This window comes from Papaver somniferum, chromosome 9 (genome assembly GCF_003573695.1).
Source record: "Papaver somniferum cultivar HN1 chromosome 9, ASM357369v1, whole genome shotgun sequence".
Taxonomy (NCBI): domain Eukaryota; kingdom Viridiplantae; phylum Streptophyta; class Magnoliopsida; order Ranunculales; family Papaveraceae; genus Papaver; species Papaver somniferum.
The window spans coordinates 129,387,236-129,459,324 of record NC_039366.1 but is presented as its reverse complement, the minus strand read 5'-3'; the positions used below and the strand labels follow the sequence as shown (position 1 = coordinate 129,459,324).

Here is a 72,089-nt window from a genome sequence, read left to right as displayed (position 1 = left end):
AAATTCCAACCATTTATTTTGTTTTTCTTCTTTAGAAAGGAATGCTCCCAAAGTAGGAGTGATTTGCTCAAATCTCTTATAACTAGTGATGAAGCTTCCGACCACCGATGAAGATTTTGTCGCCGGATAAGTTGATGATGAAGATTTCGACGAAGAGTTCGTCGCCGGAGACAACAAAGATGGAAATTTCGTCGTTGGAGAGCATCACTATTGATCTTAAAACCCAACCCAATGACCTAGAATCGCCATTAAAGCAAAGATAAACCTCAAAAGAGTAGATAAAAACACTAAAATAGTGTAGATAAGTAGAAAACATAATAAAAACTAAACTAATCTACTAACTAACCTAGAAAGCAAGGAATAATGAAGAAATCTACTCAAATCTAGTCAGTTGGTGGTTTTGTTGGAGGAGTGAGAGAGATGAGTCGTGCTAGTGATCTACTACTTTTGGTGGTTTTGACATTGTCCATTGTAGTAATATTACTATGATTAATGTTCTTGTTCAACCTAATTTTCATGAAAAAGAATAGCTTCTCACAGCTTTTTATGGAAACCATTATAAACCTCATAAACTAAATTCCTGGAAGTATTTAGAAGACATTTCTAGACAAGTAGCACAAAATGGGATGGCCTGGATTGTTCTTGGGCCTTGGCGACTTCAACCAAGTCCTCGATCAATCTGAAAAAACAGGGAGGTAGGCCTTTTTGAAGAATAAGAACAATCATCTAGGTGAGGACCTAGCCGATTGTAAAGTGTTCGTAATTTTTGACAAACCAATTATAAGTCACTCAAAAAAGATCAATGTCCAATATTTTCAATATAAAAACAACAATCAAGCAAGAGTCGTCAGCTAAGTCCAACCGAGTATTGCACATGTTCTTTATTTTGAAGAACATGATTTATAATCGGCTTAGCTAGGTCTAACCAAGAACACTTCATCAGTCTGATTTCAGATGTTGGTTTTAGATTCGATGCAAAGAGGATTCTGACTAATCCACAACATATGATTTCTAACAAAGAAAATGCACAAGCTGTAAAAGATTTAAAGTCAACAATTCTCAAGTACTATTCTACATCTATTTTGACTTACTTGGTAGTATGTAAGATCACTCCTTCCAATAACAGCAAATAGCTTTTTTTATCAACTAAATCAGTTATACACTTATCATCTCAAGTGTGCTACTAAAAATTCACTTAACCACTAGGGCTGATTCAAATTTATATGAAAACAGAGAATTTTTGCTGTCTACACAGCGGATCACTGAATTGAGAAAACAAAAAATTTAACCTTCAAAATGATACCGTTAGCTTTCCGCTTACATAGGAGGTCGATTAGAACCAAGGAGCTGGCCAACTAAATTTGTCACCTGCAAACCAAAAATGTTGATTAGTTTCACACACACACACACAAAAAAAAAAAAAACACTTATTTTCCTAATGCAGTATCACCCCATTGCAGAAGGCAAAGCCTCTACGATTTCGCCAAAATATATTAAAAAAAGGATAGCCACAAACAACATATGGGCTCAGCTTAGTTTGCAGAAAGTTCACAGCATGTGAGATTTCGCAGCTGCGAAAATTTGATGTTGCAGAAAATCGTATACTTAACTATGTGCTTGGTAGGATTTAGAAGAGTCCAGCAAAAATAAAAATAAAAAAATTCCTCAGTCAACATATTTTTGAAGACACTCGAAGCTCAAAATATAAGATTGTTCTTTCTTAATCAGTAAATTTTCTAGTGGCTATTGGTTTATTAAGGTTCCTATAGGCGGATGTACCATGATTCCTAGTATATATCAATATCAGTCTCAACTTTAACAACATCTTCAAAGTTCAAACTCACAAGTTGATTTCAATAAAATCCCTAACCATAAAAGCATGAGTATTGATTCTTCATCACCGATTTCAACAACTGTTACTACTAGAGCAACTAAAAGAAGGAGGGCAGATTAAAATTTAGGAAGATCACTGATTTTGGAAATTTTTACTGTGATTTAAGAACAGCGAAAAAAGTCACAGGATATTCAAAATAGTTTTGTGAGCCCCACTGCACAAGACTGGATAAATATGCAGGCCCTAACTCCTACATGCCAGCTGTAAATTTAATTTTGGCTGCAACTAGTTACAATGGCGAATTTCACAGCATAAAAAGCAGGGCCACAGATGCAAACGAAAATTGGTGCATTTTCAACTTCATAATTCAGTGCTTAAGTCACATTGAATATTAACATCCAGTTAACAAGCAAGAGAATATGGAAATAAGAAACATAAACCGACTTCTCAGCATTCTTTCAGACACTATCAAAGTTTGAGGCATTGGACAATAAAAGAACAAAAAGGAATCAACCAAATTACCTGCCAATACTTTGAAACACAACGGTCGATGCAACTGTTCTCACCCATATTTAGCTCAGCCTCCTTGTATCTGATAAAGAACAGGAAATTTTATGAATACCAGACTTAGTTGTCTCAAGCAAAATAAAAGAATGAAAACCCAAAACAAGCTATTCATGGCAACACTTAAGAAGACATCAGAAGATAGAATTATTCCTACCTCTTCTCAATGCATTTGTTAAAGCAAGTCTGAGTAAGCCTGGTTGAAACATTTGTAAAGAAAATAAAAAGTCAGAATGTTTCACAAAACCATGAACCTTACATAGCATAGGTAACATTCCTCCGCATGTTTGCATAAACTAATAGCGACGAACAATGAAACAAATAACTGGTGCAAAATACTCAACCACATCGAAGAATTTAAGATTACACACAACCCAAAATGCAAAAGTTTCGGTAGCATTTAGAGTTGAGACCCATACCTGTTAAACAAATCAACTCTATATTCCATTTCATTTGCAGCCATTCCAAACATCTACACAATTAACACGGCCATGTAAGGAACTCACCCTAAGACAAGCAGTATCACATAAACTAAAACAACCATACCAATTACTAAAATTGAACTTAACAGGTTTATCAAAATTCAAAACGGCATAACCCTAATCGCTTAGGCAGACAATTCTTCGGCCAGATTCAAATGTAAACTAAATTCAAGTCTGTTATTATACCTGGTCTTTCTCGAAAGCAGCTTGAGCCGCAGCTTGAGCACTGTTGGCAGCCATTGAAACTGAAATCACAAACAGAAAATAAATAAATTCTACAGAAGCCAGAAACTTAAAAAGATCTTGAAATTAGATTGATTTCACCTAAAACCTTGGGAATACAAATCGTCGTTTCAGAAATTACTCAAAGATGATTAAGATGACAAAATTACCAAGATGAAATAGTAGTATTCTTGGGATCGAAGTAAACAAATGTGCTCAAGAGGTTTCTTTTTTGGTGTTTCCGCAAAGAAAATCAGCAAAAACCCTAATAAAGGCTTGGCCCGCTATGTTTTGGTGTAACGACTGAAGCTTGGAATGCTGTACCAATGCGGGGCCCACTTCCTTACCGGAGGAAATCAAACGTCCCAGATTTAACGCTGAACCCAGCTTTGTGCGAATATCCAACGGTTTAAGATAAAAGGCAAGTTCCTATACTTGACACAGGCACACTTATTTTAGGGTTTACAAGGAATACACAGACAAACTCAAACCTCCAGTCCAGACAGATTAAGAAGAAGAAAAAAGCTGTAAATTTTATCTCTCAGGTGTGTTTTTTTTCTTTTTTGAGAATTCTTCACTTGCCTTGTTTGTTGATTTTTAGGGTTGACTTTTGGTTCAGGGTTTAAGAATTAGGGTTTTATGTTTTGATTTGTGGGTGTTATATTGGTTTAGTGATTCTAAATTATCATCTGGTTTTTGATTTTGTTGCAGTAATATCCGAAATGGAACACGGAACGAGGGATATTAAATCGTCTACTTTCTGTTTAACTGATGAGGATCATACTCTCGCTAATGCTCTTAGATTCACACTGAATCAAGAGTAAGTACTCCATAATAATCCTTATAAAATTATGTTCTGGTCATATATCTGCTCTAATTGTGTCTTTCATAAGCACCCAAAATCCAGTATGTCTTGGAATATAATTGCTTTTCGTATTTTAAATATGTGTATATATGGATATTGAGAAGCTGTAGGCCTATCAATAAGATAAGATAGCACACTTGTGAAGTTGTAATAGTCAAACACACAGCAATTGTTCGATTTTGGAATTTGCAGACAGTTTTTATTCTTTTCAACTTTTTTTGTATCTATTAGCAATGTGAATATAGATGTGTCTCTAAGAGCATTGTAATATCGTTTTGGCAGTCCAAGAGTAGTATTCTGTGGGTACAGCATTCCCCATCCTTCAGATGCACAAGTTAACATAAGAGTTCAGACAACAGGTATACCATGAATTCTCTTCTTGCAATGTCATTGGTTTACTCGATAAGTTTACCTGGGAATCTAGCACTTTACCAGCTTTTGTTAGTTCAAGGTTCTAGTAATAAGAATTCCTTTATTCGTGATATTCTGTATTTTGGTGCCACAAAGGGCATGAAACCTCTACACTTGGTTAAGAGAATCCACTTGGTTCTGTCTTGTATTTACTGTTTTGTGGGGTATTCTAGGTGCTCATGCAGGTGTTGTGCTGAAAGATGCACTTCAAAATCTGAGGGCTATGTGCCAACACATTAGGAGCACTACGGACGGAGTTGTTAAAGAGTATAAATTGGAGAATCCCTCTGTTGAAGCCATGGAAACTGAAGAATGATTCCCAAAAAGATGTTGACCTGTTATTATGTATGATTCGTTTTTTTGAATACAAGCTAAAACTTTAAATCCTTCTGGCATGTGAAATGTGAAACCCCATTTTTCTGGTTTTACGCATAGCTGAGGCTGCGGCTTTGTTGCATGTTTGTGATCTTTTACATGTGTATTTTTAGCATGTACTGAGAAATTTGAATGTCATACCCATGATTTTGATTTTCTGGTTGTGACAACCTTCATGTATTTTGGCTCAATCTAGGAATAGGCTGTCGTGGCTGGCCTTATGATTGTTGGAACTCAGTGATTAAGTTGTGTTGTTGGTTTTTTTAGAATTAAATCATTCATTAGGGATACTATCAACTTCCAGAGCAGGTTATATTCTGCCAGAAGCCAGATCAATGTTGGTTAAAAGAGGCCAAAACCAGGCTGGATGTAACGCCTCAGGTGTTTTTGCATTTCAGGGAGAATCGAAGAAGCAATAGAATTGCTTCATGAACTTAAGAGTAAGAAGATAACACTTGATCCTACAAATCATGAAATTTTAGTGAAAGGGCTATGTAATACTGGTAGAGTTGCAGATGCCTTTTAGAAATTATAGAAATTATGAAGCAAAATCAGTTTGTTGACGGAAAAGTATATGGAATTGTTATAACTGGGCATTTAAAAAGAGGCGACTTTGAGGATGCCTTTCAAGCTTTTACTGTAATGAAAGAATCTGGACATAGCCACACTGCAGAGACCTATAACATGGCCATAAAATTATCTGGATCTGGGAAAGATTCTATACACATGAGAAACCTCTATTTGGAAATGAGAAGAAAAAGGCTCTTTGGTAACTTCAGAAACATGGACTATCATGATGATGCATATGCTCGAGCAGGTTCGACTGAGATTGCTATAAAGAAATTTAAAGAAATGATAAGTGATGGGTGTAAAACAAATGGAAACACGTTCAAGTATTTGCTAATGTTTCTTTGTGTGAAGAATGGCCGAAAGGTAGATGAAGCCGTCAAACTGTTCCATGACATGATCAGGGCTAAATATGTGCCTGACAAAGAACTGGTTGAAATCTATCTTAATTGTCTGTGTGAAGTAGGAAAAGTATCAGATGCTCAAAAATGCAGGGAATATTTATGCAAGAGTGGGTTTAGCAAGCCTCTTAGCTATTCGTTGGTCATTAGGGCTCTTCGCCGTGGGAGGCTAGATGAAGCTCTGGTTATGGTAGATGAAGTAGTAGGGGAAGAAAGATCTAAACTTGATCAATATATTTACGGAAGTCTTGTTCATGGTTTACTAAGAGCAGGTAGGGTGGTTGAAGCCTTAGCGAAGGTGGATCATATGAAACAGGAAGGTATCAATCCAACAGTCCATGAATAATTGTCCACTTCTTTGAGAAGAAACAAATTGAGAAAGCTTTGGAATTTTTCAAGAAAATGGTAGAAGATGGTTGCGAGCCAACCATTGTTACGTTCTCTGCACTGATCCGTGGTTATATGAACATGGAGATGGTTAGTGATGCTTGGAATATCTTTCGACGTATGAAGCTAAAAGGGCCTGTACCTGATTTTAAAACATATTCAATGTTCATGTCATGCCTCTGTGAGATAGGCAGGTCTGAAGAAGCCCTGCAACTATTATATGAGATGCCAAGTAGTGGGATCATTCCTAGTTCCATTAACATGCATAACATACAAAACCATGTATCAGCAATTGAAATAAACTCGAGCCTACAATCATCTTTTACTGCAACATTAAGTTGTATTGCTGGTTTTTTTAGAATTAAATCATTCATTAGGATTATCAAAGACTACCAACTTCCAGAGCAGGTTATATTCTGCCAGAAGCCAAATCAATGTTGGTTAAAAGAGGCCAAAACCAGGCTGGATGTAACGCCTCCAGTTTTTCTCCCAATGGAGTGTGGAAGTTGATAATTGAGCTTTTTCATCAGATTAGTCCCCAATCTTCCAAGGCCACAGTCAAAGTCTTGCCTTGCAGGCTTGCGACGGAACAGAAACAGTAACAGAATACTGTATGTTCCTAAATGTTCACATAAGATTGTTTTCAGGCCTGCAAGCTTCCAGCAAAACAAAAAGACAGTAACAGAATACTGTATGCTCCGAAATGTTAACAGAAGATTCTTTTAGTCATACTATCAAGGATTCATTGTGGAAGGACTTCTTATGAAAACACATTTTAATGCTTTACACAGATGAATTGGAGCGATGATAACATTAACATTAACTGTAACGTAATACATGTTCCGATAACACAGAGACAACATTTTACAATATAATATATAGAATAACGACCGACTGCTCCTAACTTCTGATAAGCTGAAAAACATACAAGTATAAACTATGACCAACTCTAGCTAGCAACGGATCCAGAAATGGGGTGAGATACCCATATGAATATAAGGTACACACAAGCAGACTTAAGAAGGAATTCCCGTGTTGTTTGTAATCCTTCATCACATATATGATCCATGTGACCTTTTTCATAACTTCGTGTAAAAATCTATGATGGTACATTGAAGTGGAAGAGCCAAGATATGACAAAGGCAAATACCATACAAGCAAGTAGGAAATTCAAGAAGCGGTGACCATGCCAAAAGCTTCTGGTCTCTGTAGCTGGTGCAGGAGTTGCAGCAGTGGTGTTACTTGTCTCGTTCCACTGATCCATGAACTCAGTCTCATTAACACCAATTACATTCCGTGCAACTGACCCACAAATTTCACAGGTCCTGTAACAATCAGAGTAGCATAATGAAATTCATTAGAACACAGGATCGCAATTCTTTAGCGTGATCATAAAATGCATGGTAAGTAAGCTTTCCATTCTAAACTACTTCTAATGAACTTAAGTATGATACCGGAAGAAGCTTGTCCAAAGGAATCAAATAAACAGAAGTTTTATAAGAAGAACATTATGTCATGAACGTCAACTGGCTAAACAACCACACAGATACCATTCCAAAACTCTTTCTATATGGTTATGCAACTTTAGAGCAATTCAGTGTTTATGTACTGCAAAGAATAAAGGGTTATTGGTTCTTCCTGTGTTCCTTGGAACAGTTTCCTCAGCTTTCGTTATCAGATAACTTAGGTACTACAATAGACAAGTATCTTCATCGATAACTGCCTGAATAGATTACTGAATGTCATCACGATTTGCGACCTCTTGTTCAGGATAAAAATGGAAACTAACAACAAAAAACTAGCTCATGAAGAGTAACATACAAATTTTACAGGTCATCTAACGATTCCCAATGTGGAGTCCAAGGGTTGTTCATAACTATACAAACACATTTGGACTTCACTATCCTATTCTAAATGTGGAAAGGAATTAAAAATGGCCGAGCAATCTGCATCGAGAAAAACTTGACCGTAAGCGTACCCCAAAGCTTAACAGTGGCAATTTTACTCAATCTTAAAACACCCATTACAGGTTGAACACCATTTTGTGCTGAGCATACTAAAACGAAGACAATAAATAAGCCACCTAAGAATATTAACAGGTCATGTAGAAAAATATTCTACAATTCAGCTTTTAAAACCTAAAATTCAAGATACTTCCACTATTCCATGAGACATTATTTTCATTTTATTCCTACTTTACAACGCACATGTAAAACAAACGATTCCATATTCACTGATAATGATACAGCATTGACAATCCAATGCCTAATTTGAGAATCTTGAATTGGTATCAAACCAAACAAAAAACAACGAATCGAAAGTGCAAACAAACAGAAAACCCGTAATTTAGATGAAACTACTAATCAAAACCATCTACTAGCAACAAATACTTTTCCTGGACAAGACATAAAATTACCAAGGGTCAAACTCCACAGAATAAAGTATGAAAGGTTCTCTGCGCAGAGATACTCGTGTCACTAAAATAGAACTCAGGAACAAAGACACAAGAGGTAAAACATGGATTTTCTCCTTAATACTGCTTTTGATTTGATGCCCCTTTATTTTGCTTTAACTTTTACTTTTCTCTGTTAAAGCAAGCGATTCCCTTTCTCTTTATACTACTGCACTGTTATTGAAACCCCCCAAGTACCCGGATTTAAACAAAAACATAAAACTCATGGATAAATGAGAGAAAAGGGTTGGATTCTTACTTGTTGCCTTTGATTTTGAACCAAGCTTCAGCACAGTGTTTATGAGCAGCAGCTAAGTCTTCTTTACAAGAACAACCAAGTTCAATAGGAATGCCAGACTCTTGATTAGTACTATCTAAGCTAAGATGACATATTCTACAATCTTTACTACTGTTATCAACTACTACTACTACTTTTGGTAAATGCTGCTGCACCGCCTTATTGATTTCTGGAGCATCATTACCCCCACCAGATTCTAAATCTACTACTGAACCACGATCTGATGATACGGATGAGTTTCTGTTTGGTTGTTCAGAAATTACTCTACCAATTTCAAGATCAGACACATTAGATAATCTATCACAATCAACATAAGAATTACCACCATCGCCACCACTACCACCTCCATTATATGGAGAATGCCATGATCTATGATCTTCTGCATCTGAAAAACTTAAACTTCCATCACTCGCACCTCCATCACTTTCTTCATAAGCAGCAGCAGCAGAAGAAGAACGACCTCTATTTGACAGTTGCTGCTGCTGTTGTTGTGGTATATCAACATGGGTTTGTTCTTGTTTCTCCATTACCGTTGTCATTTCCCCCAAAATCATGAAGAGAAAAAAAACCTCCCTTAAAAGGTTGAAGCTTTGAACTGAAGAAACCTATAAAAAATACAAAGTGGGGGTTGAGAGTTCAAAGAGAAGTGGTTGAGTTTATAGCTGAACAAAGAAAAAAAACAGACTCATGTGTTGTCAGTCAGTACTCTGCTGCAACAACATGTACAGAGAGAAAGAGAAATTGTTGATTGTTGCAGGATTTAAGGAAGGAAGAACAAGAAATTTACAGATTCATCTCTAATTTGATTCTTGATAAGAAGAAGAAGAAACCCATGGAAAAATAATAAATCCAATAAGAACAAGTGAAAGGAGTGTCTTGAATGAATCCCTCCCAATTATATACCTATTTGGAAATATTAGACTTTGGTTTCATTTTCTAGAGAGAGAGAGAGTCGGACAGTCTGGATTACCAAGAGATAAACAAACAAAAGTGGAGTAGTAAAATATACTACTGTAGAATGTAAAGGAAAGGGAAATACTCCTTCTAACTACTATTTTAATTACAGTATTAATTATCAAGGATTAAGTTGATTAAACGGCTGATTTGGCCTCAGCTAATCGCAGGTGAAAAAGTCAATTACTGACTCTTGCTAATCAGACCTTTTTCGTTGATAATCAAAGATTTACTGTCAAAGGAAATATAATGGCAAATAGGAAACTGATAATTATAGATTTTTTCGGAGAAAAAAACAAAACGGAGACGTGTGAGAACGTGGCACCCCTCTTTGTACGTGGAGTGTGGGTGATATTTTACCTAGTTTAATTGGGGACATAACTTTTAATTGGGGGCCATGAAATTTTGTTTGCCTCCCAAATTTTTTAGGGGTGTAAAAATCGGAAGATGAATATATTATTTTATCCTTGATTAATATTTTCTTTTCCAAGTAACGACCCTTCGCCGACATTAACGACAGTTTAGGGGCGTCATATACATCATGATCAAAACAATAACGACTCTAAATTGTCATACACTAACGACTCTTTTTAGAGATTAACGACAGTCGATAACGACATTTCTAAAACATTAACGACTGTTTAAGTCGTCAAATGCGTAATCAAAACAGTAACGACCCTTCCAAAGGGTAGTCAGGGAATTGATCATTTTTATGACGACCCAAAACTGTCGTACATTTCCGCCATTAATGAATCTTCGACAGTTTAGAGTCGTCACTTGAACAGTCTAAATATTAACGACTGTTGAGGGTCGTCAATGAAATTTTTTAATACCCTGACGATTTTTCATAACCTGAAAAAGTTGCAGGTTTGAGTCGTCATTTTTGGTGTCAATACATTGACGACTTTCTAGAGTCGTTGGGGTATACATCCCTCGACATTGACGACTCTTTCTCTGTGTTGTGACATACATCCAATTCATGGGAGAATTTAAGATAATCTTACCATCAACACAATCATCTTTGTTGCTTGAACCTTCCCCAACATCATTTCCCCTACTTGAATTACTCACTTCTAAAAACCCTAAATTTTCCTCTAAAATCTCCTCTTTTTCATCTCAACTCAAACAACAACAACAAAAAAAAGAAAAAAAAATTGATTCTAAAATCTGAGTTTAATCTAACATAATCTAACCACACTAATTAACTTAACTTAATTAAAATTTAATACTAATCATTCAGGACCAGTTTAGCCATTTAAAAATATTTTGGTTAAGGAGTGACTCAGTTTGAGTTTTAATGACATTTTTGTCCTCTAATGGGAGGCACCTAATTGTTTTTTGGGGCCCCAATTAAACTAGGATATTTTAGTTCTTTTAGAATAGGTTCTTCCTCATTTGGAAATTCTATTTTTACGAAATGTATAAAAAATATTTCGCGTTAGTATGTTTCCTCGATTCAGATTTGATAAGGGCGCACTGTGGCAATTACTACAAAAAAAAATTGTCAAGACATGTCGATGGTCAAAGTGGATTTTTCGTCCTGATAAAAGGATATTGGCGGACCAACATGAGACGCACCGTTCTAAAAAATCCGCGCCGGTGTTATATATGCCGATGATGGTTTTGCTTCAACCGTTGGCGGCTTCAGGCTACTTTTATAAGGAACGACTACTTTGCTCTCAATATATACTACTTGATTTCCTCCAAAAATCACAACAATCTTTCATCCAATCAATTTTTTTCTTAATTCTTTTTCAGTTTTCAAGCATGAATCCTAATTTTGGTTTTTCTAACGAAGTTATGGAAATGGATGAAATCTTGTGTGAAGGAGAGAAAGAAATGTATATAGAGATTTTGCTTCAAATGGATGAAGACGCAATTCAAGATAGAAGGAGGAGAAATTTTATGTTGCAGTTACATTCAAGGATGATACCAAAACCTCTAGAGCCACAAGAAGTTATGATTAGAAGATGGACGTGGAGAGATCGACATTTTTACCACGACAAGATGATGCATGATTATTTTAATCATGGATGTGTGCATTTTAATGTCGATTTTCAGCGTCGATTCCGTGTGGACCATAACTTGACACAAAAAATTATTGCTGAACTTTGTCAGGTACACCCTTTATTTAATTATCAGTATGATGCACGACATGTACGAAGACTCTAGTCCTGAACAAAAGGTCACTGCAACTCTCTGAATACTATGATATAGGGTACCAGCAGAATCCACATATGCGTACACCTGTATGGGTAAAACAACCGCATTTAAGTATCTCAATTTTTTTTTGTAAAACAATAGTCGAGTATTTAGGTCCAACTTTTTATGAAAACCTACTCTGATGTATATCGAAAGAATCATTGTTGAAAACACAAAGAGAGGTTTTGCAGGAATGCTAGGTCGTTTTAATTGCATGCACTGGACATGGCATCCGTGTCTGGTTGAATGAGAAGGTCAATATAAGGGTCACTATCCAAAACCAACTGCAATATTGGAAGCTTCCACTGCTTATGATTGTCGGTTTCGACATACTTTTTTTGGACTCCCAGGTTCACATAATGATATCAGTGTTTTGTAAAAGTCACAATTATTTGAATATCTTAAGCATGGGATCGCGCCACACTGTAATTTCACCATCAACAATCATGAATACACTCAGGGGTCTTATCTTGCAGACGTGATCTATCCAGAATGATCCACTTTGGTTCAAGCTTATTGCCCGGCAGGGTTTGGACCAACGATTGTGAAGGATATGAAGTATTCTAACGACCAACAAATGGGTACGAGAAAGTATGTTGAACGCGCTTTTGGAATTTTGAAAAAGAAGCTTGCTACCATAGCTGGGCCGGCACGTTTTTGATCTTCAAGAAATGAACAAAATTATGCTAACTTGCATTATTCTCCTTAACATGGTTATAGAAGAAACCAGAAATGACCCAACCCGGACTAGTTTTCCAGACGAAAATTTGACGCCGAGGCTTGTAGTTCAGCATGGTCTCCCAACAAGAGAATATAGACTTGCCACATACAGAGTTCATAATCGGGGCCTCCATGGACAGCTACTGGAAGATCTAACTAAGAACCTTTGAGCCACAAGATGAGCAGGAGCACCCTCTCGCGATCGTTAAACCGAGCCAAAATAGTAGTCTTTTTCAATTAGATGTTGTTTATTTTAATTATGTTTTAAGTAATTTATGTACTTTGAAATAAGATGTAATGCAGTGAGACTGTTAAAATTTATTGATAAGTTAAAAGCATTACATTAAGTTAATTTAAACCATTACATTTAAATAAAACTTAACTACTAAATTATAATTTAAAATATATAATATATTTAATCAAGGGTATTCATCTTGATCTTCTTCTGAGACATCGGCATTGTCTTCCTCTTTCTCGTACTGGACAGGTTGTTGGTTTCGTTGTTCATTCAATAGTTGTTTCATCCTATCTACTTCCTTCTCCCATAACCTAATTAAGTTATCGTGAATTCATATTGAAGTGTTCATGGAGAGTATCTTGACCCTGTTAAAATCCTTGTAATGTTGTTCTCGCTAAAGACGGCTTTTTCTAAGTTTCCTTATTACCAAGCTTTGGTTCCTGCTTTTATCTTGTTATACCTGGCGGTTATTTTCCATGTACGTACTCGGGGTAGTTGAACTTGGTTGAACCTCCTTTTGATGGTCTTTGAGCTGCGTCTCTTGCTGCTTTTCTGGCCTTTTGATCCCCTCTTCGTATTCTTTTGACATTGGTGTTAACATCTAGATAGGTGTTGTATTGTTCCTGACTACTTGGAGACCCATCATGTGGGGATGCATGTCTTTCAGGTGAGAAAACAGATGCATTATTCTAAAAATATTGCGAAATTAGACCATGTACTGGTGATCTTGTTGTCCCTTGATTACCTTCCAACACGTATGGGTTAAATTTGTTAAGTATCCTCATAATGTTGAAACAACTTTCGTGTTGGGAACCATTTTTGTGGATTTTTCGCCACTCTTGTCGACATCTCCGCTCTATATCAAGTTCACCTTCACCACTTTTTTTTTGCATCGGAACATTTGCTTGATCTTTGCTAATTGCATGAAAACGATGAGACAACCCTTCGGCATCACGATTATAGATGTTACCAGTTTCTTCACGGAATTTTTCAATAATCTTTCCATAAAACATTATCCCCAGTTGTTGGAAACCATTGATTTAATCTACTATAGAGAATGCATAATTCCTACAAATTGATTTATCTTCATCCATCGTAAACTTAACACCACGGACTCTACCGGATCTTGGTTGCACTTGTTGTTGTGATTGTTGCGAGGGTTTGCCATGGTTATTTTAGAAAGGGATTTTTTGGAATTTTTTCTGACATATTAAGATGGTATGAATGACGTGCTTGAAATGAAGGAAAAAAGAATATTGAGATGGTATAAAATTGAGAAATTTAGAGGTTGAAAAAGCGGGGGTATAACAACCACACCCAATATTTCGATTAGCAATCTGTATGGACTAATTCGAATATACTTTTAAGAGAATTAACTAGACAGTCAGACTCAATCTTAATAAAAAGTATATCAAGGAGTTAATATCTCTATCTCTCGATTTGATCTATACTCAAGTAAATAGAAATCTGCGAGTCTTTATCAAATACAAGAGAGATATAAACTTGGATGGTACCAAAGACCAATATCCAAGGATCAATCAATTTCCAATCAACAACCAAAGGTTGGATTTCACAATTGATCGATACAACACATAACCTGTGATATTTCAATTATATAACAAAATATAATGTGGAATAGAAATAACACAGACACCAGAAATTTTGTTAACGAGGAAACCGCAAATGCAGAAAAACCCCGGGACGTAGTCCAGATTGAACACCACACTATATTAAGCCTCTACAGACACTAGCCTACTACAAACTAACTTCGGTCTGGACTTTAGTTGAACCCTAATCAATATCACACTGATTCAAGGTACAGTTGCGCTCCTTACGTCTCTGATCCCAGCAGGATACTACGCACTTGATTCCCTTAGTTGAACTCACCCACAACCAAGAGTTGTTACGACCCAAAGTCGAAGACTTTAACAAACGAATCTGTATCACACAGAAAAGTCTAAGATAATATATAAATCTGTCTCCCACAGATAAACCTACAAGTTTGTTCCGTCTTTTGATAAAAATCAAGGTGAACAGGAACCAATTGATAAATCGTACTTATATTCCTGAAGAACAACCTAGTATTATCAATCACCTCACAATAATCTAAATCGTATGGTAGCGAAACTAGATATTGCCAAATCACAAACGATGGGACGAAGATGTTTGTGATTTCTTTTTATCTTGCCCTATCGGAGATATAATCCCAAGTCAATTATTCAACTGAACTCGTACTATAGAAAATGGCAAGATCAGATCGCTCAACTACAATAGAAGTAGTTTCGTCTGGCTTCACAATCCCAATGAAGTCTTTAAGTCGTTAACCGACAGGGTCTCGAGAAGAAACCCACGGTTAAAGGAGAATTGGCTCTAGCAAAACCAACTAGTATCACACAGGAGGTGTGGGGATTAGTTTTTCCAGTTGCTAGACGTCTCCGCTATATAGTTTTCAAATCAGGGTTTGCAATCTAAGTTACCTTGGTAAAAAGCATTCAATATTCACCTTTAGATGAAAATCCTGACTTATCCAAGCTAATATATTTCAACCGTTGGATCGAAACTTATCTTGTCTCACACATACATGAAATGTATTCATTTAGGTTTGAGTAACCGTACCTAAACGTGTACATTGGGTCGATTCACAAATAGTTAACCAATGGTTATCCATATGAGCACTTTCATATTAACCGTATTCATCTTTCTCATAACTAGTTCAAATGACTCATAAGAACTAGTTCAAGAGTTATTTAATTGCTTAGATCTTTATACATAGAAACAATTGAAACAAAATCGGTTTGATTCACTTGAATGAATTCATGAACAATATAGACACGTTTGCAAAGATTACATTCCTTATTGATTTATTGTTTAAGTCCATGAAACTACCGATTTGAGAAATATAACCAGCTTAGGTACGCGTACGGGTACGTGTACCATAGCTACTGGACTTGAGTTTGAAAACTCAGCAGAAATTTTCGGTATGAAAACTTTTGGGTACGCGTACGGGTGCACATACCTAGGTGATTTGTTTTCAGTTTGCAAACTTCACAAACTACAGCAGAAATTTTTGATATGGAAACTTTCGCCAGTACGTGTACGGGTACGCGTACCTAACCTGTCTCCTTCACCAATACCGCATGTACACATATGCACGCACTTGGTTTCCGGCACATGGATTTATATACTAATGTGCGAACACACTATATATGCTTATATCCATAGTTGGTTACGTAATCCCAACTTCACATTTTAATCATTGAAACATTCTTATATAATGTTATAATAGTCGTTAGACAAAAAGAATCGACTGTCGTCATCAAACCTATTTTCAATATTGAAACGTCATCATGACTTTCGTCACGGGTAAAGATGAAAATGGTTAAAGCAAAAGCTTACCAACACATATTTCGAGAAAAATATAGGCGAATAAACTCGGTTCGAAATAACAAATGTGTATTATGAAAACTATCATACTTATACGACTTTTGTCTCAAGAGTAGGAGATAGAGTAGATAGACTTTTAAGTGACAGATGAGTTCAAGTCGCCACATACCTTTTGGTCGGATGAAGTTCCACTAGTTCCTTGAGTAATTCTTCGTGTTTGTAAGATAATCGCCATGGAGTCTGGAGCTCAACTATACCTAACTATCCTAGACCGAGACTTAGTTATAAGTAAACTAGAAATCAAGACATATAATTTTGATCACTAACATTGACAAACATGCTTGAGATAGCAACGCATGCGAGTTCGACCGAGCAATGCTCTAAGAATCTCTCCCTTTGTCAATTTTAGTGACAAAACTATCAATACATATGGATTACAAAATAGATAAAACTTTGTAGCTTCTCGTCCACATGCTTGATCTCCTTGGTGCTTCAACATTACTCGAAAAGTTCGTCTTTTCCAAGTACTCCCATGATTTCGTAGATGTTCAATTCAACATCATAGTTGTTGAATTTCCGTAGCCATAACAATGAGAAAACAAAAGCTCTCGATCATTGTTATACAGTGTCATAGTATTATCACACAGCATCAAAGTTCTTATATCACAACTTCGACAACAATACTATGGTGATATGTATCACTCCCCCTAGTCAATACTTTCATCTCAACATGAAAACCACTCCCCCTTACATAATGACCCGTAAAAAACGTAAATCATATGTATTTGTAGTGTAAATTACATATTAATTCTCCCCCTTTTTGTCAATAAAATTGGCAAAGGTACGAAAACGGGATCCTAATGAAATTTCCACGAAGACGCTTCAAGACCAAAGAAAAGTACATATCAACTTACTTAGATGCAATCATAAAGCCGAAGCTAAATGCATTCATCAAGGAGTTTATAAAGATACAAGATAACCCCTAAATAATTCCACAGCCGCACTCCCCACAAAGATATGGAAATTAAGCGCAAGTTCAAAAGAACTCTCCCCCATTTGATGTCATTCCCGAGAGAACAACAAGAGCGACCTTACTTTTACAAGAAAAGAAGGATATTATTGGACACCAAAAACCATAATGGAATGATTTTCTATATCCAAAATTCTCAATTAAACTAACCACAAGTAAACCCATGATTAATTTAATCGGAATACACAATCAAATTAAACACAAAAGTGATCAATTTAATTCTACATCCTCGACATAAGAGAACTTACGGAGCTACGACTATGTTAACCATAAAAGAATGATTAACTCAATTTTTTTATGCTCAACACTAGAAAACCTTATGGAGCATTGCAGTATACACATAAAATATGGATCAGGGAAAGATCAATACTGCGGCATATACAAAGATTCATTCTATTTTCATCACTATTTGCATAACGACTTATAATAGACATAATCTTTGTTAACAAAAGATTTTAACCTATCTTCCATCAAAAATTGACGTAATAGGCTTAACTTTTGTTTGTCAAAAGTTCATCGATCTTGTATCAAATACATGCATATCGACATATAAACGAGATAACTTTTTGACAAGGTTTATCTGTACTTCTCATGTAACTATCATATGTAGCAATTTAATTGAAAGATAAAATCATTCAAGGCTAAACACAAGAGTTATTACAAACATAGAAACAACAATAGTTCGACATAAGAAGTTTAACAGATAACAACAAATCAAAGATACTAGATATCAATCACTCCACCCATAATGATCTCTAGCAATTTCATAGAATTTTTCAATCAGATATGGATTTTTCTCTTCAGCATATTCCAACTGTTCTTTCATGCAGTCAACTTCATCTTCAAGGCGAGCAATTTCAGCGTTGGTGGTAGCAGAGGTACTTGCTGGAGTGCTGGTTGAAGATTGTAACATCTTCTTGATGATGGCCTTACTCAAAACTTTTGTACCACCACTCTCAGTTCCAAAAGGAGTAATGTTGAAGTGACTGCATATCCTTGATATAAGACAAGGAAACCCTGGAGTTTTCTTCGGAGTCTGCTTCACACTTATCATATGATTAACAATAAGTCCACAGAAGTCAATATCTTTTTCTTCAACAATATAACAGATAAATTCAGTAAGAGACCTGGACCAAAGATTGTTATCCATAGTGCTTGGCATCATGTTAGCTACGATAAGTTTTGCAGCAACCTGGAGAAACAAACCGGCCCCTCCAACAAACATCTTACCATCTCTCCGAGAGACATCTCTATCAAAGAGACGGCTTGACATAACTTGTGGAGTCAATCTTTCATTCTCAGGAGGAGGAAACCTAACATCTCCTATACGAGATATATTTATCAGGTACGCAATAATATATCGATCCACAGTAAAGATAGTACCACCTACCATAGTTTTGAACATGTAATTGGCAGGGTATGGATCATGGATATTGGCATAAAATTGTGCAGTCATCTCAATACGGGAAGTTCCTATAGGTTTATGAATAATACCCCAGCAATGATTTTTGAAAAAAATCAGATAAACCAGGTACCTCAATCTTTGACTCATCATAATATCTTTCAAAGATTGGTGTCTTAATATTATACTCCAAATAGAGTATTCGAGATACAGGGTTAACAAACCTAGCACCAATACTGGGATCGAGGAAGGACTCATCCCTCGTATGACCACTAGAACTCCCGACATGACTAACTCTTATACGTGCCATAATTGATGATAAGATACAAAGCAAGAGAATGGAAACTTACTTGGTTTTCGAACTGTTTTTGATGGTAGCTCACCACTTGAATATTAAATGCAAAAAACTGTTCTTGACCCAGCGTACACGAGCTTCCCCTGAAATCAACGTGACAAACCAATTTTGATTTGGTTTGAACACGAGAAGTTGATGAAGCAAGGGTATGAGAACTGTTTGGTTTTCTCGTGCGATTACGAATTGGGAAGAAGGAAGAGAAGGTAGATAGAACCGAAGAGAATCTCTTCCTTTTGATGTGTTATAGGAACCAACTTGACACGTTTGAAAAAGAGATTCATTCGTGAAGCGGTTTTTGGGTTTGCCGTATGCGAACCACACATGTGCAGTAAGGACTCGTTTGGTACAAACAAAGAGCACTAGCTCAACAATATTTGTTTCGAGTGTCTTTATTTAGGTAGAACTAAATCTTACACATCATAACACCAAGAGAGAGTTTCTTTCCAACAGATCTTACATCTTGCAGTATTGGAGAAACCCCAAAGAAATGTTTCTCTAAGGTTTTCAAAAAACATCCAGAAGGCACAATAGGTGTTGTGTTTTTGATTTCTTATTTTCAACCTTATGAGAACCAATTTTTGCGGATGATATTTGGCATTGCAAAGGGAAACTCTTTTGGAGACAAGAGGCATCCTTGATTTATAAATAGTACCATTATCCGGAGAAAAGTTGTCAGGATTTGAACAATGAATAAATTCAACATTTGAGGTGATGTGTTTAGATAGCTGAGATCTAAACCTCTCTCGTGAATCGTTCAGTTTGTTAAAACTAGTAGGATTACACAGAGAGGGAGTATTACACTCACTGATTAGTAAACCAATTTCGACCTCAATATGAGTATTATTTATCATAGCTCGATTTAGTCTGACAAGGGACTCTTGTCCATTCTGGAGAAATAAATCAATATCAGAAGATAGACTCTCAAGTTTCTTTTCACATCCTGAAAACAATTCAAGGGATTTTAAACCTGGTGGGGGTTTAGACAACATTTCTTCTACAGACATGAGTAAATCAGTCATCAAAGGAAATTCTGCAATCCCTGGATCCGGTGGCGCATTTATTGAGATAGTACTACTGTCCATAGAATTAGATTGCTACAAACACAGACTTTTAAGGCCTTCAAGCGTGTTTGCCTGCTCTGATACCAATTGAAAAAGCATAGGTATAACAACCACACCTAATATTTCGATTAGCAATCCGTATGGACTAACTCGAATATACTTTTAAGAGAATCAACTAGACAGTCAGACTCAGTCTTAATAAAAAGTATATCAAGGAGTTAATATCTCTATCTCTCGATTTTATCTATACTCAAGCAAATAGAAATCTGCGAGTCTTTATCAAATAAAAGAGAGATATAAACTTGGATGGCACCAAAGACCAATATCCAAGGATCAATCAATTTCCAATCAACAACCAAAGGTTGGATTTCACAATTGATCGATACAACGCACAACATGTGATATTTCAATTATATAACAAAATATAATGCGGAATATAAATAACACAGATACCAGAAATTTTGTTAACAAGGAAACCGCAAATGCAGAAAAACCCCGGGACCTAGTCCAGATTGAACACCATACTGTAATAAGCCGCTACAGACACTGGCCTACTACAAACTAACTTCGGTGTGGACTGTAGTTGAACCCTAATCAATATCACACTGATTCAAGGTACAGTTGCGCTCCTTACGTCTCTGATCCCAGCAGGATACTACGTACTTGATTCCCTTAGCTGATCTCACCCACAACCAAGAGTTGCTACGACCCAAAGTCGAAGACTTTAATAAACAAATCTGTATCACACAGAAAAGTCTACGATAATATATAAATTTGTCTCCCACAGATAAACCTACAATTTTGTTTCGTCTTTTGATAAAAATCAAGGTGAACAGGAACCAATTGATAAACCTGACTTATATTCCCGAAGAACAGCCTAGTATTATCAATCACCTCACAATAATCCAAATCGTATGGTAGCGAAACTAGATATTTCCGAATCACAAACGATGGGACGAAGATGTTTGTGATTTTTTTTTATCTTGCCCTATCAGAGATATAATCTCAAGTCAATTATTCAATTGAACTCGTACGATAGAAAATGGCAAGATCAGATCGCTCAACTACAAGAGAAGTAGTTTCGTCTGGCTTCACAATCCCAATGAAGTCTTTAAGTCGTTAACCGACAAGGTCTCGAGAAGAAACCTACGGTTAAAGGAGAATTGACTCTAGCAAAACCAACTAGTATCGCATATGAGGTGTGGGGATTAGTTTTTCCAGTTGCTAGACGTCTCCCTTATATAGTTTTCAAATCAGGGGTTGCAATCTAAGTTACCTTGGTAACAAAGCATTCAATATTCACCGTTAGATGAAAAACCTGACTTATCCAAGCTAATATCTTTCAACCGTTAGATTGAAACTTAGCTTGTCTCACACACAAATTAACTGTATTCATTTAGGTTTGAGTAACCGTACCTAAACGTGAACATTGAGTCGGTTAGCCATATGAGCACTTTCATATTAACCGTATTCATCGTTAAAAAAAAAAGAACTATGGATCAGGGGATTTTTCATCTACTATTTGATGATCCCATTTTGTCAACCGCCAGAGTTTCCCCATTGCGGCCCCTGAAAATACGCTGCAGTAAAAAAGATATCTGATATTTGGTATCATGCTGGCGCAAATTACAAACAAATGGTTCACTATCCTCGTAGACCTACTTTTCGGGGCCGACTGCCGACTCCTTTACTAAACGTCAACAAATAGCTTGTCTAGAGAAGACTAGTTGACCATAAGATCCTATCTATCCGAAGTAACGAACCACATATATTTATTGTAACGTGCCGTGAATTGCGCGGGTCATTTTTTAATGGGTTGCCATCAATAGCAAGTGTAAAATGAATCTCCTAACCTTGACCATTGGGTCTACCTTGTTAGGGACTCGACTAGTCGACTGTTTTCTTCTAAATGCATATAATCATGTATAGTTGCAATTTAAATTTTGGTTCATTAAATTTAGGTAGGAAAGCGAACAAAATATTGATGTTAGAAGGTTAAGAAAGAAAGTAGGTTGTCATGTTGAATTTTTGTATTTAGTTAGAACAAAGCACACTTTATAAACACAACGTATCATATGGGTTTAGGCTGTTCTTCTTGTTGCTTCCTAAACCTAATATTATTACTTTATTAGTACTAATAATATAATTACTTTAGTTTATAATGAACAATTAATCAAGATTGTACTTTAATTAGGAGAGTTAAGTATGCCGTATCAAAAACATAATACTAGTGGGCTGTGGGCTCTTTATAGTGGTGGACAATGCATCTTTGTCTTTGAAACAAATCATAGCTCATGAAAATTATACACAAAATTGGTTAAAAAGACCAAAATCAACAATTTCTAGGTGAAATGGACAGTTAGATTTTGATACTGTTTAAATGGACAAAAATGTAAAAATAGGCAGGATGTAACCAGTTTCATCGTGCCCATTTTCAAATATTTGTTCTTATTTTTAATTTACACAGGATGTATCCAGTTTCATCCTTACTATTTTTTAAATTTAAGATAGGATGAAACCAATTTCATCCTTACTAACTCTTTTTGGCCATTTCACCCAAACTACTTTTTACTCGTCCATTTGAACCATGATTTAAAAATATTTTGACAAATGATCCATTTTCCGAAAATTATATTAGTTTATTATTTTTTAATCACTTCATCATACATAATTTAATTCATTTAACATAAGTGGAACTGATACATTTTTTTATGATAAAATCAGATCACCGATATCATCACCTAACGTTTTTACCAGTATACTACAATGACATCCCCAACTAAACCCAAAATTATAACATTTAAAAAAATAAAAACAACAAAAATTTTAACATGTCACTGTAATAGATACCGATATTTTGACATATCTCGTAAATATAATTGATGTTAAGAAACCTATGGATAAAAATAAAAATAAGTTGCAACAAACTTTCCCTCCACGAATGTTCGCTTCAAACCACCACCTCCTTTCGCGTTTGTTTTATTATGTATTTTTCAACAAAGTGTGTAAGTTTGGTGTTTCTTCATTTGCTATGATTAGAAACAAGTTTGGACTTTTAATTCTTTGATAAGCACAGACTTTAATACAGCGTTTCCTTTTTTAAAAGTGAATTTAATCCAAGGCATGTGAGGTTATCGCAATTTATAGCACACAACAATGAAATGAGGAAAAAACAAAGAACAAGTTCAATATTTTCAACAACTACCACTTTCTTGATACTAAAACTGATACATAGGTTGTAGTTCTCATTGCATAGTATGACACTAACATGTATCAGCATGAGCTGAAAAAGTCATTACAAAAATAACTTTAGGATTTAGCAAAAATGATGAAGTCACGCATGCACTAGTTATTTGCTCATTTCTTTTGAAACTGCAGGAGACAAGATATTATTACTTCGATACAGAATCAGACTTTCAACATTTCAGTTCACAACAATACTGTTTGTGAAGTAAAGTTCTTGTGTGAATACTGCAACAATTTTTAACGGTCAATAAGGTGAATGGCAGTGTACGAATGCGAGGAGCTTTCATCAGCTTCTTCTATAATGGAGGATGGATTGCCTGTGTAGTTCATGGGGATCTGCTGAGTAGTTTCATTGCACGACATTATTACTTAGATGAGGACGTACGGACAGGGTCCCCCACAACTCGTAGTAGTAGTTGGACCCGTGACTGTAGGAGGCGTGCGTCTTTAGCCAAGAATCCTTGATTGCCATCGCATGAATATTTCTTTTCTGAATCTGTCTCTGTTTTGTGCTGCCTGTAAAAACTATACTCTTTTGAGAATTCAGATGTGATTTCTTTTTGTTATAGTAGTCTCTGTTTCTGCTTTTGCTTTTTGTTTTTTCTTTTTCGAAGGGGGCGTTTTTTTAACTTTTTAAATGATCCAATTCTATGTACAAGGTCCTGGTTATGGTAATCTCACTGAGAGACACTAGGTCATTTTTATCAAAACACCAACACTAGACTATGCGCATACTTGGTAACTAATAAGAGTTGAAGTTAGGCGCGACACAACCAAACGTATTGAAAATATTAAGACTGCGATAACCGAAAGAGAGTGAAACGATTCCGGTAACCAAAGGCAAATTAAGGAGAGATCCTAGTCATACGCCATAGGCTGAGGGTGTGTGAGTCCCAACATTCCAATGGATCTCCCTTACTTCTATTCGGTACGTCTTCAAAAGGCAATGTATAATAGCATTTTCAACCATGAAAGCTGGACCAAACGTATATATTCACAAACATTTTCTGATTGCTTTACTTCTTAAACCCGTTTCGACTTTCAAAATAGAAACTGCTTCTCTGTATTCCCCCCCCCCCCTGCTTAATTCGAAGCAGCTTGGTTTTAACTACAGCAAGGATATGAAATGAAGCCGTTACCTGAACGATTGCGTTGCAAAAGTACAGTTATTTAAGAGTCTCTCTTATATTTCCCAGGCATGTATAACTGGGTTTAAAAACTGCAGCAGGAACAACAGGCAGTTGAAATCTTGTGCATCTTTCTAACTTTTTGCTGGTAATGCAAATTGTTGCATAGACATTTGGGTAGATAGCGCGTCACTCATCATGCCCGTCAATTTGTTCCTTCCCTCTTCAAATCGTGGATGATCATTCCTCCTAGTCTTTACGAGGGTTCCCGCTTGGATCGGAATTTCTCGTGAAGCAGACTCATTATCCAATATCTGTCCCACGCCACTCTTGATCCATGCCATATTACTTATATCCGTGGCTAACAACGCAAGGTCATGAGCTGAGAAGGATGGTGGCTCAACAAACTCAACAAACTCGGGCCCCAACAGAGAGTTTTGACTTTCCACTCGAGCACCACCATTGCAACAGCTATAACCACACTGGCAGGGAACCAAGGGATCACCACGAACACGTTCTAGCAATTGGCAGATCCCAACATCCGGTTTTGGCCCTTGGATCAATGGCCCAGGTCGTGGGACTACCCTCGAGCACATGGAATCAGTTGTGGAGCTACGTAAAGGATTATAAGCAGAGAATGCACTAACACGTCCCACTGGTCGGAAGAGGGTAGGCGTTTCTTTTGGTTTCATCTGATCCACTACAGTCCTTTCTGGAAACTCATTGGGTGTGTTTTCAATGGAGTTGACGACTATATCCTTTCCTTCCAAGGACTTAGAAGTGTTTACGTCCCCACAGGATAGAGTTTCTTCAGAGGATGCTTTGGTCTTGTCCTGGCTGGCATCTTCCATCGTTCCCGAAGTCAGTGTGCCCCTATACTGACCTAACTCGATGCACCTTCGCCTAAGAGTTGAATTCCAGTGGTTTTTTATAGCGTTGTCTGTTCTCCCTTGTAAAATCCTTGCAATGGCTGCCCATCTATTTCCATGGACTGCGTGGGCCTTAATTATAAGCATATCCTCTTCCTCTGCAGCATAATTTTGTTTCGTCAGTTTACTCTATAAAAGAGAGAAAAATAAGGAAGTAACTAACAAATGCACAAGAACATAGCAATTACAGACAAAGAAATCCAAAATAAACACGTATTCATTCATAAAAATTTATCATGCACACAATATCACCCCTCAAGATGAATGCACCTAGTCTTAAAAACACCTATGCTATATTGAAGATCATGAATAAACCTAATGAGTTTATCTGATAACTAACACATACTCATCCCCGTCAAACTTCGCCACAAATCATCACAAGATGAATCTTTGAATTTAAACCCTAAGTTAGTTTAAGTTTAAAGTTAGAACTTAATAACCAAGTTCTTTATACCATAAATATTTAATCATCCGGATACTATTCAGCTTTCATGACCCGAAAATGATGTACAGCAATGTTCATGTAGCTCAATTAGACAATTTACACTACATGGTGCTTCAATCCAAAAATTTTCCATTAAGCAACATAAGAATGCGGCCACAAGAATTTGAACTAGACACCCATTGCAATCTATTCATTTCATATTCGGATATATCCATTCTTACGTTCTTTTGCTTTCTCTCATGTATTCACACACTAATCATCAGGCACAATAACCTAATCAAACTCATAAGTCATGATGTACAAATACCTTAGCTGGATCTTCGAATAGCAATATCGCTAGTTAGTCAGAAGATTTACAAACTTCTCAATATCACAATTAACGAAAGGACAAAGTGATCAATGGCCTTAAAAGTTAGAAGGAAAAACAACATATTTAATATTTGTGACAAAGTAATCTGTATCTTCACCTCTAATCATCTCAGAAGTATGTTTTGATGTTGTTCAAATATGTGACATGATATAGGTTAAAATCCCCGACGAGAGTGACACGACATTTTCTCCCAAGCCACTAGCAGTTGTTTGTGAAACGAGATGAAGATGTAACTCTACGAAGAATATCGGTTTAACTAGTTAGGTTCAACACCTACCTTAATGCTACAATAAATATGGAGAAAAGCCAAACAACAAAGATAGATGCTTGCATAGAAATAATGGTGACATATACAGGTGCACGGATTAATTAAAGATGGGTAACTGTCCTCATTCGATAGAGTAAAGATGCACAAACTACAAAGATGTTAAATATGGATGCACACAATTATAACAGGATTTTGAACACTTAATGCTTTGTACACAGTGAACATAGTCGCAAGAGCCAAGAGACAATGTTCATTTCCATACTAGCAACGGAACAAAACAACCATTACAAACATCGTCCTCAGTTTTCCATCAAGAAAGAAAAAACACCAAAATCTATAAACACAGCCGAAGCTGATTGAACGTTCACATCCACAATTCAAACAACAGAACAAACAAATTGTGAACATCGACTACAACTGAGACAGCAAATTCAATCAATCCAACATTGCCAATAAATGTTTACAAAACCCTAAGTACTTATCAGGAACTGATCATTTTTTCTGCAGACAACAAATAGGCAACAACAAGAAGAACTAAAGCCCTACCATTTCAATGAACAAATTAACCAAAACCCTCAATCCAAAACCCTAACCAGAAAAATCCGATAAACCCCAAATCACAAGAAATAACATCAAGTTTTCGAATAAAAATGAGATCTTTATTGCGTCTAGCAATGGAGTTTTTAGATTACCAGTGAAGGGTTTGCGTTTAAGAATAGGATCAAGCTGATTACACCAACGAAGACGACAAGATTTACCAGACCTTCCAGGGATTCCTCTTGCAATTAAGCTCCAATTTCTTGCCCCAAATTTACTAACTAGTCTACTCAAAATCGCGTCTTCATCAGGTGACCATGGTCCTTTAACTTTATCATCTCTAATTCCTCCTCCTAAATTAACAAGTCCACTCCCAACACCCACAACACCAGCAGAACCGCCATCATTTGAGACTAAATTTTCTTTATCGCCACCAGTAACACCGCCATTGACAGCGGCGATTTCTTCATTTTGGTTCATCTCTTTTCTTTCCTGCGGAGAGTCTTTCTTTTTTTCTTCTTCTGCCAACCGAAACTACCAGTTAACTGCTAATTGTTTTTGACGACACCTAAGCCAAATTGAAAGAAATGACTTTGACGTCCCTCTGATTTCAAGTTTTTAAACTGACTTATGTGGGCCTTCTGTTTAAATGACCGAAATATCCTTCTTCATTAAGACTAGCTCTCTGGTTTCATCCGAACCTAATCAAGGGTATAAGTGGAACTTAAAAGTACTTACCGTGAAACAGTAAGCTTTCTTATTTTTTACCTAAGGGGACGTCCCCTTTAAGATCAAAAATTACTTGATTGAGAAAAATAAAATTCCCATTAGGGTTGGAACTGGGAAGTTGTAGTTGGAAGTTGGAACTCTAGTTGAACATTCTTTTTGAAGTAGACAGAGAGTAAACAACAACAAACTGGTACGGTATACAAAGCTTCTCTTTCATTATGTAAAAGATTGTGACATTGTGATTTTTACAAACACACGTGGAGTTCTCACAGTTTACTCCCAAGACAACGAAGGATGACTCCTTCGTATTTTTATTCTCACACTATCTTACTTTTTGAACCTTTTGTTTTTGAATAAAAGCTAAATAATATAACATTTGAAGTTATAATTTTTTGGGGATATGTTTTTCTTACAAAGCTATCGGAAATGAATGCATTCTGAAATATTAAATTTAAACCTCACAATTTACCGGTCTTAATTTCAATGGTTAAAAATCCATTGGCTCATTTTGAAAGTAGTAGATGATGTGTTATACGCCTCACAAATCAAATCCATTATTGTTTTTTTTTTATTCACAAAAATAACGTTCAAAATGTGAGGTAGTATGAAAATAAAAGTGTGAGGAGATGCTTCCTCAAAAAAAAAACAATATCTGTTATGCGTTGAGTAAAGAAGGCTAGGCTCAACTGAAATTTGATATTTTCTTTTTAATTTTTCCTTTACTTTCATTTTTCACTAACAGAGTACATAATTATATGGGTAAACATGATTAATGAAAACCGGATATTGATTTCCAAAGTTCCCCACAATAGTGCAGAAAATGGGGCATAAACATTTGAGTTTATTTATCCGTTTGTTTTGTTTCCACTTTACTCCCTTATATAACAATTAACCGGTATCTTTTCTTAGAGAAAATGAAACCGATTTTATCATGTTTTATATTTGGTTGATTTGGGTTTCACCCATGTTTAAACTACAAGATGAAACCAGTTTCATCCTGTTTTACATTTGGTTGAGTTGGGTTTCACCCATGTTTAAACTACAATGAAGTTATGGAGTTTCATCATGTATTAGATATTCCTTGAGAGAGACATTGTTAGTGATCAACTCTCTCTACTATGTGGCGGTGCAACACCAAATTAAATGTGTCAACTGAAATGGGAAACTATAGCTAGTACTAGTGGAGACAGAAATATACAAACAATAACTCTAGAATACAAAGTATATAGAATGACGGGGAGCACAAATTACCGTATATACATTTAACAAGGCATGTAGGAAATGAATTTACTTGGTCCAATAAGCGTAGTGGACAGGACTTTGTAGAAGCTAGACTAGACCGTGTGTTGTCAAACCCTGAGTGGTTCGACTTATTCTCTCGTGCTTAGTCTATCACCTACCACCATTAGGGTCTGATCATAGCCCTATTCTTGTAAGGACCTTCCCATGATGGAAAGATGGAGCCAAATCCTTCAAGTTTTTTGGAATCTACTTGCATGACCCGTCTTGTTTTAAAGTCATTGAAGAAGCCTGGACGCTAGAAATAGATGGTTCGCAAGCTTTTAAGTTCGTCTCTAGGCTCAAGAAAGTTAAAAAATACATTAAAATCTGGAACAGGGTGTATTTTGGCAATATCCAAAATAATATAAAAAACATAAATCATGCTCTAGATTATTCCAAAAATACCTTAAAGCTACCAGACACTAACCCTAGGGTCAAACTTATCCAAGAAGACTTAGAACGGTGGTACAATTTTGAGGAGGATTTCTGGAAAATTAAGACTACTGACAACAATTTGAGACTAGGAGATAGAAATACGGGTTATTTCCACTCTTCGGCTAAATATAGAGCAAAAAAGCTAAGAATAGAAGCAGTTAAGAAGGAAAATGGAGAGTAGGGCCATAACCATAAGGAAATTGAAGAAACATTTTTTAACCATTTTAGTAAGATGGCATCCAGACAAATCCCCGGGACCAGATGGTTTTTCGACTGGATTTTACCAAAAGAACTGGTATCTTATTAAAGAGGACGTTACAAAGTTGATTCAAAATTTCTTCCAATCCAAACATCTGCTTAAAGAGATAAATGCTACTTTCATCACCCTAATACCCAAAAAGGAGAACCGAAAAACACCAGCGGATTTTCGCCCAATTTCTCTATGCAATACTATTTACAAGGTTATTTCCAAATTTCATGAAAACAGAATAAAGCCGTTTCTTGATAAATTCATCTCCCCTTATCAATCGGTTTTTGTCCCTGGTAGGCAAATTACGGATAATATTGTAATAACACATGAAGTTATCCATACAATGAGAACAAAAAACACCAAAAAGGGATACATGGGCCAAAAAATAGATATGTCTAAGGCCTTCGATAGGGTGGAAATTGGAATGGACTTTTTTGGAATATGTCCTAAAAAACTGGGATTTTGTGTGGAATGGACAAGCTTAATAATGCAATGCATTAATACTACTTCTAGTGCGGTTCTAATCAATGGATCTCTTTCATGATTTTTCAAGCCCAGCAGAGGAATTCGTCAAGGCGACCCTTTATCCTCTTATCTCTTCATTATCTGTGTGGAAAGCCTCTCAAGAGTGCTTATCAAAGCTGAGAAAAAGAAATGGATTAATGGGGTAAATTTCTCTAAGAACTCCTTTACCATATCCCACCTTTTATTCGCGGACGACTGTCTTATTTTCACTAGGGCTACTAAAAAAGATAGTAGGAGGCTATTAAAGATCCTTGAAGCTTTTAGTGTTGGCTCCTGTCAACTAATAAACTATGAAAAGCCAGGAATTTTCTTTAGCAAATCGGTCCCCAACAACAAGGCAAGAGATATCATAGGAATTCTCAAGGTCGGACGAATAAAACTAGATGATAAGTATCTGGGAGTCCATATGTTTACCCATAGGTCCAAAATCCAGTGTTTTGAATCGCTAGCTGAAAAACATAGAACCCGATTAGCAGGATGGTCTGGCAAGCTCCTATCGGGGGATGGAAAAGGTGTTATGATAAATCATGTGGATGACTCTCTCACCACGTACCATATGACATGTTTTATTATACCAAAATCGATCACCAAAAGAATGGATAGAAGAAATAGGGCTTACTGGTGGGGACACTCGAGAGAGGATGGAAGAGGTCTCTGTCTTAAAAAATGGGTAACGTTCTGTATCTCGAAAGAGAGAGGGGGGCTAGGTTTCAAAACTTTTGATTGCTTTAATAGAGCCCTAATTAAAAAAACGGTTTGGAGAATGATACATAACTGAGATCAATTATGGGCGAAAGTAATGGAGGAAAAATACTTCAAAAGTATTTCCCCTCTTTGTATTGAAAAAGTGAAGGCAAATAGCTCCTGGCTTTGGAAGGGGTTCTATACTGGTTTAAATATTTTTAAGAAATGGAGTATCTGGAATATAGGTACTGGGAGTCTATTCAAATTTGGAAACATCACTGGTTCCAACAGACAACCCAAATAAGCTTACGAAGGAACAAACATCACCCATTGTTGGAAATACGCTACATCTGGTAAACGAAATTTTTGACAGCCACACAAGAGAATGGAATACTGATTTCCTGAAACAAGTCTTTCACCCTCTGGCGGTTGAGAACATCCAAACTATAGATCTAAAACTCACTAGCACTCAGCGGGACACTCTTCTATGGCCACTTACAACTAACAACAAGTTTATGGTCAAATCGATCTACCAAAAGCTTATCCTTACGGCTCTAGGAACAAATGTGGCTCAACCCACAAGCCCAATCTGGACTAAGTTGTAGGAACTTGAAGTTCTCCCTAGAATCCAAGTCTTCGTGTGGAACTGCTATAATGAAATATTGCCAGTAATGGAAAACTGAACACTAGAATGCCCAACATGTCCCCCCTTTGTTTCCTTTGTGACAACCATGAGGAAACCACTTCCCATCTATTCCAGCACTGTACCTTCAGCAGGGCAGTGAGGTTTGGTCTTAGACTTAGAGGACCAAGTACAGGTGATACAACAATCACTGAATGGATTGATTCTTGGTTCACTAATGTAGGTGAGACCGAAACGGAAAGAGTGAGACGAAGTACTATAGAGGCAACCACATGTTGGGTTATATGGAAAAATAGGTGCGACAAGAGCTTTAGAACAGTACCAGTTAATCCTGAGACAACAATTCACCAAATAAAATACTCTCTAACCCATTCCCACCCAAAAACAAACATTTACTCCCTTATCAGAAACCCCTCAACCAACCAACTGCAGAATCTACAAACCAGGAAAATAACACCAACCAGCACAAGTATAATACACTGTCAGTACAAAATTCATTCGAATCATTCTCTTGTTATTGTGATCACAGCAGATGAAGAAAACATAATTCAAGATAGCAGGATTTTCACTTGCAAAGTAGCATCGCAAAAAGAGGGGAGCACACTGGGTGTCATGGCAGTTATGAAGTGGGCACAACTACATAAGGAAAGAATATGCAACATCCAGTTACAGAACAAGCAGCTCCTCAAAGAACTGAAGAAGAAGTGGAACAGCCATCAATCACGATGCAACAATGACCTGATCGATGACTATGTAGATTATATTTCTTACTTTCGCACTTTTGATTGTAATTCCCTAAGGCAAGAGTGGTTTCCAAAACTACATGAGATAGCTTCAAATTTTCACTCTAAATACTCAGACCTTGAGATGAATGAGCTATTTCATGAAACATTTGCTTTTGTAAAACACAATGCTCAGCAGGCCCTTGGCTGACTAATCTTAATCTATCTATGCCTTTCCAAAAAAAAAAAACATTTAACAAGGCCAAGCGTGGGTGTTAGGTCCTGTTAATAATAATTTAATCTTTATGTTTTTCCTAACAAAAATATGAATGAAACTAGTATCATTCTGTATTAGACCTGAAATTTATGGATGGATGAAATTCTAGTCTTTTTTAATTTTCTTGAGTAAACATGGATGAAACTGCTAACCTCATGTTTTAGATTCGGTTAAATTTGTTTTCAATCATGTTTAAAGTAGGATGAAACCGATGCCATCGTGTATTGGGGATTCGCCAGTTTTAGACGAAATTGGTATCATCATATTTTAGACTTGGATAACTTTGTTTTCATCCATGTTTTAACTGATAGAAATTAGTATCATCTTGGATAATTTTGCTTTCATTCATGTTAAACTAGTATGAAATGGATATCATCATGTTTTAGATTTTGCTGAATTTGTTCTCGTTCATGTTTAAACTAGGATGAAACTGGTGTTATCGTGTTTTAGATTTGATTGAATTTTTTGTCATCCATATTTATACTAGAATAAAAATGATTTCATCTTGTTTTAGATTCAGTTAAATTGGTTTTCATCCATATTTAAGCTAGGCAGAAAATCAGTTTCATCCTACTTTAGATTGAGTTGAATTTGGAAGAATTATTGTTTATATATTGTTGGATGAATCCAGTTACATCCTATGTTGATTACTGAAATTGAAATAAAAATAACAATAGAAACACTGGATGTATCTGGTTGCATCCGGTATTATTGCTCAACGTATTTAAGTGCATCATGTGTTTTAGAAAAATAAAGAGTATGAAAACATGTGTAAATTGTATTTCAATGTGTTCCCTTTGCTTGGATCAATTAGGGAAATGCAAACTCTGCTAAGAAAGTTTTCCATTATGTGAGAACTGGATACTGTACAAGCCCTCGATATAGGCACTTTGAGTACATTATTGAGATTTATAGTACTCATTGTCTTATTAATTAAATTGAAGAGCCATTTTCACATATGTTAGTGCATAATTTAATGCTTATAGAGAACATGTCATTCAAGGTTGGGAAATGAGACTAAGGGTTCATGGTTCTCTTATAAGTCAGGCCTTTGACTCCAACACAGTTTGGCATGTGACTATAATTGTAGTTAAAACAGAACTTTTGTTAGCAGGATATACTTGCAAAATTAAGCAAATGTTGTTATTGTATCTTCCTGACGTTGTATACTTAAATGATACAGGTGTTGCTTTACATTACAATGATCTTGGTTGGTGTAGCGGCTACCTTATATTATGATGATTTTGGTCAGTGTAGCGGCTGTCAAGACAATCATAAGTTTGAAGGGTGACAAATCTTCCTTATTTTAATGGCATATCTAGTGTTGGTTGGTCTCTGTGATTTTGCTTTTTATTAGTTTGGGTGTTGTGTTACCAGGTACAAGAAGCACGGTCTAGGTTCCAAGAAACCGCCATTTTAGGTTTCCCGTGATCACGATGAGACGTGTTGCTGCAGTATTGTGCTATGTATTAGTATATATCTTTTTGGTTAAATATTTTGTATGAGGACTTGAAAGATTTGTTGATGATTATCGCTAAGAGTGTTTTTTAGATGTGTTCTCTAACTAATCATGAAATGGTACGTACTTTTTTGTATTTTCACATAATATTTGTTAGAGCACTGCTCGGTCGAACTCGCAAGCGTTGCTATCTCAATCTTATTTGTCAAGTTTAGTTTCCAAAACTATAAGTCTTTATTTCTAGTCTACTTATAGCTAAGTCTCGTCTAGGATAGTAAGTGTAGTTGAGCTCTAGACTCCACGGTGTTCATCGCGCAAATAAGAAGAACTACTCAAGGAACTGGTGGAACTTCATCGACAAAAAGGTATGTGGAGACTTGAACTTATCTATCACTCAAAAGTCTATCTACTCTATCTCCTATCTTGAGACAAAAGTCGTATTGCTATATAGACATCAATTATACACATTTGCTATTTCGATCCGAGTTTATCTCACTGATCTATTTCTCGAAATATGTGTTGGTAAGCTTTCGCTTTGGCCAAGTTCATCTTTACTCGTGACGAAAGTCATGTTAATCATTTCAATTTCTTGAAAATCGCTTTGATGAAAAATAGTTTGTGGATAACAACTATATAACATCCTCTAAGAATGTTTCAATGATTGAAATGAGAGTTTAGAATATATAACCTTGAATGGATATAAACATTGTATGTGAACTCATACTTGTGTAAGTCCAAAATCCTTGAACCAAAGTATGCGTACTTTACTGGTTTAGGATGACCGGAGCTAAGTCCGCGTACCTGTACGCGTACTGTCGGAAGTTTACATCCCATGAATTTCTGTTGGAGTTTGTAAACCAAAAACAAGATCAATCCGGGTACTTAAGTATGTGTACCCGTATGCGTACTTAAGTGGGTTATTTTCTAAAAATGGTTTATTCGTGAACTAAAACATTTATAAATTAGGGAATGCAATCTTTGCAAACCGTAGCTATAATGTTCATAAATCGATTCGAGTGAATCAAAATCGTTTTTGCTTCGATTGTGTCTTGTATACTTCTATGAGATCTAAGCAATTGAACAACTCTCTAACTAGTTCGTTTGAGTCATTTGAACTAGTTATTGTGAAGATGAATAAGGTTGATATGAAAGTGCTCATATGGATAACTATTGGTTAATTATTGTTGAACCAACTAGGTGTACACGTTTAGGTACGGTTACTCAAACCTAAATGAAGTTGCATTTCATTTGTATATAACAAGCTAAGTTCGATCTAACGGTTGAAAGATATTAGCTTCAATCTAATTAGGTTTTCATCTAACGGTGAATATTGAATACTTTGTTACCAAGGTAACTTAGATTGCAAATCCTGATTTGGAGACTATATAAAGAAGAATTCTAGCAACTGGGAAACCTAATCCCCATGTACCTACTGTGTGATACTAGTTCTATAAGATAGAGTCGATTATCCTTTAACCTTAGTCTTCTCTCGAGACCCTGTAGGTTAACGACTTGAAGAATTCATTGGGATTGTGAAGCCAGACCCAACTATTTTTTTGTAGTTGCGTGATCTGATCTTGCTGTTTCTATCGTATTTGAGTACAATCGTAAGATTGGCTTGAGATTTATATCTCCGATAGGAAAGATACAAAGTAGTCACAAACAGATCCGTCTCATCGTTTGTGATTCCACAATATTTTGTTTCGCTAGTCGATTAAGATTATTGTGAGGTTGTTAGAGCATAGCTCGGTCAACCTCGCATGCATTGCTATCTCAAGCATGTTTGTCAATGTTAGTGATAAAAACTGTAAGTCTTGATTTATAGCCTACATATCTTAGTCTCAGACTAGGATAGAAAAGTGTAGTTGAGCTCAAGGACTTCATGGCGATTCATCATACAACGACGAAGATATATACAAGGAACCGTGGAACTTCATCAACAAAAAGGTATGTGGAGACTTGAACTTATCTGTCACTCAAAAGTCTATCTCTTCTATCACCGACTTCTTATGAGACAAAAGTCGTATGCTACATAGACTAGATCATACACATTTGACATTTCGAGCTGAGCATTCATTGCTTATCTTTTATCTAGAAATCGTGTGGTGGTAAAGCGTTTCTCTTTGATCAAGTTTTTCTTCACCTAGTGACGAAAGTCATGAAAAGTTTCAATCACTTTGAGAATTGCTCTTACGTGAATCGGTCTGTGAATAACGGCTACATAGAGTCCTATGAGAATGTCTCAATGATTGAAATGGGAGTTTAGATTACATAACTACGTATTCCTTGAACCAAAGTTTTTCGAACTTTGTTGATCAAGATAAATCGGGAGGATTGTTGAATTGGCTTGCCAAGTCCGCGAACCTAGTTCGCAGAATCAGTCCGCGAACTGTCGGAAGTTCTCGACCGAGAATTTCTGCTGGGATTTTCCAAAACTCGTTTGTGTGCTAAGTCCGCGAACTGGCGGAAGTTCTCATCTCGAGAATTTATGCTGAGTTTGGAAAACTCAACCGATTAACTTAATTCCGCGAACTTGTTTGTGAACTTAAGAGGTTATGATCTAAAGATGTGCTCTAAACATGAAATATTAAATTACAAAGGAATACTTTATGCAAATTGTGGCTATAATGTTCATGAGCCGATTCAATCGAATCGAATCATCTTTGTTTCAATCGTGTCTTGTGTAGTTACATAAGATCTCATAGCAGTTGAACAACTCTGTAACTAGTTCATTTGAGTCAATTGAACTAGTTATGGTGAAGAAGAACAAGGTTAATATGAAATGCTCATATGGTTAACCTTTTGGGTTACTATGTTGAACCAACATACACGTACACGTTTGGGCATGGTTTTCACGAACCCAGTAAACGTCTACCCAAGTGTGCATGACAAGCTAAGTTTTCGATCTAACGATTGAAAAATATTAGCTTGAATCTAAATCATGTTTTCATCTAACGGTGAATATGGATTGCTTTGTAACTAAGGAAAAACCCTGATTTGAAGGCTATATAAAGGAGACATCTAGCATTGTGCAAAACTAATCCCCACACGTCTGTGTGCTACTAGTGCGCCCGCTAGAGTCGATCTCCGTTAACCTTTAATTTTCTTCTCTAAAATCAGGTTAACGACTTAAAGACTTCATTGGGATTGTGAAGCCAGGCCGATACTACTTTATCGTAGTTGTGTGATCTGATCTTGCATCTTATATCGTACGAGTACAATCGATTGATTGGCTTGAGATCGTGAGAGTTCTCCGATAGGAAAGATAAAGAAGTCACAAACATCTTCGTCTCACTGTTTGTGATTCCTCGACAATCCGCTTGTGTAGTTAGAAAGGATTGTAGAGAGGTGATTGATTAATCTATGCTGTTCTTCGGGAATATAAGACCGGATTATCAATTGGTTCATGTTACCTTGATTTTATATCTAAAGACGGAACAAAACCTAGGGTTTATCTGTGGGAGACAAATTTATCCTCTTATAGATTTTTCTGTGTGAGACAGATCTGTTTATTATCAAGTCTGTGATTTTGGGTTACATCAACTCTTGGTTGTGGGTGAGATCAACTAAGGAATCAAGTGCGCAGTATCCTGTTGGGATCAGAGGCGTAGGAGTACAACTGTACCTTGGATCGGTGGGAGACTGATTGGGGTTCAACTATAGTCCAGTCCGAAGTTAGTTTGCAGTAGGCTAGTGTCTGTAGCGGCTTAATATAATGTGTATTAAATCTGGATTAGGTCCCGGGGTTTTTCTGCATTTGCGGTTTCCTAGTTAACAAAATTTCTGGTGTCTGTGTTATTTCTTTTCCGCATTATATTTTATATAATTGAAATAATACAGGTTGTGCGTTTGTGATCATCAACTTCTCTAATCCAACCTTTGGTTGTTGATTGTAGTTGATTGATCCTTGGACATTGGTCTTTGGTACCGTCCAAGTTATCTCTCTTTGATAAAGACTCGCAGATTTCTATTTGCTTGAGTAAAGATCAAATCGAGAGATTGAGATAATAACTCCTTGAGATACTTTCTATCTAGATTGAGTCTGACTGTCTAGTTGATTCTCTAGCAAAGTGTTTCGGAGCTAGTCCATACAGATTGCTAAGCAAAATATTGGGTGGTGTTGTTAGACCCCCGCTTTTTCAATTGGTATCAGAGCAGGCAAACACGTTTAAGACCTAACAAGTCCGTGTTTGTAGCGATCTGACTATATGGACCATAAAGTCTCAATTAACGCTTCACCAGGAGTTAAAAACAATCGCAACACTTTCTCCATGAATACCTCTTTTGGAAAAGTGTTAGTTCATGATCCATGTTCTGTATCTACCCTTGCACTCAATGCTGTTTCCGAAACAAGTAAATCCTCAAACTTTTCATGGGCTGATGAGTGTTGTTCTATTGGTAATCGGTTCAATAAACCTTTGATAACAGATAGGATCAAGAACTTTGTAAAAGGAAGTATTAGATCTGACAAACATCTCATGTCAACTGCTGCTTCTAATGATTCTATGGAAGGAAAATATCTTTGTGTCAACACTTTAATTGCGTCTATTGGATGTGATGAAACCGCAGCTCTTACGACAGAAACATCCATATACTCAAAGTCTCATTCAGAGATTGAGTCTGACACAGAGATTTTTGAATTCTTGAATAAAGAGGTCCTTCAAGAAAATCTTCAATTAAAAGATTCATTGAAGAAACTAGAATCACTAATCCAGGTGAAAGAGCTTGAGATAGATTGTCTTAATGATCAACTCACCAGAACCATTGGTCTAAAGGAAAAAGAGATTAATACTCTCAAAGATGATCTTCAAAGATTGTCTGGAAGTTCTGATAAAATCTCAGCAATGCTATTTGGTCAGAAATCCTTTGGAGACATTAATGGTTTAGGATTCAAGAGCAAGACAGCAGGTATTCCATATCTGTTCCTAAGTATCATGGAAGAACAAAGGCTGGAAATTGTGATAAACAGAAGGTACTCCGACAAGACAAAGGATCATCGGTTTGTTCATTTTGTGGAAATGCAAATCATGTTCAAAACTCATGTTGGAGGTTCAAGCAGAGGAACAAAAGAATTTCTAAAATACAAGAGAGCATGCAAAAGTTGAATCTGGATAATCAAAGGTCGTGCAAAACCAATGTTTCCAGAAACAGAAGGAGGAAACATGTTCATGCAACAAGCCTTAATAAGCAAGGGGAGAGTTTGTCTCACTTGGTCTCTGGTTAAGCTCGGAGACGCCTGCATCCTCATTCTTAGCTTGAGAAGGTGAGGATATGCATCTTATGGCTCAAGTATGTATCTCCATTTGTAAAGAAAATATTCTGCTAACGTTATTGATTGTAAGTCCTTAACTGTGGAAGACTGTGTCAAGGATTAGGGTTTGACACTTATAAATCGTCTTATCTTCTTCTTTCCTCTCATACGTTTTCATAGCTCCTGTAACTAGAAGTTCTTCTAAAAATTAATGCAGTAGATGCATTCAACGTACACCGGTGCAAAAGAATCACTTCCTCAAGGATGATAAAGAAGAAGTCTACAATCAAGAGAAAAGGTTCTTCCTCTAACTGTCTCTTTTCTGTTTTTCGTGCTGATAGTCATTTTAGAGAAATGATGAAAGACTTCATTAATAAGCGAAATGATTTAAAATCTCGAATCATTTCCTCTGTGGAAGAAATAACTCACTATGAACAAAGGTTGTCTCTAACCAAGAATACCTTGCGCGATCTAAAAAGGGAACTTAGTGAGTTAACTGATATTTCTGAAGATTTAGATGAATTAAACCCATAATCAATGGGTCCTTCAATAACAAGAAGGAGTTCTATGTAGATTCCCTGAGAAAGATCTACAATACCTAGTAAGTCTTTGTTTTTGGATTAGTTGGAAGAATAACTAGTGCTTTGAATAACGATGATTGTGACTACACATAGCTTTTTTTTTTCATCTTCTTATGTTATTTTTCAGGTTTATTGGTTTTAAATTCTAAAAATATTTGGAGGATGATGTTTATTGCAGTACTTTAATGGTATGTAATATTGCAATATTTTTATGGGATATGTATTGTTTACGTTCGTGAACTTGAAGGTCCCATATTGCAGTCAAAAGTAAAGTCGTTCATGAATCGGTATTTGTATGGATGAAAGGACGAATGGACTTTTGACATATACAAATGTTAAGCTTATGTAATCATTAATTTGATGGAAAATAGGATAAAATATTTTGTTCAACAAGGATAAAGTCTATTATGTCGTTATGATGGAAAATAGAATAGATCCTTGCATGTTATCCACGGTATTGATCTTCATTGATCCATTTTATTATGTTTTACCGTGAAGGCTCCATTGTGTGTCTTATGTTGAGCACCTTACAACTAAGTCGATATACCTTAGCTTTGTTGGTTGTTCCATAAGATGTTATATGTCGAGCATTAATAACTAAATTAATCAACCTGTTTGGTTATTTAGTTAGTACTCCATAAGTCTTCTTTCTTATTTTGAGTACATGTACGGTTAAGGTTGTCATATTCTATGATGAACTTAGTCGGGGTTCCATAAGTTCTTTTATGTTGAGCCCAAAATAATTAAATTGATTACTTCGGTGATTAGTTTGGTTATTTGTATTCCAATTGGATTAATTATAAGTTCTCTTGTAATTAATCTAGTTGAGTTTTCATATATTCCACAAGTTCTTGTGTTGAGTATATGAAAGGCTACACTATCATGTTCTTTGGTTAATGTAGTCATATATTCCGTAAGGTTTTCCTTATGTTGAGTATTTGAAAGGTTAAGTTAGTCAACTCCGTGTGATTGACTTAGTCGTAGCTCCATGAGTTTACTTATGTTGAGCACTTTCAATTAAATTGATCACTTTTGTGGTTTTGATTTAGTTGCGTATTCCAATTGAATTAATCATGGGTTTACTTGTGATTAATTTGGTTGAGCTTTGGATATAGGAAATCATTCCTATGGTTTTTGGTGTCCAATATAAAATCCTTCTTTTCTTTCGAAATTAAGGTCGCTCTTGTTGTTCTTTCACGAATGACATCAAATGGGGGAGAGTTCTTTTGAACTTGTGCTTAATGGTAATATCTTGAGGGGAGTGCGACTGTGTAATTTTATAGGGGTTATCTTGTATCTTAAAACTCCTTGATGAATGCTGTTAGCTTCGGCTATTAGATTGCATCTAAATTAAGTTGGTATGTATATTTCTTCTGGTCATGAAATGTCTCTTGTGGAAATTTCATTATGATCCCATTCTTATACCTTTGCCAATTTTTTTTGACAAAAAGGGGGAGAAATATTGTAGTCACACTACAAATACATATGGTTTTCGGATCATTGTGTAAGGGGGAGTGGTTTCCATGATCGAGATGGAGTATTGACTAAGGGGGAGTGATACATATCACCGTAGTATTATTGTTAAAGTCGTGATACAATTGGACTTTGATGTTATATAATAATACTATGACACTGTATAATAATGATCGAGAATCTCGATTTCTCTCATTGTTATAGCTACGGATCTTTCAACAACGATGGTGCTAAACTTACAACCTTTGGGATCATTGGAGTACTTGGAAGGACGAAGATTTCAAGGAACGTTGAAGATTAGACTATGGAATAGGAGCCACTAAAGTTTATCTTTTTTGTATTCCATATGTATTAATAGTTTTTTCACTAAAATTGACAAAGGGGGGGATTGTTAGAGCATAGCTCGGTCAACCTCGCATGCGTTGCTATCTCAAGCATGTTTGTCAATGTTAGTGATCAAAACTATAAGTCTTTATTTCTATCCTACATAGCTAAGTCTCGGACTAGGATAGAAAAGTGTAGTTGAGCTCAAGGACTTCATGGCGATTCATCATACAACGACGAAGATCTATACAAGGAACCGTGGAACTTCATCAACAAAAAGGTATGTGGAGACTTGAACATATCTATCACTCAAAAGTCTATCTCTTCTATCTCCTACTTCTTATGAGACAAAAGTCGTATGCTATATAGACTAGATCATACACATTTGACATTTCGAGCTGAGCATTCATTGCTTATCTTTTATCTCGAAATCGTGTGGTGGTAAAGTGTTTCTCTTTGATCAAGTTTGTATTCACCTAGTGATGAAAGTCATGAAAAGTTTCAATCACTTTGAGAATTGCTCTGACGTGAATCAGTCTGTGAATAACGACTACATAGCGTCCTCTGAGAATGTCTCAATGATTGAAATGAGAGTTTAGATTACATAACCATGTATTCCTTGAACCGAAGTTTTTCGAACTTTGTTGAGCAAGAGAAATCGGGAGGATTGTGGAATTGGCTTGCCAAGTCCGCGAACCTAGTTCGCAGAATCAGTCCGCGAACTGTCGGAAGTTCTCAACCGAGAATTTCTGCTGGGATTTCGTTTGTGTGCTAAGTCCGCGAACTCAGTCCGCGAACTGGCGGAAGTTCTCATCTCGAGAATTTATGCTGAGTTTGGAAAACTCAACCGATTAACTTAATTCCGCGAACTTGTTTGTGAACTTAAGAGGTTATGATCTAAAGATGTGCTCTGAACATGAAACATTAAATTACTAAGGAATGCTTTATGCAAACCGTGGCTATAATGTTCATGATACGATTCAATCGATACGAATCATCTTTGTTTCAATTGTGTCTTGTGTAGTTACATAAGATCTCATAGCAATTGAACAACTCTGTAACTAGTTCATTTGAGTCAATTGAACTAGTTATGGTGAAGAAGAACAAGGTTAATATGAAATGCTCATATATGGTTAACCTTTTGGGTTACTATATTGAACCAACATACACGTACACGTTTGGGCATGGTTTTCATGAACCCAGTAAACGTCTACCCAAGTGTGTGTGACAAGCTAAGTTTTCGATCTAACGGTTGAAAAATATTAGCTTGAATCTAAATCAGGTTTTCATCTAATGGTGAATATGGATTGCTTTGTAACTAAGGCAAAACCCTGATTTGAAGGCTATAAAGGAGACATCTAGCATTGTGCAAAACTAATCCCCACACGTCTGTGTGCTACTAGTGTGCCCGCTAAAGTCGATCTCCATTAACCTTTGATTTTCTTCTCTAAAATCAGGTTAACGACTTAAAGACTTCATTGGGATTGTGAATCCAGACCGATATTACTTTATCGTAGTTGTGTGATCTAATCTTGCATCTTCTATCGTACGAGTACAATCGATGGATTGGCTTGAGATCGTGAGAGTTCTCCGATAGGCAAGATAAAGAAGTCACAAACATCTTCATCTCACTGTTTGTGATTCCTCGACAATCCGCTTGTGTAGTCAGGAAGGATTGTAGAGAGGTGATTGATTAATCTAGGCTGTTCTTCGGGAATATAAGATTGGATTATCAATTGGTTCCTGTTATTTTTCTCAAATGATTGCTCAAATGCACGCTAGAAAATATCAAAATTCTCAGGACTGCGGCACAAACACTGTGGTGACATGAGCATATTATCTTGACCGACCAAGGTTGGCTCTTTGGCTTTCAAGAGGCCGATTCCACACTTTTCATCATTTGACCTAATTTGTTCACATTAGGTTCAAACTCTTCCAAACAATTTGGAATTTCATAAAACGATCGTCATTCGGTCCCACGACCAACCATGGCCGGTTTTATGACCCCTTGGTCGGTCCTTCATCTCTTCATAGTTTATTAGGTTTTATCACCTAAGGTTCAGACGAACATTATTTTAATGAAGGATTAAACCAACATTTAATCATCTTTTCACCAACTGGTCTTCAAGACACTTTGGTATTAGCTCACTCGAGCATCTGGGCGCTACATGGTCGATCCATCATCCCATGTAGCGGTCCCTCCTTCACTCCGTGGTTGATTTTCAATAAATCAGCAATTGATCAAAATTAGGGTTTCGAATCCAAAGCTCTGCAAAACATAATTCTCAGCAGATTCAAATACTAATAATTTTACGTTGATCCCGTGATCAACATTTTAATACTCGGTTCAGTTGCCAGTATTTTAAATTAATATTTTATTTGGTCCTGTTACCAATAATTCATCAAACGAGCAACATTCGCTCAGTTCAATTGATCTACTTGTGTTGACAGCGTGTTAAGTTCGTACATCATTATTCCATAGTTTTACATGTATATAACTTTTATCGGGTCGATTCTTAAACTTAACGGAATTAAGTTTTTCTAAGAATCTAAAAACGCTTTCAAACGCTCTAAATAGATCTTTTTCAATTGATCCATTACGATAGTATTTCTCAAAAAAAAATTAAAAATTAATCTAGTGAGAGTCCATATCTTTGAGCGTAACGAACGTTTTCTCAATCTTCCCTTCTTTTTAATTTTTCCTTTACATTGTTTCTCATCATCTAAGTTTTTCAAGATCTTAGATGAAATGAGATTATCATGAGAAATCGGAGGCTTTGTCCATAATAATCTTTGAACAATCTTTAAGGATTTCTGGCATGCGTTACAGATGCCAAGAGCAAGTTTTCCAAAGAAATTTCCCAGAAGACTATTTTTAAGGATCGAACAAACACAAACTTATTAGGTTTATAGTGTTTGCCTGCTCTGATTCCAATTGAAAATGCGGGGGTCTAACAACCACACCCAACAATTCGTTTGGAAATCTGAGAGGACTTACTCCAATACACTTTCTAGAGAATCAACTAGACAGTTAGACTCAATCTAGAATAAAGTATATCGAAGAGTTTAATATCTCTAACTTTTAATTCAATCTGATATCAGCAAATGGAAATCTGCAATCCCGATTGAATAAGAGGAGTAACTTGAACGGTACCAAATACCAATGTTCAAGTGTCAATCAATGTAAATCAACAACCCAAGGTTGAATATTTTAATTGATTGATCTTAACGCACAACCTATGATATTTCAATTATATAACAAAATATAATGCGGAAAAGAAATAACACAGACACCAGAATTTTGTTAACGAGGAAACCACAAATGCAGAAAAACCCCGGGACCTAGTCCAGATTGAACACCACACTGTATTAAACCGCTACAGACACTAGCCTACTACCAATTAACTTCGGACTGGACTATAGTTGAACTATAATCAATCTCACATCGATTCAAGGTACAGTTGCGCTCCTTACGTCTCTGATCCCAGCAGGATACTACGCACTTGATTCCCTTGGTTGATCTCACCCACAACCAAGAGTTGCTACGGCCCAAAGTTGAAGACTTGATAGACAAATCTGTCTCACACAGAAAAGTCTATAGGATTGAATAAATCTGTCTCCCACAAATATATTCAAGAGTTTTTGTTCCGTGTTTTGATAAATCAAGGTGAACAGGAACCAATTGATAACCCAGACTTATATTCCCGAAGAACAACCTAAAATTATCAATCACCTCACAATAAACTTAATCGACTACGGAAACAAGTTATTGTGGAATCACAAACGATGAGACAAAGTGTTTGTGATTACTTTTCTATCTTGCCTACCGGAGATATAAAATCTCGAGCCAATTATTTCAATTGTACTCAACACGATAGAAACAACAAGATCAAAACACGCAACTACAAAGATAATAGTTGCGTCTGGCTTCACAATTCTAATGAAGTCTTCAAGTCGTTAACCTACAGGGTCTCGAGAAGAAACCTAAGGTTAAAGGAGAATCGACTCTAGTTATGCAACTAGTAACACACAGGAGGTGTAGGGGTTAGGTTTCCCAGTTTCTAGAGTTCTCCTTTATATAGTTTTCAAATCAGGGTTTGAAATCCAAGTTACCTTGGTAACAAAGCATTAAATATTCACCGTTAGATGAAAAACCTGATTCAACCAAGCTAATATCTTTCAGCAGTTAGATCGAACTTAGCTTGTTACAACAAATGAAATGTACCCTCATTTAGGTTTATGTAACCGTACCTAAACGTGTACACCAGGTTGGTTCACAAATAGTTAACCGAGGTTAGCCATATGAGTACTCTCATATTAACCTTAATCATCTTAACCATAACTAGTTCAAATGACTCAAATGAAACTAGTTAAAGAGTTGTTCAATTGTTATAGAAAACACAATCGAAACCAAATCGGTTTGATTCACTTGAATCAATCATGAACATTATAGTCACGGTTTGCAAAGATTGCATTCCTTATGATTTAAATGTTTAAGTTCATGAACTGACCGATTTGACAAAGTAACCAGCTTAAGTATGTGTACGGGTATGCGTACTTAAGCAACCAGATTTGAGTTTGTTAAGTTTCCAAACTCAGCAGAAATTTTCGGTTCGAAAACTCCGCCAGTATGCGTATGGGTACGCATACTTAAGGTAACTAGTTTAGGAGTTTGTAATTCCCAAACTCATCAGATATTTTCGGTTCGAAAACTTCTGCCACTATGCGTACGGGTACGCATACTTATCCTGTCTCCTTCACCAATTTTGTATACACACATATGCATACTCTTGGTTCCCAGTTTATGGATTTATACACTAATGTGCGAACACACTATATATTCTTATATCCAAAGATGGTTACATCCTAAACTCTTTATTTCAATCATTGAAACATTCTTCTATAATGACAATAGCCGTTTCCACACACTATTAGCATCAAAGCAATTTTCAAGATATTGAAATAATCATAATCGAAATATTCCAAGCCTACATCAAATGATTGTATCACACAAACGATGTAGATGTTACTCGGAAATTTCTCATGATATAAGATGAACTTGATCGAAGCGAAAGCTTACCAACACATATTCGAGAAATATGTAAGCGAGATATACTCAGCTCGAAATCTCAAATGTGTAGAGAGAAAAACTATATCGTAACACGACTTATGTCTCAATATAGGATATATTAGAAATAGACTTTCCAAGTGATAGATGAGTTCAAGTCTCCACATACCTTTTTGTCGAAGAAGTTCCACAAGCTCCCCTTAGTAGTTCTTCATTTTCAAGAGATGAACGCCGAGAGATCTAGGCTCAACTACACTATCTATATCCTAGTCCGAGACATCTATAAATAGGCTAGAAATAAAGAGTTATAGTTTTGATCACTAACATTGACAAACATGCTTGAGATAGCAACGCATGCGAGTTCGACCGAGCAATGCTCTAATAGTAGGTGTGATTTCATCCTCGGAAACTATGTTTGATTAAATATGTTTAAAGAAAGTACATATACGAAACTTCTTTCATAATAAAAAAAGAAATCAACAAGCGTTTTGGTCCGGTTTTCAATGTAGATCTTCCGAATGACCAATTCGAACCTAAGGTGGGAATTATGGTAGAACCGATCTTAACTTATGTTGGAAGTCTTGGTAGAATCAATCCTAAACTATATTTGGATACATGGTAGAACCGATCCTAGCTTATGTTGGGAGTCTCGATAGAACCGAACCTTACCTATATTGGGAGTCATGGTAGAACCGATCCTAACTATTGTTGGAAGTTATGGTAGAACCGATCCCCACTTATATTTGGAGACTTGGTAGAACCAATCTTAACCTATGTTAGGAGTCATGGTAGAACCGGTTCCAAGAGCAAAACCAATTTCTAACATTCACATATTACTTACGGTTCTGTGTGAGTTTGGAATTAGGGTTTGCTACATAGGAAATTTCTAGATGTCGATATAATTTGAACATGTATATTCTTATCTTTTATTGTTCAAAGATATTCCTTGATACTCAAGGTGATCCCAAACCAAAATATTGAGAATCTTTTAATTAAGATTTTCGATTATATGTTTTTGATTTTCCAGCAATCAAAACATATCTCTTAAAAAGTTATATTAGTTAAGTGCTAAACTAATATTAGATATTTTCTAAAGAGAGATTTCAGAATTACAGGTTGGATATTAGTTAGAAATATGAAAACCGAAATTAGGTACTTATTGCATATCTTGAGAATATTTTCGATTTTGGAATTTCCTTGTTGTCGAAACATCCTGGGCCTATAAATAGTTGAGTTTTCATTTCTTACAAACTATCCTAAGAGCCATGCAAACTTCATTCGTGTTTTTTTCTTCTTATGGAGCCGTCTATCCGGAGATAAAAGTACCCTAATTAGGCGAAATCTCTTACGATCACTCGTTTAAAGACTTATGTGGGATCAAGAAGCTCTACGAGTACCGCTGGTGGGAAACTAGATAATTGCATTGTTATTTTAGTTTTCGGTTATTGATTTGATTGACTAACAGTTTTGAAACTTTGATGGCACATAGTTTGATTATTCTTGAGAGTTTTCTCTTCTGACATAAGGGTTACTCAAACTAGATCAAAGCATTGACGGGATCTTTAGAACTGTTTTTAGATCTAAAGACAACTTGTGATCATCCATTGTTAACAAACTCGGTTATGTATGTGATCGATCATAAGTGGATTCAAGTTTGTGTTGTGCAAGTACAATAAAAGGAAATTGAAGATTTGAAGACAAGCAAATTTTTCTTATTGGTTTTTGTATCTAGTGATTTGTGCACGCATCTTTATCGGCTGGGATTCGACTTAGATCGGGTTTATCTTTGATAGATTTGATCATATAGTTGTTTAGATCGGTAACTAACATTTGGTGGTATTCTTCAATATCTGAATCTGATAGTTGTAAATCTAATTTGCTGATTTGGATTGATCTTATCCGACAAAGGAGTTTACTGGTTTAAACGGAAAAGACTTTGTCAAAACTCAATGAATATTTTCTTAAAGAGTTATTGGAGTAGTTACTAAACAACTTTGTCCCTTTACTGTTTGGAAGACAATCAAAAAGAGTTGGGTGCTTAAAACTTTACATTGGTAAAGCAACTCAAGATAGTGATTTCTGTCTTGAGATTCACGTGCGTTGACCGGACGGTTATAGGTGCAGGGATACTGAGGGAACTAAGTAACTAGGGTAGATTACTTGATCTCAACTATATGAAGTTAACTTTGTTCTTTGTATAGCGGCTTAATTCTATGAGTACTCAAAAACGGACTAGGTCCCGGGGTTTTTCTGCATTTGTGGTTTCCTCGTTAACAAAATCTTGTTGTGTCATTTACTTTTACTTTCCACAATTATAATTAAAAATAAATACACTAGTACGTTAATCCTAATCACTGGACATTGATCCTATAGTCAATCGGTCTTGTACCGTAACTATTGTCAAGTGAATACCTTGTTGTCATATTGTCTCGACTTTTTCCATAGACGATCGCATTTGGTATCAGACTTATAGGTTGAAACGAATAGATTGTGGTGTACTTGGATACCCTCATCATTTCAATAATGCAACACAAGATTTTGTTAATGGGGAAATCGCAAATGCAGAAAACCCCAGGGACCTATTCCAATTTTTAATACTCTCATAATTAAGCCGTTATACAAAGACCACTACCACCTTCGTATAGTTTAGACCAAGTAAACTACCCCTAGTTACCTAGTTTCCTCAGTATCCCTGCGCCTACAACCAATCTGGCCAACGCACGTGAATCCTAAGATAGAGTCCCCTATCTTAAGTTGCTTCACTAGCCGTGAAGACTTCTTGCACTCAACCAATGTAGTCAATATCGGCCGTATCGGCCGATATATCGGGGATATTTCGGATATCGGCCCAAAACGATACGATAAGAAGGATATCGGGGATACGATATTCGTCCGGTAATATCGGCCGTATCGGTCGAATATCGGCCGTTTCGGTCAAATATCGGCCGTATCGGTCGATACGAAATTTTCCTACATTTCCTGATATGATACGGTATTGGTCGTTTTCTATAAAGTTTAAGGGTAATTTTGGCGAAGAAAGTCTTCCGGGTGGTGGTAGAGGTGCATGTAGCTCTCGAAGCAAGTCTACTAAAGTTACTCTTTTGTTTTTTTTGATAAAATTGATGTTATCTATTATATCTTATCCGAAAATGTGTGGAGAAATGTTTAATATAAAATTATAGTCTCTAAATCTAGAACCGATATTTCAACGATAATATCCCCGATATAAAATCGTACCAGTGTATCGGTCCCGGCCTAGATGAACCGATATCCGATATTAACTACATTGCACTCAACTCATTTGGATCGTCTTTCGAAACAGTAAAGGACTAATTTGTTTTCGGTTACTATTCTCTCAATTTCAAGAAGTAAATCAGAGATTTAGTTGAGTCAAATAAAGGCTATTCCATTTAATCTAATAAATTGTTTGTTAGATCTACCAAGATCTATATATATTATAAAGATAACCAAACCTAGGTATACAAACTATCATATTCGGATACTGAAGAGTGCCACCAAATGATAGATTGCCGATCTAATACGACTAGTAATAAGATTTCTATCAAAAGATAAACACCGCTAAGTTGGATCCTATCCGATCAAGTATGTGCACGAAGTAAATCGAAAAGATAGGAAACCAATAAGAAATCTTCTTATCTTCAAATCTTCAATGTCTTATTTGTACCTGCACAAATAAACTTGATTCCACTTATCATGGATGATCACAAGTCTACCGTCAGATCTGAACTATCGTTAATCCCTTGATCTAGTTTGAGTGTCCTTATATCAGAAAATAAGGCGCTCAGGAATAAACAAACAAGGTGCAGTCAAGTTTTTACAACCATTAGTCAATCAAATCAATACTTGAAAACTAAAATAACAATGCAAATTCTAGTTTCTCAACATCGGTAATCCTACAAAAGTCTTCAACCTAGGGGTACTATCTAGATGCTTCTTAATCTCACAGAAATCTTCATCAATAAATTTTAGCCCAATATTTTCGGCCTTAGAGGCGTATCTTTATAGCTATTTATGCATATTTGTTGCATCATAGGTTCAATTGTTTATATTATTGTGAACAATAGCAACCAACCTTACACGCAACAAATATTTTGTTGGGAACACCAACAGATAATTGGTTGGAAGACGGAATTAACGTCTCTTTGACAATCATTTCTCCATTTTAGATGATTGAAGTCGCATGCATTATTCACTTGGCTATAAACTTGGTTTGACACAATTACACGACTCTATTGGTATTTCAGTCATCCATTTAAAATTTTGAACTGTATCCAGTCTCGGGAGTTTCCACCTACAGTATTAAGTAAGTTGTTATCATCCATTAGGCGTATAACTATAAGTTCAGTTGTATTGTAAATGATTATGCAAAATTAGTTTTTAGTTACATACACCGAAACCTTTCATATTAACGAGTGGGTAATTTTGTTTATCGACGTTTCTTTGACAACGCCAGATATAGTTTTCAAGATATGCGTTGTACAAGCAAAAATTTAGAGTACCTGAGTTGGGCGACTATTAATTTTTATTATTAGTTTGTTAGTCTATTTTTAACTATTCAATGACTAAATCTTTTTTCATATTCATACAATGGCCATTCCCTCTAGAAAGTGTCTGCTTAAGACTTGGTAACTAGCTACCAATTTTTATCATTATTTTTTTAGGAAGAAATAAAGCTTGGTTGGAGGGTGGTATAAAAAAAAGATACTAGAAACTATTAATATTCATCATCATGTTGTTGAGTAGAAAATTATGGCATTACATTGTTAGGAGAAGTCAATAATGCTCGGTGCGTAGCACATACACAAATTTAGTCTGTTATAATAATGGTTGCCAAATAGTCATATAAGTTTCGAGACGGGTAGGTGGGAGTGCTTCTAGACATAACCAATTATGACCACCAACATGTCAAAATTTGCATGGGTGCTTGTATTCTCGCCAGTCTGCATCAAATAGCTAGTCTAGCTAGCTATTACTTGCCTTCGTAGCTATAGATACACATGTACAACCAGACATTGCTATTAAGGTATCGTGTTTTATATAAGCAAATATGAGTTGTGCTTTCCTAGCATTCTTAAAAGGGTGATTCTACCTCAACCGAGATTTATCCCGTGAAAAATAACTGTGAAAGATTCAATTACGAGTGGAGAAAACGATTCTAGTATTTGGAAAAGCGAGTCTCATCACTCCTTCCGGATGGTAAACATCTCATATTTTCCCTTTATCTGATCATATTTTATTTTTTACATATATATTAAGGACACCAAAAAAACAACAGTAAAAAAACAAACAAATACAATACTGAATTAGCTATCAGTGAATTAAAAAACAAACAAATACAATACTGAATTAGCTATCTGCGAATTAATCGATGAAAGACAAAGGGAATTGAGAAGTTCACCATATGTGAGTCACATGGCGCACATAGGTAGTCCTTTGTGAAATTGTGAGCTACTGAATTGGTATCCAGTTCAACTAAATGATTGCGAGTACTAATAATATATGATATGATGATACTGTAATATGATTTGTAGGATATTAGGCACTAAATGAGAATGGGCGAAAAAGAAGAACTATGCTAGTAATATTGTAAAATTATGCTAATTAGTATAGTTATAATTACAAGTATAGCATTATATAAATATATTATGTATATGACAATCAACGGTAAACGATCAGGGTGAATAACCAAGTTACCGACGTTCACTTAAATCTCGATGACCTGTTATAATTAAACAACTGGATTTTTTGCTTTGACTATATGAGATTAAAATGTGTTAATTTCTCTCTCCTCAAGATTCAATTTTGCTTTCCCGTAGAACCAAATTCTACCTAATTTGATGAAATCTAATTATTTAAAACCAAATTTCTTTGAAATATAAAGACCAATACCCAATTGATATGTGGCGTAGGTTCAACAAATTAATATCTTATTTCCACTCAATTAACAAGTAATATAGTATATGTAAAGTTCTTTCTCATGAAGACTAAGGAATTTTGGTTGTCAAAGTTGTCACAAAGAGGATTTTGTTTTGTCAAAAGTGAACTAATTAAACATGGTTATGAAAATTGGTTGAGTTGAAAAAAATCGAAAGAAATATGATCAAGGGGTCCTTCTTCGCCACTAAATAGTCATCGAAATTATACTCATCTATTCTTCATTAATCACAAATTCACCAACCATCAAATAGAAAGTACGTTTAGCTATCCAAGAAATTTCTTGTAACACTGGACAACAAATATGCTTAATCACCTGATTTTATCTGTTTGAGTTACCATAAAGTACGCTTTAAAGGTGCTCAGTCGAACACTTTAGAGCTTGTGAATCTAGGTTTGATCATTTTAGTTAGTATGCTTGGTTCACTTTATAGTGATGTTATTATGCTCGAATGCTTTATAAAATCTCTTTGCAAGGTCTCACTTTTTTTACTCGTTTAAAGAAATGCTAGACAATTATGGATCTCTCAATTCATTATTACCTTTTGATTTGTAAACAAAATAATTTAGTTGACCACCTAAAAAATTTATCACTCAATAATAAAAATGTATTATATTAACAACAATCGATAATCATATGAAGAATTCGAGATGGATTCATATGATAAATCAAGTCATGTCTAAAGATCTGAATTTATCCTCGATCAAAATCAATTCTCAAAGTCTAACTAGATTTGTATCTTATATAATATCCAAGAAATGAAAGTGCTCATACTTCGGTTCCCGGTTAAAATATGTTGCTAAAAGTCGCCAAAATAGCTCCAGCGGTGTAGTTCACATCCAAAATCATCTCAAACAATACATGTCCCGTGAATAGAATGCATAAGATAAAACCATAACTTATGTAATGCTTGTCGGTTTTGGAGGGTTGACAACATTGTTTTTAGACTCGTATGAGTCACGACTCAACTCATACATGTCGTGTCATCCATTTCCAAATCGAATCAATCTCTGAATCGAATTTCCCAGGAATCGTTTATTTTGACTTCTTTTGAATTGTTGACCTGTGTTGCTGGGTCAAACACCTATTTTCTAATGAAATTATTGTTAAATATTTTTACAGGGTTACAAATATCCGAACCTAACAACTCCTCTTCAGATGTACCATTACCCTGTTAATTGTTATTGTTAATATTGTATGAACTTTTATTTATATCTTACTCATACATCAAATATCAGAACTAAAGAAACTTATACAAATTTTATTTGACCTTGATAGTTTGGGGCCTAGCCATTTTATTTGGGCCTGTCAACTACGAGAAAAAAAAAGATATTTAGAAGTAAAACAGAAAACCAACTATTTCATTTATTGGCTAATTTATTCCTGATTAATTACTGTTACTTCGAATGATTAATCACGTTAACCTAGATATCAACTAATCTTGATTCATCATCAAAACATGATTTTTTATTTTTATTTTTTTTTGTTGAAAAAACGCAACTCAGTATCGGTATACGTTCATGCACTTGTAGAATCGGTTTATAAGACTTAGAACATAGACCAATTGTAAAATTCAAGAGTTGTTTTGTGATTTTTTTTCCGCTAGAATCGGTTTACATATATGTCCACGTAAACCGATTGTAAATCTTGAAATTTCTTCGACTGTTTTGCTCATAACTTCTTCCTCCGATGTCGGAATGACCTCATTCTTTTTGCATTCAAATCGTATTTTCATGCTCTATAATATAAAGATAAAAACTTCAGGGTTTGTGCAAAAATTGAAACATGGTTAATGAATCGGTTGATGGGTGAATTAGTGTAAACCGATTGTGGTTGATGTTCATCACATCAACCCAAAATCGATTTATGTAGGTGCATCATATCTACCAATTTCGGGGAACATCAACAACAATCATTTTACGTTAATGCTTATATCAACCGATTCTAGTTTGGTTTTAAAAAAAATTGATGAGAAATTTTACAGATTCATTATTAAATCATTGATGAATCCCTCTTAAAATGAACGGATTAAAGGGATTTAACTTAATCACTCGAATTTTTTTGTCGCCGAAATATTGCCCGAAAACCAAAAAATGGAGAATTAAATTGTTGTTTGTGATTAGGTTTTAGTTTTTTGATTTTGATGGATTGGGTTTTAGTTTTTTGATTGGAGATTGTTAATAAAAATGATTTAGGTTTTAGTATTTGTTTTAGATAGTTAGAATTATTAAGTTTGTTAAAGGGTAATTTAGTACATTAATACACTTCAGACACTCCTTATCCTTTTCTATTAGGTGGATGAAAAAATCCATAGGTCCCAAATAAATGCCCTAGGCCTCAAACTAGGAAGGTTATTTTAGTATTGTTTCTATTTTTTTACTTATATCTTACGCATAATCAAAGATCAAAACTTAAAAAACTCACACAAATTTTACTGAATATTTTGTTTTTTATTTATTTTTTATCGGTAAAAATTTGACAAATTTCAAACTTAGATCACTGGTATCATCTAATTTACTACGGTGATATCGACTTATTGATTGAATTGAATAATATTTATAGGCATGCATGTTAAATCATAGAGATTCAATGAAACCTGTTTTGAGGTATACTGAATTTTTTTGAGGTATACTCATTCATTATCCCATCTAGGCTAGGTTTATAAGGGGTGTCTAAAGGTAGTGCAATTACCTATATATCCTTTAAAAAAATTAAATTACTAGAGTGCCCTTATCCTTAAAAACCTAAAATCAAAAATGAAAATAACCTTTAAACTTTAACATTTTGGACTCCAATTCAATCGATCAATTAATCAAGCAAAGGAAACACGAATCGAAGTGAGAGATGTTGGAGTGCGAAATCCAAATCTCAATTGCTCTCAGATGTATTTTAGAATGTATTTGTAACAAACCCATCTTGTTTTTAATTGATTTTATTTTGTTTGATCGATAGAATATGATTTCAAAGATGGAATTAGGGTTTTCAGAAGATCAGTTCGGTTGATCTTGGAATATCAATTTTGAGTCGAACATAATTTAGAGAAACACTATGTTTGGCTAATGAAACTTTGCTAGATTTTGTTCGAATCAGCCGAACCTAGCCTTCTTCTTCGTTTTAAATTTTCAGAAGATCAGTTCGGCTGATCTTGGAATATCAATTTTGGGCCGAACCTAGTGTATGAAACACTATGTTCGGCTGATGCGACTTTGCTAGATTTTGTTCGAATAAGCCGAACCTAAAATTCTTCAGTTACAGAGTGAAGTTCGGCTGATAACTTGTCAGCCAAACTTCTTTTTTTTTTTAAATATACGTAGGTTCGGCTGGCAAGTTGTTAGCCGAACCTAGGTACATTTTCAAAAAAGAAAGAAAGAAGAGGTTCGACTGATAAGTTATCAACCGAACTGTTCATCTGGTTAGTAGATCTGGGTTTTAAAAGTTCAATTTTTTGACAGATTCAACTTATAAAAGGACATTAAACCTCGTATAGAAGTCTACCTCTGATTTGAATCACACATTTTGGTCATTTCTAATCGGTAGAATCTCAAAACCCAATTTTTTTGTCACTTCTTCTTCTTCCTCTCAAAAATCCCAACTCTCTCACATAAATTTGATTTCTATACTAATTTACCACTAATAATTTAATTTTTAATCAATCCTTAAAATTCCTAATCAATCAAATCTAATCATAATCATTAACATTAATTATGTAAGGGTAGTTATGCCACTATCAAAAAGAATGGATAAGGGGTGATGTTATTATTTATTTAGAGACCCTATTTTGGCATTATTTAGTATGCCTTAAAAAAATTCAGTATGCCTCAAAACAGGTTTCGATTCAATTAGCCATGAATCGCTTCATTCTGAAATGTAAAATTGGAATCGCGGTTTGGCCCACGATTTTAAAACTTTAGGCAACAGCTTAAAGTCTTCATTTGGGCCTCACTGGCACAAGCCCAATTCTGCTGGACTTCTTTTCTTTCACTGGTAGTGGTAGATGCATTAAGACTACTAGGTCAGTCTTGTCTGAGCATCCCCCTGTAGTGCAAATTTGAATTCTCATTTTCTCTGTTCGAACACTACTTTAATTAAGTCACAAGCTCAACTTTGTCTTCTTTTCTTTTTTTCACTTATCAAAAACAGCACTCACCCACTCGCTTCACCACTTTGGCACTTTCATGAGTTTCATTGACGTGATCAATTTAATCAACTGTGCCACTTGTACTTGATGCAACCAACATCACCATTTAGTTAGTCCAATTCCTTCACAATTCAAAACACCACTTTCTCTCGTTTTCTTTTTTACTTTTTAAATGCAAATCCACTTCAAGCTAGTCCAAACCATTTTAACTCATTATCCCACGAGCAATTCAAAATTAATCGGCGGGAAAGTGTTGTTTTGACGGGCTCGACAAAGTCTGGTTAAGTGCACACACCATCCACCCCTCAATATATCAAATTTTCAGCATAATAGCTGGTCAACTGGGTTTGGTCGACCCTCCCTTTTTATGGTCGACCCTACCTATGTGATGACCTTGATCTCGTGGAATTTCCTTTTTCCGGTGCGAAGTATATTTGAAGTAGGCCGCCTGATAAAAAGAGCAAGATTTATCGTTTTCTTTTCATTTTGGATTGGGAAAATCATTTTTTCAAATATGATCTTCAAGCGCCTCGCAAGATCTTTTTCGGATCATTTTCCTATTGAGTTATGCTCATCGAATTCGGATTAGGGTGCTTACCCTTTTCGATTCCAATTCGCTTGGCTCGAAGGTACTAACATAATCCCTTTAATGAAAGAATGGTGGGAATCTTTTTCTTTTGTAGGTACGGCGGTGAATGTTTTGCAAAGAAATTAAACGCTTTGAAGGAGAAGTTGAAAGTATGGAATATAGATGTATTTGGGAGCATTGATAGGGCTATCGAATCGGCACTTACCAAGTTGAAAGAATTGGACAATCTAGATGATGGTAGGGGTCTTACCGAAGTTGAAGAAGATATGCTTGTGACGACTAAAGTGGAGTTTGAGGTGGCTCATCGTCGTCAATTCATAATGTTGAGACAAAAAGTCAAGAGTTTGATATTTTAGGGATGGCGACCGCAACACCAAACACTTTCATCAGGTAGTGAAGGGACATAGAGCCTTTAACAACATCAACAACCTTCGTATTAATGGTCGATGGATCGTCAACAAAGAAGAAATCAAGAAGGGTATTGAAAATCACTTTGAGTTAGCTTTTAAAGAAGCTTCTAACAACCGCCCAAGAACTAAGAATATGTGCTTAAGGCGTATTGATGAGAATACAAATGTGTGGTTGGAGAGGCCTTTTAGTGAACATGAAGTCAAGAATGCTATTAAAGATTTGAGAATTGATCGTGCTCCGGGTCCGGATGGATATCCTATGAAGTTCTTTATTGTTTGTTGAGACTTTATAAAAGAACATTTGATGAAGGTTTTTGAAGAATTTCATGATCACAATGTTCTTCATAAATCTTTGAAAAACAATTTTATTGCGCTTATCCCTAAGAAGTGGTTGTAGAGGAAGTAAAAGATTTTCGGCCGATTAGCCTTATTGGAAGTTTCTACAAAATCATCTCAAAAGTGTTAGCGGAGCGCTTAAAGGTATACCTTCCCATTTAATCTCAACATCTCAATCTAGTTTTATTAAAGGAAGACAAATTCTTCATGGAGTATTGATAGCAAACGAATGTGTGGACTCTAGACTTCGTCAAAAAATCCCGAGGTTGGTTTGCAAGCTCGATTTTGAAAAGGCATTTGATAATGTGAATTGGAATTTTCTAAATGAAGTCCTATTCAAAATGGGATTTGGTGGTGTTTGGAGATCTTGGATTAGAAATTGTTTAACATACACAAAGTTCTCGGTTATTGTTAATGGATCGTCTTACGGTTACTTTGGTAGTGAAAAGGGACTTCGTCAAGGAGATCCACTTTTTACTTTTCTTTTTATTATCGTTGGTGAAGTCCTAAGTTGGACGTTGAGTAAAGCACAAGAAGTTAATCAAATTTCGGGTTTCTCCGTGAAGGAGGGGGGAACAAAAATAAATCACTTGCAATTTGCCGATGATACTATTATTTTTCTTGATGCTAAGAGAGAACAAGATGACGCCCTTTGTTACCTACTTATTTTTTTAGAGTTAACTTCCGGCTTGAAGATAAATTTATCCAAGAGTAGCTTATTTGGGGTGGCGTTCGAAGAGGGAATTGAAAATTATGCTAACATGTTAGGTTGCAAATATGCTAGGTTTCCTAGTATCTATCTTGTTCTTCCATTGGGAGACAAAGTAGGAGACTCACAAAAATGGGAAAAGATCCTTGAATCTTGCGCGAAGAGAGTAACTTCTTTGAATGGAAAATCAATAACAAGAGGGGGTAAGTTAACTCTCATCAAAAGTATTTTGGCTAGTCTACCCATTTATTATCTCTCCATTTTTCTTGATCCATGCTCCATAACTAAGAAAACCGATAAAGTGGTCAGAGACTTCTTATAGGATGATGCTCAAAATATGAAGAGAATTCACAATATTAGTTGGACAATGGTTACCAAGTCTAATAAAAAAGGTGGTCTTGGTGTACGTAGAACTAAAAAATTAAATTCGGCTTTGCTTAAAAAATGGTGGTGGCGTTTTGGTTTAGAGAAAAAGGCATTGTGGAGGAAGATTATGGTTGAGAAATTCGGTAAAACCTCGACCGGTTGGGAAACTCTCCAACCCAAAGGATCAAAAGGTGGTAGCTTGTGGTTTAATATCTATAAAGAACTTAAAGATTTCAACAAAAATATTAGATTTAATATTGGAGCGGGGAAGGAAACTAGATTTTGGGAAGACTCTTGGATTGGTGAAGACAAATTATGTGATATGTTTCCCTTGGTATATGAAGCCTCAAGGATCAAGGAGTTTGTGGTGGCAACTATGTATGAAGTGAATGAAGGTGATATAAGGTGGAAGTTTATGTCTAGACAAAGACACTCCCAAACCATTTCGAGTGAAGTTCTAACTATCTCAAATTTACTTTCTTCCGTCACTATTCAAGAAGGCATTTCGCATAGTCGAATTTGGGTCGGAAATAATCATGGTCAATATACGGTTAAAAATGGTATTAGAGACGAAGAAGATCAAGATAATCCAATTTTTTCAATCGATGTTTTTTGGAGCTGTGACTACCAATCAATTTTTTCCTTTGGCTTCTTTCTCATGATAGGATAATGATGGCGGATAAGCTTTTGAGAAGAGGTATGGATGTCTCTAGTGTATGTTGTTTTTGTGACAAAAATGATGAAACTAGCTCACATTTGTTCTATGGATGTTGTAGGACTCGGAGAATTTAGGATTACTTTGTAGAAGGATGTCGTTCTCGGTGGAGTATGAGGCAAATATAACCACAAATATAAAGTGTTGGAAGTTTGATTGGGGAGACGAAAGACTTAGTCAAATATGGAATAACATACCGGTTGCAATATGGTGGTGCATTTGGAGAGAGCGAAACGCAAGAGTCTTCGAAAACAAAAAGAAAAGTTTGGTAAGCCTCATTAGAAACGTTAAACTAGAAGCGTTCTTTTAGGCCGAATCAAACATAAAGATGTTAGGTTTAACGACATATACGGTGATAGCATTATGGGACTCTTTTTTTCGGCATTCGTAAGCTTGTTGTTTGTAGTCTTGGGTATCCGAACTCCCCTTCAGTTTGCTTTTCTTTATTGCTTCCGTTTGTATTCATTGGGTTGAGGTACCCCTCTTAAGTACATTTTCTTTTCGATGAAATTTCTCTTTGACCGATCAAAAAAAAAAGAAAAAGCACACTTCCTTTGCGATTTGATTTTTTTTCTTTCACTTTTTAAGTTTTTAGTTTTGGTGTTTTGGGCTTTCAATTTGAGTTGTGCATTTTTAGACACTTCAGAAAATTGTGGAAGCATAGGATTAAATTTACCCACGTGAATGCTGAGATCGAGATATCTACCAAGACCCAAGGATAATGTCACTTATGTATTATAAAGATGAAAGGATGAATTTGAAGGATGCATCATAACATCTAATGTGAAGTCAGAGCGGTCGGCCGGAAAAGACTAAGTAGATAAGAGACTTGTTAAAAGAAGATTAAACGATCGAGTTGGCTAGAGAGTACAATCGGACACCTCAACGAGGAAATCAAAAGGAATATATATTATGGGACAAAACATAAACGATACGAGAACTAAGGGTGTAAAAGGAGTCTTAATCCGTCTGCAGAGGGACAACCAATTCTTGAGAGAACAACAGTAAGATTACAACTATTATTGTGAACTTGTTCTTGAGAGATTTAGCTATTGCAAACATTTTATTATCTTCAATCACATAATAACCCTCATTCTTCATTGGTAACATAACAAACGCCATTTATGTTGCAACCAATCTAAGCAACGGAAATATATGTCAGGAATATAAGGTTGTGCATTTTCCGTGTCTTGCAACGTTAAAGCATATTATAGATGTTGCTTTAATAATTTTGTAATAGTGCAAACAGTAAAATCAGTACAATAGACAAATTGATTAAAGTAATATTTTTGTATCAGTTTGCTAAATATGTAATGAGAATAAGAAGTTGATTAACAATGGTGCATATGAGCTTTATATGCTATGTTGAAAAACAAGTGTTAGAATATAACTTATAGTGCACAATCAAGATGAAGGAGAAAGTTTTTAACTTAACATAGCTTGCGAGTCTTGGTTCTTTTCTGATTGTAATGAAATATTGCTAAAAATTTGGTGTTGCTCTATCTGCAGAAAAGACTGTGTGAAATGCCTTCGTTCATTGGGACTATCACCAGAACTGATTTGAAGGTGAGCTGATAATTTTTTACTTCCTTTATTTATCTTCCAATATCTTGTGCATATAGAATATTTAAGGATTTAGTATTATTCGTCATCTATTTTCCGACATATGACCTTAAAATTGTCGACTCATTTGATAAGCAACAAACCATTTCATACATAATCATCTTTCAGACTACTTATCCATATATTGTTTCTATCTATTTGAGCAATGAAATACTAAATAGTCTAAGTTATGTGTATTTATCGATGTCAGGATGCTATAAGATCAGATGTAATGCAACATGTATAGGTTTTTGTAATGCTAGAATTCTGAAAATATAAATATTGATTTTTAATAATTATATATATTTAGCAACAAATATAAAGGTCGCTTTAATTAAGTTGTCCATAGCCCTAATTCTATTATTGTGCCAGCACAAACCTATAAACCTTGCACATGACATAGCAAAAATGTGCAACGCCCCCGACGGATATTTCCGTTGCTTAATTCATTGCAACGAAAATAGTTGCAAAATGGTTATTTTGGTGAAGTGAATACTAGTGAAATCCTATATGGATGTAGGTTTATTAACAACTGAACTACGTAAAATGAGTGCGTGCTAATAACTTAGGATATTTACTTAACTTTACTTGTTTTCTTGCGCTATCATATTATCTTGTGTTTCATTTATTTCTAACACATCATTTATTGATAGTTACTATTGCATGCACGTAGGATATTTTGTTCATTTGTGTATTATTAAATAATTATATTTGGGTTGTAATTTTTCTTGATATTACACCCTGATCGTATAACTACACGTCGTTTCGTCTTAATAGTTTCATTTCCCTTGATATTGGATGATTTAATTTACAAAATGACAAGTACAAAAAAAACAAGCATAATGTTAGAGCATCGCTTGGTCGAACTCACAAGTTTTTCTATCTCAAGTTTGCTGTCAATGTTAAAAAAATGTCATGATTTCTAGTCTACTAAAGTCAAATCTCGGACTAGGAATAGAATATGGTAGTTGAGTATCAAATATCACCGAATACCCTCGAAGAATGAAGACTGAAGAACAAATGAAGAAATTTGCGAGAATCTTATCAACAAAGATGTATGTGAAAACTGACTTATCTTATTTACTCATTAAATCTACCATTTTATCCTATGAGACCGTGTCTTATGATTTTATCAGATTTAATATTGCAAAGAAGAAATTTCGAGCTTAAGCTTGTCTTGTTTAAACTTTCAAATTATAATTCGATCTAGCAATGAAAGTTTATCGGTCTTTATAAATCGTAGTCTAGAACAATTTGTTGTTCACTAACTATTTTTATTTAAATCACAAACTATTTTTGTTTAAATTGATATTTTGAAAACTACCAAAGCCGGTACACGAACTTTTTTTAACAGTACACGAACTGTTTAGGGTGTGCATACCTAATATGTATACTATGACTATTGGGAATATTTCTCAATTTGAATATGAGAATAAGAATACACCAACTGTTTGGGGTATACATACCCATTATGCATACTAAGTCGATATGACTTTGTGAACCATCAAGGGTACGCGCACCCAGTATTCACACATGGTTGATATGAAATCTTGAGCTTCTAAGGGCACGCACACGTCTCTGATCTGACTTTGTGAACTGCCAAGAGTATGCATACCTAGTTTTTTTGGGATAAAATTGATTTACAGGGGAAAACGTGAAATGATGGGGGTTAGCGGATGCTAGTATGAGAAAAACGTCTAAACCCTTAAAACTAATGTATTTTATAAGTACTTTATATTCGAGAGATCAATATGTACAATCCTGCCATAAACCAAGAAATGGTCTTTCTTGTTTTCTTCGGTCACAAAGGTATAAAAGGGTGGTCTTAAGGAGGGAAGCAAAGAAAGTATTGTGATCAATAAAATTGAGTGCTTGTGGTAGGATTTGTTTGACTGATATGCAGAGAGTTTTGTGATGATAGAAGTAGGAGAAAAATTCTGTGAAGACAAAATCAGATTATCTTGGATAAGTCTAAAATATAGAATCCAGGTGGCAAGATTATTAGGTACCAAGACCTAATTAAAATTATGTAGAGAGACCTATTTAAAATTAGGTAGTGGGACATAATCAAAATGGTATCCAGACTTATTGAAATATTCGGTAGTAAAACCTAATATGGCAAAGGGACCAACTAAAAGAGTGGTTGAAAGACCAATCATGGTGGAGGAGGCGAGGTACCGGTCATGGTTGATGGACCGTCCATTGTGATAGTGGAGCCATCCCAAGTTATTTTTTTCATTTTTTTGGTCTCTCTGGCAATATTTAATAGGTACTAATATCTAGGAGAAAGATTTTGATAGAAAAACCAAAGAGGATTGATAAAAAGACCTAAATATATAAAATAAAATAAATGAGAAGGGGCGCCAGTCCCATTCCTCAGTTATTTTATATTATTTTGTATTCCATCCTCTTTTACTGTTCTCTGGTATTCTCTTAAGATTATTATTTGACACGCACTTAATTATTCACATCCATGTCTTTTTCTCGGGACTACCCGGTGTTAGCCATATGTCTGATAGGACCTATGTTCATAACAGATTTATAGAATTCTTCTCAGAAAATTTATAGGTCAATGTAGTGATTTATTTTGATAAAATAGAATATTTTCTTGGAATTTAATTTTAAAATATAACACTAGAATTTATGAGTCGCTTTATACTAGTAAACAATTTATCTAGGAGCTTTGGTACCCGTTTAGGAATAAGAACATGTTTTGGATGTGTATTCTTCATAGTCAAAGAACATGTGGAGAAGAATTTCAATCATCTTTTTTTTTTTTGATAGGCTAAAGCCGGATCCAGGCCCCTACCCAAATCCATCCAGTTGGACTAGCCCCACTGCTAGACCCAACCTCGCCAAACCCCTCTGTACAATTAAATTAAATACAAACCTCTATTACGATGGGGATCGAACCCCCTGACTTCCTCCTTACTGGAGTTGATGGGATACCACTGAGATATGCTCTTGGACCCAGAAGAATTGCAATCATCATCTGTGACATTCTGAGGACAATATTGCTCCATACTAGTCGTTAACCATCTAGGAGTTGTCCAATCATTATAGATTCAATGCAGCAGCGAGCAATGAGTCATATAGTACTAATGTTGTATATTGATATATAAAATAATGAAAGCTCAGCTGGGCAAGGCTCTAATATTATATATACACACACATTTTCAGGGAGGCTACAAGATCAACGTAGGATGCATGCATCAAGAGTTTTATGTTACTATTGCTGGGTAGATGTGATTTTATAATTTTTATTTTTTTTCAAAAATCTATCGTGCTATTATGTATACCTTGTTGATCTGACTTCGAAACTACCAAGGGTACATATACCCAATATTCATACTTGGTCGATCTGACCTAGTTCCGGAACTTAAATGTAAAGGCAAAAGTACACCAATTGTCTAAGGCTATGCCAACTTGTTGCCCACACCTTGACAAAGGTTATAATTCACTTTTGTTTTATCTCTCATATACACTTCTATGACAACTTTGTTCACAATTTCTCTTTGGAGTTGTGGATTATTGATTAGTATTGAGTGTTCTTGAACACCATTATTGCTTAGACGTTCACGAATTTACTTACCCTTTGTGGACTATCATTGTGCACATGTCCATTATGTCCGGACTAAAGTTTACATTTTTGTGTGTGAATTCAAGGAAACTTTTTCACATGCTTACATGAATTCCTTACTTAAGATTTCATCTAAACTAGTAAAATGTTAGCTGGGATTCTAAGCTACTTAGCTTGAATACATAGCTATCCGTAGCATTGAAAACCTATAAATATAGAGATTCTTGCATTAGGGTTTCTCAATCCCTGACACTCTTGTGTTGTATTTGCAAAGCTAGAGTCGTCCTCTATAACCTAGGTTTCTTTACGAAACTCTATTAGGTTACGACTTTGAAGACTTCTTTTAGGGATTACTGAAGCCCGATCAGACTATGTTCTACCTGATAGTTTTTGTATCCGGATCTTATTCTACTGTTTATTGAAGTTCACGGACTTTAGATCAGGAACAAAGGGATAGAAATCAAAAATTTCTTTTCGTCTCAGACTTTGTGATTTCACTGAATACATATCCAAACTCTTTTTTGCTTTGTTTGGATAGTTCTTGTGAGGTGGTAGTGTTCTAGGCTTCTTTTTGATAAGAGTGTAACTGTTGCGGATCCGTGAGGTTTGCTAGACTTGTCTACTACAAACATATTTCCAAACCTTGGTTGAAACATATCGAAATTGAAATACATAGGCTTTCTGTTAGAGGCGGATAAGTATCAAAAATCTTTATTGAGTCTGGAGAAACGCTTAGGCTGTAAATGACGTCAGCGAAGGGAATCAAGTGTGTGGAACCATGTTGGGTTCAGAGATGTACAAGAGCACGACTAAACCTGATTTTTCTTGGAGGGTTAGGTCTCAACTACAATCCAGTTCGATGTTTTATAGTAGGCTAGTGTCTATAGTGGTTTAATACAATGCAATGTTCAGACTGGGCTAGGTCTCGAGGATTTTCTTCCAGTGCCGTTTTCTTCGTTAACAAAATTCTTATGTTTTGTGTTATTTTATTTTCAATATTATATCTTTTATCTTTATGATAGGAATTTCACAAGTAGTACATAATCAATCTAGATAATATTCGATCCCTTATTGATTGAGATCCTACAAGATTCGTTCTTGTTGGATTTGTATCTTGAAATATATATTACAAGTCTCATGGTTGGTGGAATTCGGATCTTATACAATTTTTGTACATACTAGATTGACCTTGGATATTGATTTTCGAGATCGTCCAAGAACTCTTATACACAATCAAGTACATGGACCTTTGGACTATATAAATTGATTGTATTAGGCTTTGTCCATATAAGTTGCCGAATGAAAAAGTTTATGGTGTACTTGGTGCCCTCTTTTTTTTCACATAATAACAAGTATAATGCAAGAATTATAACAAATATTAGCATGGGTTTGACAGACACACACAAAAAAAAACAAGTAAATTAAGCACCCATCAACAATTCTTCAAATACCTCTACATGATCATTTGAGTACGTCGATTTTTGATTCAATATCTTCACTTTTCATTTCTACCAATTTTTAAATATCATCGTATATCAATCAAATTTCTTCAAATTTATGACAATGTCTTCCAGTTTCACTACAAACTCACGGTACTTTGTTTTAATTGCAATTTGATTTCTTCGTTTTCTTTCAGTTTCACTACAAACTCACGGTACTTTTTTTCAAATTTAATTTCTTCGTTTTCTTCCGATTATTAAACTCTTTAAATTTATGACAATATTTTTTAATTTCACTCCAAACTCGCATTATTTTGTTCCAATTGCACCACAATTTCAAATAAAATTGAATTCACAAATTTATATATCGGTTATCTTGTCTAATCCATCTGTAGATGGGGAAAAACGATTTGCTGGTTTTTAAGGAATTGAGGAGACGACCGTACGGAGGAGACTCCTCGAACCGAGCTAAATGTTAAACCTCACACAGATGCACCGCTGCAAAGGGGGTGGTTTAGATTCGAGAGATCAATTTGTAGTAATCCGGCCTAAATCAAGACAATGACCGTTCCAGAGTAAATTCGTTCACAAGAGAGGATGGGTTGATCTATAGGAGGGAAGATGGGAAATGTGTGGAATCAATGGTAATCAAAGATTGTGGGTGTGTGAATTCTGAATATGATAAGCTCTGAATGATTGAAATTGATCAACTGAGAGTAGTTGCTCAATTGATGAGTTGATGATCTCATGTTGTCGATGAGACGTGAGATTGATGATACTGTTAATGCCGATTAAATCATGATACAGAGACTTATTTACATTGTTCGAATTATAGACACCATGATCCCATGAAGTGTGACAGTTGATGGAATCAAGGAGTGGGGAAGTGGAGATCGTGTTTGAAACCAGTTGCTCAACGTGTGGAGACTTGGTCGATTTTCCAACAACTACCTCGAGAATTCCTTCAACTGATTGCAAGACTTGCTCACATTCCATCGTGTGTTTGAACACACGTGCCATAGACCGCCAGACCAAAACCCTAAGTGATATCCCCCAAAGTTACACGATTGACGTATCGTGGTTTGTTATTCAATTGAAGACTTCGTGGTTTGATGGGACGGTGAGCCCATGTAGTTGCTGAGTTGAACATGATGTTCTGAAACTCATGAATTGAACATGTCATGAGACAGAGGTATAGTTCTTACGATGAAGTGAGCAAGTATTGCTCATTCGATGGATTGTTGAATATTGATTGTTGAACCAATATTCCTTGGTTTGAGCAAATATTTATCATCTGATCAAGTGTTGCTCATGTGATGAATTGTTGAATATTTGATCGTCTGAGCAAGTGTTGCTCATCTGATGGATTATTGGCAGCGTGACATTAATTAAAGTACTGGTTGTTGAACCGAGCATAAATAATAAGATTAATGATCATGAGGTCGTCGTAAAATTATTAAGGTTGAAATCTGGAATGATGATCCTTGGATTCAGAAACCCTAATTTGATCAATTGATGATCAATTCATGGTTCGTCAGAATTTTAACCATGGGACGAAGGAGGGAGCGACTACATGGGACCGTGGATCAACCATGTAGTGTACATATGCTCACTGAGCAAATACAAAAAACTCCTGAAGAGTTGACGATTTGTTGGTGAAAGAATGATTAAATGCTGGTTTAATAATTTATTCGAAAATGCTCGTCTGAGCCTTAGGTGAGAAAACCTAATTAATTATGACGGAGTGAGGGACCGACCATGGGGTTATGAAACCGGCCCTGGGTAGTCATGTGACCGCCTGACGATCACTTCATGAAAATCCAAAGTGTTTGGAAGAGTTTTGGACCTAATACGAGCAATTGTGCAAATTAGGTCAAAACTGTGAAAATTGATGGGACCTGCTTCCGTGAGCCAAAGAGCTAATCTTGGTCGGTCAAGATAGCTTGCTCGTGTCCCCAAGGCGTCCGCATCTCAGTCCTGAGAATTTTGATATTTTCTGGCGTGCAATTGAGCATCCATTCGAGAAAATATGCCAAAATTAGGGTTTCGACGAAACTGAGGAAAACACCATGAGATGATGAAAAATAATTATAAAATAAGGAATGAGGAGGCGTGGGACCGCCGTGGTCAATGAATGGTCGGCCGGTCGTGACCACGGTCCCGTGGTGCCTTTTTCTTAATTTTATAATATTTTGATGATTTTATGAAAAATTCATGAATTTTGAGAAATTTGATGAATTTAGGGAGTTTCCATGAATTGAAGGAGTTTTCATGAGTTCATGGAAGCAAAATATTAAAATAATAAAAACACGGGCGTGTGGGACCATGGAGGCATGGCCGGCCGGCTATGGCCCGATCCCACGAGTTTTTCATAATTTTTTAATACTTTTTAGGTATTTTTGATGATTTGAGAGAATTTTTCCTAATTTGAGAGAAATACCATAAAATCAAGGAATTTGATGAATTCAAGGAAAAATAGGATAAATAATAATAAAATAATAAAGCAAAGGGCGTGTGGGACCGGCTAGGGCATGGCCGGCCGGCTAGTGGCCCGGTCCCACAAGTTTTCATAATTTTATTTTATTATTATATGATGATTTGTGCAAAAAATACCATGAAATCAAGGAGTTTTTCATGAAATTAGAGAAATAATAATAATAATAATAATAATAATAATAATAATAAAATAATAAGGAACCGTGAGGTGTGGGGCCGGCTGGGACCAAGGCATGGTCGGTTGGCCAATGGTCACGCCCCACACTCCTTTCCTTAATTTTATATTATTTTTTATGGATTTATGGAAGTACCACCGAGGAGTTTCCTCGAGACGAAGGAAATTTGATCAGATGAGAGAATTTTCATAAAATCACGAAAAATAATAAAAATGTATTAAAAATATAAAACTAGCGTGGAACTGATCACGACACGGTTCGTAGGTTGTGTGTCCGTGTTCCCAGCACCTTGGTCAATATTTTTAATTATTTATTATTTTCTTCCCTATTTTGTATAGGTTCATCATTTCGTCGTATTTTGAAATACTCGTTCGTGCGGTGATTGTCGTTGAACACACTTTCACCATTTGGATCGGGGCTTACTTAGAGGTAGCTCAGACCCCCGATTGTTGATTATTTATTACTAATTGTGGAACTTAGTGGAGAATAATTCACAAAAATGAGTAATAAGATGTTTATTATTAATTCATAGGATCAGCTGAGGATTCGACTACGAATTCAGAATAATAAAGTGAGCATCACCATTCCATGGGATCGTAGATTCGACCATAGAATCAGAGTAATTAAGATTTATCTATTACCATTTATGAGACCAGTTGTGGATTCGATCATGAAATCGGAGTAATGAGATAAAATAGTTATTGCTATTCTATGAGATCAAGCCGTGGATTCGATCATAAAATCAGAACAATTGTTTATTGCCATTCCATGGGACCAGTCGTGGATTCTACCATGGAATAAGAGCAATTGTTATTGCCATTCCATGGGACCAGTCGTGGATTCGACCATGGAATAAAAGCAATAATATATTATTCTGGGAATTCAGTAGTGAATGTCACGACAGAATTAATCTTAATTAGGAATAATTAACTGTGTGGCTCTATACTAGCAGAGCAAGCTGTCTAGGAGCATTAATTATCCCTATATGAGCTTGTCGGTAAGTCATATCCTTTATATAGTCAGGGTAAGCTCGTTGTTTGTTCCTGAAGACGTTATCGCTCTATATTAGCAGAGCAAGCTGTCTAGGAGCCGTCCATCTCGTGATACTATGTAGAAATAATCAGTGAAAGTGTTCAGTATTCATGAGATATGTCGTTGTCCAGTCGTGAGACTACATATCTACATGTACTCTGAGAGAAAGTACTCTCCGTTGAGAATTCGATGAGAGACCCGTGTCTCAATACTCACGTCTGATTGCTGGATAAGAGCTTCGTATAATTATGAGTTTACGATTTTAGCCCTTATCGAAAATCCACCTTCTACACCAGTCCAACAAATAAAACAATTACTTCCGGTTTTGTTCTCGAAATGAACTTTTTTTTAATCATGTTTCCAAGATTGGTTCCTAACATTATTTCCATGTCATTTTTCTATATAAGTTAATTGGTCGGGAAACCTTCTATAACTTGGATGTATTTTGTCAGTCACACCACATTTTTATTTGTTAAAGAAAATTGATTCAGTTGAACATGAATTGATCGTTTTTCTCAAAATTAATTTAGTAATCAGAGAGTTATTCCCCGAATATTGTTCAACACCATCTACTCTGTCAAAACTTGAATTAGTCGTCAATTATTTCGACCTAAAAACCTTCAAAAAACTATGGCCTATTCGACTTGCATCGATTTCATTTAGTTTCATTCAATACGATCAAATTGGATTGAAATTGATCATATTTTCATAAAATTAACTTGATAATCAAATATTTGGAGTCTCCAATTATCTATAAACACTATCGAAACAAATGAATTCCATTAATTTCACTTCAATCGCTTCAAATCAATACTTGAAATAACGTGGCATAAAAAAATATGGTATAAAACAGAAACAAATATCAACGGATATATATATATATATTTCTAATTTGTTTTCTGTCGTAAGATAAAATTAAACCAGATCAAATTTTATTGAATCTTCGATTGGCCCCGACCGCACGCGGTATTCTAGTCTAAATGACGTTAAATAAAAAATCACTTTTTTTCCATAATATTATGTTGTTCTTATAGTGCCCTAAATTCTTGCAAAAAAAAAAAAAAACAAACAAAAAAACGACAAGTGCTTCCTAAAATATATAACTTCATTATTTACCGGTTTAGAGAAACAAGCACTACATGTAACACAACCATTTTACACTGTTGTATGCCCATGTCATCGGATGCATAAAAGACGATTAACCCAAGTCACAAGTCATTGCCGCCATCATCATTATTTAACTAAACCTGATCTTAGCTTATAACTGTGACCATCCTTTCATATATATTCTATTTTCAAATTATGTAAAAGAGAATTTATTAATAGTATGATTTTGTACCAGTACATCTTCCCTCCTTTAAAATGGTAAGTCATATAAGCTTTCATGTAGCACGGTGAATATAACACCCTCCTCAAATTAAATTAGATAAAAACTTTGAGGAAGAACAATCCTGGTAACGACAAGTGGCGAGACTTTATTGGTTGGGACCAAAAAATCGGTAACACTCTATTTACACCTAATATTTAACCTGCCGTTAGTAACACCGTCAACATAAAGGTGGGTAGACAATACTTTTGTCAGAGTTTGCAGCTGAATAATTCGTTACACTTCGTTTACACCAGATACTTAACTGGACGTTAAGTTACGCCGTCGGTGTGGACAATACTCCCGTCAAACTCTATACCTAACTAATAAAACCTAAACCTAAAGAGAACG

General features: G+C 35.6%; 5 protein-coding genes across 5 annotated transcripts; 2 read left to right on the top strand and 3 right to left on the bottom strand.

Annotated features, from left to right (window-relative positions):
- Window positions 1-1,024: 1,024 nt before the first annotated feature.
- On the bottom strand, window positions 1,025-3,406 carry LOC113313630 (mitochondrial import inner membrane translocase subunit TIM10-like). The gene is made up of 6 exons (XM_026562425.1): window positions 3,273-3,406; window positions 3,067-3,125; window positions 2,818-2,870; window positions 2,556-2,594; window positions 2,357-2,426; window positions 1,025-1,368 (listed from the first exon to the last, which is right to left on the bottom strand). Exons 2-6 carry the CDS (start codon window positions 3,118-3,120, stop codon window positions 1,318-1,320), a joined length of 267 nt encoding a protein of 88 aa, XP_026418210.1. The 5' UTR covers window positions 3,121-3,125; window positions 3,273-3,406; the 3' UTR covers window positions 1,025-1,317.
- A 118-nt stretch (window positions 3,407-3,524) lies between these two features.
- LOC113310212 (DNA-directed RNA polymerases I and III subunit RPAC2-like) lies at window positions 3,525-4,929 on the top strand. Its single transcript, XM_026558810.1, has 4 exons — window positions 3,525-3,647; window positions 3,814-3,922; window positions 4,250-4,326; window positions 4,552-4,929. Exons 2-4 carry the CDS (start codon window positions 3,825-3,827, stop codon window positions 4,692-4,694), a joined length of 318 nt encoding a protein of 105 aa, XP_026414595.1. The 5' UTR covers window positions 3,525-3,647; window positions 3,814-3,824; the 3' UTR covers window positions 4,695-4,929.
- Window positions 4,930-5,293: 364 nt separating this feature from the next.
- LOC113312582 (putative pentatricopeptide repeat-containing protein At5g06400, mitochondrial) lies at window positions 5,294-6,067 on the top strand. The gene has a single exon (XM_026561326.1). It carries the CDS (start codon window positions 5,294-5,296, stop codon window positions 6,065-6,067), a length of 774 nt encoding a protein of 257 aa, XP_026417111.1.
- An 823-nt stretch (window positions 6,068-6,890) lies between these two features.
- Window positions 6,891-9,825, bottom strand: LOC113310211. The gene is made up of 2 exons (XM_026558809.1): window positions 8,820-9,825; window positions 6,891-7,433 (listed from the first exon to the last, which is right to left on the bottom strand). The coding sequence occupies exons 1-2, from the start codon at window positions 9,410-9,412 to the stop codon at window positions 7,208-7,210; spliced, it is 819 nt and encodes a 272-aa protein (XP_026414594.1). The 5' UTR covers window positions 9,413-9,825; the 3' UTR covers window positions 6,891-7,207.
- Window positions 9,826-24,094: 14,269 nt separating this feature from the next.
- On the bottom strand, window positions 24,095-27,693 carry LOC113308824 (transcription factor MYB1-like). The gene is made up of 2 exons (XM_026557280.1): window positions 27,282-27,693; window positions 24,095-25,604 (listed from the first exon to the last, which is right to left on the bottom strand). Exons 1-2 carry the CDS (start codon window positions 27,604-27,606, stop codon window positions 24,712-24,714), a joined length of 1,218 nt encoding a protein of 405 aa, XP_026413065.1. The 5' UTR covers window positions 27,607-27,693; the 3' UTR covers window positions 24,095-24,711.
- Between the last annotated feature and the right edge of the window lie 44,396 nt (window positions 27,694-72,089).

Bases quoted from the DNA above. Each gene is read 5' to 3' on its own strand.
- LOC113313630 (XM_026562425.1), bottom strand. From the start codon at position 3,120: ATGGCTGCCAACAGTGCTCAAGCTGCGGCTCAAGCTGCTTTCGAGAAA. The intron at 2,595-2,817 runs GTATGGGTCTCA...TGTTTCAACCAG, and splicing joins AGAGTTGATTTGTTTAACAG to GCTTACTCAGACTTGCTTTA. The intron at 1,369-2,356 runs GTAATTTGGTTG...TTTGGTTTGCAG, and splicing joins GTGTTTCAAAGTATTGGCAG to GTGACAAATTTAGTTGGCCA.
- LOC113310212 (XM_026558810.1), top strand. From the start codon at position 3,825: ATGGAACACGGAACGAGGGATATTAAATCGTCTACTTTCTGTTTAACT. The intron at 3,923-4,249 runs GTAAGTACTCCA...TCGTTTTGGCAG, and splicing joins AGATTCACACTGAATCAAGA to TCCAAGAGTAGTATTCTGTG. The intron at 4,327-4,551 runs GTATACCATGAA...GGGGTATTCTAG, and splicing joins CATAAGAGTTCAGACAACAG to GTGCTCATGCAGGTGTTGTG.
- LOC113310211 (XM_026558809.1), bottom strand. From the start codon at position 9,412: ATGATTTTGGGGGAAATGACAACGGTAATGGAGAAACAAGAACAAACC. The intron at 7,434-8,819 runs GTAAGAATCCAA...TGATTGTTACAG, and splicing joins TTCAAAATCAAAGGCAACAA to GACCTGTGAAATTTGTGGGT.
- LOC113308824 (XM_026557280.1), bottom strand. From the start codon at position 27,606: ATGAACCAAAATGAAGAAATCGCCGCTGTCAATGGCGGTGTTACTGGT. The intron at 25,605-27,281 runs GTAATCTAAAAA...ATTATGCTGCAG, and splicing joins TAAACGCAAACCCTTCACTG to AGGAAGAGGATATGCTTATA.
- LOC113312582 (XM_026561326.1), top strand. From the start codon at position 5,294: ATGAAGCAAAATCAGTTTGTTGACGGAAAAGTATATGGAATTGTTATA.